Raw genomic sequence first — 70,402 nt, 5'->3', positions numbered from 1 at the left:
TTGTCATTCCTCTTTTTAGATCAGTTACCATAGAATCCTCCTTGGCTTTATTTCCTATATAGTTCACTTTAAATACGCCAAGATATTTGATGATTCATAGCAGCTCCACAAGGGAAGTATTATTCTTATCCCATTTTACAGATGGAGAATGAAAACCCAGTGCCTGGGGCAAGGAATGACCTGCCATACTATTATCCCACTGAACAAGAGGACTGAAGGTAGACAGTTCCAGGCCCAATATAATGATTCAAATAATGACACCAAGGATCCAATCTATCTATCTATCTTTCTTTCTGTCTGTCTGTCTTTCTCTTTCGCCATTCTTAGTGTGTTTGTCTTTTGATGAATGCATAGGTGTTGCCTCAGGGCCTCAAGATGGCTGCCACAGCCCAAGGCATCAATGCCTACATTTGAGGCAGGAAGAAAGCAGAGGGGGGCTGCCAGCCAACTCTTCCTTCTCTCATGCTTGTCCCTTTTCATCAGAAAACAAACTATCTTTCTTACAGCCACACTTCCCCATCCTTGCAGACTTCCCCTTATACTCTATTGGCCAGAACTAGACTCCAGTAAACCACTGCTGGCTGTAAAGGAGGCTGAAGGATAAATAGGTGGCACAGGCCCAGGCGAGAAGCAGGAGAGGCTTAACAGAGTCAGGATGTATCCTGGGGGCTCGTCATGTTGCTGCTTCAAACAAAATCAGAGTTCTGACGCCAAGGCAGATGTCAAGAAGATCTGTGGGGTAGTGAGAAGACTGTGGAATCTGCTACCCCTTTCTTTTTTCTTACATTTATTTATTTTGAGAGAGAGAGAATATGCATCCCAAGCAGGCTCCGTGCTGGCAGTGCAGAGCCCAACGCGGGGCTTGATCTCATGAACCAGGAGATCATGACCTGAACGCTTAACCAACTGAGCCAGCCAGGTGTCCCACCACCCCTTTCAATATAGTCTTTCAATAAAGCCCTTGACCTCAGCTGTCAGCCCCTTTAAGGACTGATTCAGCTGCAGACAACCACCTCACCAGGGACCATGCACACTTCCCGGGACAGTGGACATCCAACAACTGATTAATGTAGGGTTTCAAGGGCTGAACACCTTACCCCAACCTAGGACAACCCCAAAAGGCCATCCTATCTCTCTATGGGGTCAGTTGAGGCGGTCACTGAGCCTGCATTACAGATCGACCTCTTTCTTTCTGCTTCCTTCCCCACTTGGCACAAGTGGTGATCCAAAAGCATGCCCTAAGGAATATCCCGCATGTTAAACTCCATTTCAGAGCCTGCTTCTCTGAAAACCTGATGTGCAACAGATAGGCAACCCAAAGTGTCCCCTGCATCAGCTAATAAAAGTTTGCAATTCGCTGGAGATCAGTGAACCCTTTTATGTAAAGGGTTGGATAGCAAATATTTTAGGCTTTGTGGGCATAAGGTCTCTGTTGAGACTGCTCACCTCAATCTTTGTAGCATGGAAGCAGCCAGACGGTACATAAAGGAATGGGTAAGGCCGTGGGCCAATAAAACTGTACAACTCACCCTCAAACAACACGGATTTGAACTGCACGGGTCCACTTATATGTAGATTTCTTACAGCACAAGACTATACGTGCAATTTCTCTTAGGATATCCCCAATAACATTTCCTTTCCCCCAGCTCACTTTAATGTAAGAATACAGTGTATAATACCTCTTAATATACAAAATACAGGTGAATCAACTTTTACGTTATCACTAAGCCTTCCGGTCGGCAGTAGGCTATTAGTTACTGTTTGAGGAGTCAAAGTTACATGTGGATTTTTGACTCTGCAGGATCTAGCACCCCTAATCCATGAGGTATTTGCAAAACGAGGCTGCGTGCAGGTCCACTGCCTATAGTCTGGCAACCCCTGGACTAGATCAACTCTCTTACGGTACAGTTGAGCAAATGGAACCTTAGGGAGGAAAGAACTAAGCACATCAATGAACGCCACACGTGAAGCACTTAGAGGCCCACGACACGGTTATATTCAAATTGTGACAGCAATATGCTTAGTGAGCACTTAAAATGGGCAGGTGTGCCCGCAGTCGTACACCCCCCTTTTTCACTTAGGTCTCAAAACAGCCCCGGGGGGGGGGGGTGCTGTCATAAGCCCCGATTTACAGACGAGGAAGCTAGGGCTGGAAGAGCGAGTCACACACCTGCTAAGAGGCAAGGCCAGCCCTGGAGCCCAGGCCTCCAGCCCTAATGATAGAATCAGAGGCACGGTGCCAGGGGTTTCCTATAGAACGTTCTCCACGCAGGATTCTTGCATTAACAAAACCCACCTCAAGCGTCTCAGGACACATGCCTCCTGAAGTTCACACAGTCAGGCTGAGACGGGGCCCAAGGCAGACAGTACAGACCCAGGAAGAGCCAGTAAACGGGTGCCCAGCCCAGCAATCACACATGCCCACCACCCACTGGTGGGACCATATGGGGAGTCACTGCTTTCTATTTTTTTTTTTTAACGTTTATTTATTTTTGAGACAGAGAGAGACAGAGCATGAACGGGGGAGGGGCAGAGAGAGAGGGAGACACAGAATCTGAAACAGGCTCCAGGCTCTGAGCGGTCAGCCCAGAGCCCGACGCGGGGCTCGAACTCACGGACCGCGAGGTCGTGACCTGAGCCGAAGTCGGCCACTTAACCGACTGAGCCACCCAGGCGCCCCGGGAGTCACTGCTTTCTAGACTATCAGTTGTACTAGAAGAATCTTCAGGGAGGGGACTGCGATCTTGGTTCTAAGTACTTTTGCCATAAGCATCTTTACAACACACATTTTTCCTGCGGACCTCATCGGCTGCAAGGCAGTTTTGCTGGAAACAGTTAAAAAACAAAATAGCCGGCTGAGAGTTTGGTTTGACAGCTCGTTGGTTTTATCAACTGGTCGACCCTTCCATTTCCCCACTGATCTCAGCCCTCCTAATGGGCTACGCACAGGCACAGAGTTGTGAACGCACATTTCCCACAGAACTTTAAAAGGTCCACCAATGCTCTTGTGACAATGTGCCAAGAACAAAGGATAGCGTACAAGGCCTTTCACGACACAACCCAAAGCATCCTGGTATGGGGAAACGGATACCTCTCTTAACGAAGGAAGACATTTCAGTGAAGAAAAAGTGTGATGCCGAACCAACAACAACGACAAGTAGGACAGTACGAACAAAAGACTTTGAAGTTAAGTGCTCAGGTACAACTCAGAAAATTGATTACTCCCACAGGATTGCCATGACTCTACACACACTTGAAATGCACTCAAATATTTTGTTATTCCGCAGTAGAGCAGAATTTTCATTTTGTCTTCTTTTGTGTTTCGTGATATCCTTTGTAACGAACGCCCTTCTTGTGTTCTTCGTGATTGTCTCTTTTACGGCAAAACTTCGCTACGGCCAATTAGTTACATGGCAACAACAACAACAAAGTTTGCAGCGAAAATACCGGACACGGTTATTTTTATATCGGAAAAGGCTCAAATGCAGCGCAGCGTCCAATGCAAAACAGTCACAGAAGTTCAGGATAAAATAAAGAAATGCCAAGGAGGTTTCCCAGGCTACAGCTCCCCTGGCCCACCTCCCCTGCCGGATGTCCCAATGTACCTGTTCCCTCATCTTCCTGGTGGGCTCATGAGAAGGCAGGTTTTGGGGTCAGACTGGTCTCGGATCCCGACTCCCCGCCGACGCCTGGCGTCTAGCTATTTAAGGCAGGATCCTCAGAACAGCCTCGCGGCATCACCTGAGAGGCAATCAGAAACGTGAAACCCATCTCAGGCCCCACGAGTCAGAATCTGCATCCTAACAAGATAAAGATCCCTGGGGGTCTGCACGTGCAGTCAAGTTTGGGAAGCATGACTGCAGGCAGCCCCTAGCCATTCCTCAAGCCCCACCTGGAAGCTGTAAAAAAGTCAAAGCTGTAAAATCTTTAAAAAGCTGCCAAAAAAGAAAAAAAAAAAAAAAAGTCAAATAAAGAGGGGTTGATTATGTCAAAGCGTTTTTAAACGGAGCCGGGAGGGGGGACCTGGGTGGCTCAGTCGGTTAAGCGTCAGGGACTTCAGCTAGGGTCATGATTTCTTGGGTCTGTGAGTTCAAGCCCTGCGTCAGGCTCTGTGCTGAGACCCTGGAGCCTGCTTCGGATTCAGTGTCTTCCCCTGTCTCTAACCTTCCCCGCGCATCCTCTGTCTCTCTCTGTCTCTCAAAAATGAATAAGTGTTAAAAAAATTAAATAAATAAAATTGAGCCGGGAGGCCATAAGGAGGCGGGCCTTATGCACGTCCTTACCAGGTGGACCCGTGAACTTGTGAACGGGGCCAAACCACAAATAGCCCGAGGACTGGGTCGTAACACGTGCAGCTTGCAACAGTAAGAGACTTCGCTTTGAAACCAGTTATGTTCAGCCAGGAGTAGTTTTCTGCCGCCAACACCAATCAGAATTCTTTGTAAACAACATACACAGAAACACACGTTCCCTTTTATCTTTCAGAAACCTTGACTTTTGTCTTGCAAGTGGTAGGGGTGGGAGGGACACTATTCGGGTTGGTACTCAAATCTGTGTTCCTCGAATTGTAACTCCGAGACCCCACATAGATGCTTTTGGTTTTGTTTCAGCTTCTGCCTCTTTTCTCCGTCGACAAAGCTGTCTCCTGGGTCCTCTTGGCTGGGTTAGTTGACCCTCTGGCTCCTTTACTTGGCTGGGACCCGCCCTCATCCTGACTCTGGCTATCAGTGGCTGCCGCCTTGGGGAACCTTTTAAGTAGGAGGCAATTGGCCAGCATGTAATTGTCACGCTAATCCTACAGGATAAACACCACCACGATCCCCTTTCACAGCTGAAGAAACTGAGGTTTACAGTTTTAAATGAATTGCTCAAGACAAATATGGAAGCGGCAGGGATCTGAACTTGGGTGGGTCTGAGACCAAGCCAGAGGGTCGTCCCACCTGTCTCGCAGCACACAGCATCAGGTGGGGAAGCAAGGGAGGTGGGGGGGGGGGGGTGGTGGTGGAGAGAGACTTCTGTCCGGTGTGTGGAACAGGGCACGGACACAAACACCTCAGCACACGGTGCATGAGAAGGGAGTCAGTGCAGAGTGCTCTGGGGACCCCAGGAAGCAGAAAGCCTAAAATCCGAGTCCTTTTTTCTCCAGCTCCTCTGTGGTTTGCCGGCCCCAAGCCAAGGCTTCTCTTAATCTAATTAAAATGGACTTGTTTATGCTTATCAGCTCTTTATTTGGTTTGTTAGAAACGTGCAAATTACCCAGAAGCCTCTTTGTCCCCTGAACTAAAAGGCGTCAGTAAAACTATTAAGTTAAATCCAATTAAGTGCAGCCGCTGGAACTTGAAGGTGGCAGAGCAGAACAGAAGCGAGGGAGGGGTAGGCGGGATTTTGCTGGGAAAGGGAGGAATCCTTCTGGCCTCCATGCTTAGTGTAGTTCCTCTCAAGCACCCCCTGACTGTTGGCTGGGAAAGAGCAGGAAGAACCACTCTGTACCATGAGCCTGACAGCGGACCCGTAGCAGGTCATTAATCATCTCAGGAAATCTGCAAGACGGATCCGATGGACCCATTTTGCAGATAAAGGAACTGAGGCTCAGATAGGTTGAAGCATTTTGTCCAGAATATCACACAACTGGGGAGCGGCAGAGGAAGGATTTGAACCCTCATCTGGGCCAAAACCCTCTGCCTGGAGTCTTGGAATGTCAGGGCTTAAAGGGTCCTTAAAGGCTGTCCTGCCAAGGGCAAGCCTCCGCCAACATGCGGACCTGAGTCTCTGCACCCGTAAAATGTGCATGATGATAACCATGCCGACCTGCCAGGGCTTGGGGAGGGGTCCGTGAAATGCTACGTGTCTCGAGTGCCCGACACATGGTAGGTTATATGTTATATGCTAATTGCTGATAACTGACTCTTGGCAAAACCCATCTCCTTCCCCTTCCTATTTTTCAGAAGGGAAGGCTGAGACCCAGAAAGGGAACATGACCTCAGGGTTACACGGAGACCCCATAAAACAGAGCTGGGACTCAAGCACAGGTCTCTTGCCCCCTGATTTGGCATCTCATTTCAGCCCCTGAGCTGCCCCTCCATTTTGTAGACGAAAACACTGATGCACACCGAGCAGCGGGCACTCAGTGGCCAGGGTCACCCAGGTGGGTGCTGAGCGCCAGAGCCCTGGACTCGGGCCTTGGCACCACTGTTCTTCAGCTGCGTCGCGTGGGCACATGCCTTGACCTCCCTGAGTACCTGGCTCCTCCCCTTTAAAAGTGCGGCTCGGGGTACCTGGGGGAGTGGGGGGGGGGGCTCAGTCGATTGAGCGTCCGGCTTCAGCTCGGGTCAGGATCTCACGGTTCGTGAGTCCAGGCTCACTGCTGTCAGCACAGAGTCTGCCTCGGATCCTCCATCCCTGTCTCTCCCTGCCCCTCCTCCGCTCACGCTCTCTCTCTCTCTCTCTCTCTCTCTCTCTCTCTCTCAAAAAAAGGCCCAGGGTGGGTTCCTCGTTCCTGGCAACGCTTAGACCCAGGGGATACAGATTGCTCAGGAAGGGAGGGCAGGCCAGGATTCCAGGCAACGCTAATCCCGTTACAGATACATTGTGAACCGTAGGGGATCCCACGAGCACCACCCTCCGCATGGAGATTTTCCAAACCCCTCCCTCGCTCCTGGCCCATCCCCAGCTTCTCAGAAGTCCGGTAAGCAGCAAGACGGAAGCGAGCAGAAAACGACGTGGGACTGTGCACTGGAGCCCGCTCACAGCCGCGCCACCACCCCCCTCCCGGGCCACACTGAGGCAGCGATCTTCAAGGTGTGACCATAAGAAGCCTGAAGTCAAAGGTGGCTCCCAGCCGGCTCACCTGGGGCAGGCGCCTCACCTCTCTGAGCTTCCATTTCCCCACATAACCGTCTTAATAGTATCGTTCTGACTTTTTCATTCCCACTCTAAAACCCCAAAGCCTGTTGGGAGCTGCAGAAGGAGTTGAGAAGCAATGGTAATGGGGGGCTTTTCTGGAAGTTATGGAAGCTGTGCTTGATAGTGTTCTGAATACAAGATCTTTGACCGACTGGCCCGGGAGAGCCCGTGCGCACGGGAGGGGGTGGGATCTGTGACACGAGAGGAAGGAGGGGGTGACGCTCAGCTCTGGCGGGCTACAGGGGACAATGCAGCCAGCTGGCGGACTCAAGTCAGGCCACTGTCCCGAGGGGGGTGGATTTTCCAATTTCCTTTATTCTCTTCCCTTAGCACACAAAAGCTGTGCCTGGAAGCCCAGCTCCCGGATTCTGCCCGGGGTGAGCAGCAGACCCCTTTCCTGTACCACCCCGAGGCTTACCACTGGATGATGGAAAAGTAGAGAAGACAGAGGAGAAGAAAAGCTGCTTCTTTTCCAGAACCAGCATTTGTAGAGGAAGGGAAGAGGGACTCTGGACAGAGGACTGGCCAGGCATTTGCTTGGTCTCCCCTCTTGCAGATTTGCTCCTGACACACCGAGGGCAGGGGTGTTTCCAGACCACAGCCCCACCTCGCTGGCCTTGCTGGGCACTCTCAGGTCTCGTGTGGCATGGGTGTGGGTGAAAGCCAGCAGGCAGCCGTGGGGCAGGACGGGTGACCTTCAGACAAGCTGGGATGCCTCATCCCTATCCAAGCTGGGAGGACAGCAGAGCCGGGGTACCCGGGCTGGGGGAGGGGGGGTTAGCCGAGGAGACACTAGACAGCCACGCCCAGAGCTGGGTTCTCTTTCCATGGGTTTCCACTTGTACGTGCAGGATCAGGGAGAAAGGAGACATCTATCTCTCTGCACTAGGAGGCACAGGGTCCCGGCGAGTTCTACACTTCACCACGGTCTCCTGAGACGTCAGAGCAGGCCCTACCCGCCCCCACCCCCCCATGTGCTCCAAGCCACCCCAGGAGAAAGGCGGCGGGGGGCGGCATCTGGGAGAGGGTGAGAATGTTTATCCAAGGGAGACTCAGCTCAGGAACCTGTAAAAACAACATTGGAACAGAAATGTTAAAACTGGTTATATTAGTAGCAAAGCACCGCAGACTGGGTGGCTTAAAGGACAGACATGTACTGTCTCACAGATAATGGCGTCTGGAAGGCCAAGATCAAGGTGCCGGCTGGGTTGGCTCATTCTAAGGCCTCTCTCCTTGGCTTGTCGATGGCTTTCTCCCAGTGTCTCTTCATACTGTCTCTCTCTACGTGTCTGCACTCAAATATCCCCTTTTTAGAAGGACACCACTCATACTGGACTAGGTCCCACCCTGATGACCTGATTCTAACAGGATTATGTCTGTAAAGGGTCTGTCTCCAAAGCAGGTCACATTCTGAGGTCTGGAGAGGTTAGGATGTCACCATGTGAATTTTAGTGGGGGTGGGGTGCCCAACTCAACCCATAACGTTAGTAAAACTTAACTTTTTTTGTTTTCTGTTTTGTTCTCTGCCAGTGCGGGGTGACGGAGGGGAGGGGTTTGGAGCCACGGCATAAGCAAGACCACGTGGGCTACAAATAGATCACACTTTCTTCCCATAGTCAAATTGTAGCAAGCATTCGCTGCGCAACCCCAATATATAATTTAGGCAGATTTGTGCAGCCTCCTGAATCACTGGCCTGGATTAGGCATGGCCCCCAGAGATAACAAAGCAAATGCAGTCTCGTAGCTCCAGTAAAAGGGAAAAACTTGAGTCGAACATGACAACAGCGAGCGCCAGCAACTATTTAAGCGCATAATATTTTCCAGGTGCCGTGATAAGCTCTTTACACGGATTATTTTATTGAATCCTCCTGCAACCCTACGAGGCGTTTCTATTACACCCTGGATCTTACAGATGGGTAAACCAGGGCTCAGACAGCAACAGTCATTTGCCCAAACTGGCCGGCTTCCAGAGCCTGCGTGTGTGATCGCTGCCCACCTGGCTGGCAGACCTCTTCTTAAAGCCTCAAGAGCTCTTCCCTCTGCTGCTAGGGATAGAAGAAGGGAGAAGGGATAGAAGGTATCCAGAGGCTGGGCTAGTGGGCAGAAAGCTCCCGTTAGCTCTGTGGGCCACGCAGGGCTTGTGTGCCTGGTGTCAGAATCTCAGCTCTACGGTAGCTTCTCCTGGGCGAACCCATCAGGGAGCCACAAGAACAAAAAAATAATGCTTCTAAAAAGGAAACAGCATACGTGGCCGTCAATAGGGGGCTGGCTAAATTAATTAACTGTGGTGCTTCTTCCGGGTCAGCCTGGCAATCGCTTGAGTAATCAATGCCTGATTTTTTTTTTATTAAAAAAAATTTTTTTTAACGTTTATTTATTTTGAGACAGAGAGAGACAGAGCATGAATGGGGGAGGGGCAGAGAGAGAGAGGGAGGCACAGAACCGGAAGGAGGCTCCAGGCTCTGAGCCATCAGCCCAGAGCCCGACGCGGGGCTCGAACTCAGGGAACGTGAGATCGTGACCTGAGCTGAAGTCGGATGCTCAACCGACTGCGCCACCCAGGCACCCCAATCAACACCTGATTTTTAAAAGATGGATAGAAGCGCCTGGGTGGCTCAGTCCGCTGAACGCCGGACTCTTGATCTCGGCTCAGGTCACGATCCCAAGGTCATAGGGTGGAGCCCCGAGTTGGGCTCCACAAGGGGCGTGGAACCTGCTTAAGATTCTCTCTCCCTCTCTAAGGGTGCCTGGGTAGTTCAGTGGGGGAAAGCATCCAACTCTTGATCTGGGCTCAGGGACAGAAGGGATGGGGCTGTGCTTTGTGCTTCTGGAGGGTCACGTGCCGCATTCTGGAGCCGCTGGCAAGGCTCCAGGGCCACACGTGCCCCACCCTTGGCCAGGGGTCTCCGCACGGCGGGCTGTGTCTGTCTCCCGTGTCCGTGCTTCAGCATCTGTGGGGCTCAGCAGTTGCGTGGGGCCGGAAAGGGAGGTGGGCCCTCACCACCACCTACCCACGGGCACCGGGCACGATTAGAGGCCCACCGCCCCGCCTCCCTGGGGCAGAGGAGAGCTGAACCCAAGCTCCCTGCTTTAGGTCCAAAAGAGAGCGACATTCAGAATTCAGGTCATTCATTGAGACAAAAAAAAAAAAAAAAAAACCAAGTCTGAAAGCAGCATGTTTTGGAATGATCTAGAAAACTTGGGATTTTTTGGGGCGCCTGGGTGGCTCAGTCGGTTAAGCGGCCGACTTCGGCTCAGGTCATGATCTTGCGGTCCGTGAGTTCGAGCCCCGCGTCGGGCTCTGTGCTGACAGCTCAGAGCCTGGAGCCTGTTTCCGATTCTGTGTCTCCCTCTCTCTCTGCCCCTCCCCCGTTCATGCTCTGTCTCTCTCTGTCTCAAAAATAAACGTTAAAAAAATTTCGAAAAAAGAAAACTTGGGATTTTTTTTTTGAAATAAATCCTTAACATTTCATACTGTTAATATCTTGAAAATTTGTTCGATGCTGTCGAAAGCCTTATTGCTACTTTCAGATTCTCTCAATAAACAGACTTGTTTAAAAGGTTAAAAAAAAAAGTTGCTGACAGCATGGAGCCTGCCTGGGGTTCTGTCTCCCTCTCTCTCTGCCCCTCCCCTGCTCTCTCTCTCTCTCAAAATAAATAAATAAACTTAAAAAAAAAAATCTCTTTCTCTCCCTCTGCCCCTCTCCCTCTCTCACGTGCTCTCTCTCTAAAATAAAAAATAAATAAAAGATTTTTTTATTTTGTAAATGGATACAAATGTTATGGAACAGAATATATATACATACAAATCTTTTCTCTAGACTGATAGATATTGAAGTATAAAGACACACAGACTAGGCTCTAGATCATAAGCTGAAATACTCATAGTGATTATACCTGGGTGATCTCTGGAATTATAAGTGATTTTCCTTTCATTTTGGTCTGGAAAAGGTGACATTTCAGAGCCCAGCAAGCTGAAAGACCTACTGATCCTATAGTGAGTCTGGAAGGGGACCATGGAACCCACTCCATTCCCCATTTCTTGTTCCGTCCCTCTGCCCCCACACCTGCGATTTCACCTTGAAAAGCTCGCTCTTTTGGGTTAAGTGGTACCATCTCCCTGCCGGACTTTCAAAGGAGAGGAAGAGTGGCATCAGCCACTGTCCTATTTTGAGGCATCAGGGAGGGTAAAGCAATTGCTGCCGGCTGCATCCTGGTTCCCAGAATCCATCCCAACTCCCAGCCAGGATGGGAGTTTTCTCTCTCTGACTCCCGGGAGGTGTGAGGCGTTATAACAGAAAGCTCTTCTCTCCATTCTGTACTAATCCCTCTGGACCTAAGTTGTTTAACTCAAGAAGCAGCATATCTAGTGGGAGAGTGTAAGGAGTCACAAAGCTAGGGGCCCCTGGGTGGCTCAGTCCGTTAAGCGCACGACTCTTGATTTCGGGTCAGGTCATGATCTCATGGTTTGTGAGATGGAGCCCTGCGTCGGGCTCCATTTGGAATTCTCTCTTTCCATCTGTCCCCTTCCCCCATGCTCTCTCTCTCCAAATAAATAAACTTAAAAAAAAAAAAAAGCCAGAAAGCTTTATGGATATGGGTTCGAATCCTATCTCTTTTATGTATTAATGTGTCATAAGATTCATGAAAGTCAGTGTGGGAGCTGCTGATGTAGCCCCAGAACCCAGCACAGTCCCTGGCACGTAGTAGGTGCTCAGTAAAAGTCAATGGGAGGACATCAGTGTGGTCCCGGGAAACATGCTTCCCCCCTTTGAATGTCAACGTCTTCATCTCTAATGAGAAGGTAGTTTTACCCTGCAGGGATTTTTTTTTCTGTGTTTTTTTTTTTTTTAAGTTTATTTAATTTTGAGAGAGAGAGAGAGAAGGTGCGTGCACATCTCCGAGTTGGGGAGAGGCAGAGAGAGAGAGGGAGAGAGAATCCCAAGCGGGCTCCGGGGCTGTCAGCACAGAGCCCAATGCGGGGCTTGAACTCGCGAGCCGTGAGCTCATGGCCTGAGCCGAAATCAAGAGGCAGACGCTTAACTGACTGAGCCACCCAGGCACCCCATACCCTGCAGGTTTTTAATGAGGATGAAATGAGGTGATGGATGGACATGGCCTCTGGCTGCTTGTCACCATGCCTCTCGTGCCATCATGAGTCCCTGCTTCCCAGCCAAGCACTGGGGTCTGGGCCGTGGCCTGGGCATAGGAAACTGTCTGAACCAGGAGCTCACCAGCTACTACCACCCACCAGCTGTGGCTGAGAGCCCCCTTTCCCACATCCCCGTGTGTGTCCTTGCTCCAAAGCTCCAACATCTGGGAGCCAACCAGAAACTCATTCAGTCATCCAGATATTTGCTGTATGGGCACCAAACATCTGCACGGTGGAAACCAAGGGAAGGATAATCCTGGGATCCACCTCTCCCAGAGCTAGGCATCTGGGCTCCAGGGATACTTGGGCATCAGGCATCTAGCTGTACTTCCTGCTGAAGCATCGCCCGGTGCCCAACCCAGACCTGGCGCCCCGTTGGTTGCTCCAGCCATGATTTCTAAGTGGAAGGATAAACACAGGAAGTTTGTGGTCATGGTTGTACCAGCCAAATTCTTAACAGGGTCCGGGTCCGGAAAGAACTACAAAACAATGCCGGGGGGGGGGGGTTGTGGGGGGTGGGGGGGGAGGCATCTGGTTCCTTTATTTTCCGGCTGCAATTAATCAGACAAAGGGGAAAGGAAAAGGCCAAGGGAGATAAAAGCACTGAATGGAAATCGCCTTCATTTGGGAGCCCTCCTGATGGTGCCAGGGCAAGAACCCTGTGGCGGCCTCTCCATTTCTGATCCAAGTGACATGGGGTCGCCACATCTGGGAAGTGGGAGCTAGCTCCCTCCTGCAAGCTTCACCGGGACAGGAAAAACCGTGAAAACACTTTGGAAATGGAATATTGTAACAGTGATCGTCTTGAAACTCGATGATGGCGATGATGATAAAAATAACGTCAGCCTGTGGTTATTTCCCCATTTGTCCCACAAAGGATCGTGAGCATACTTCCTGGGCTAAGCCCTGCTCTGAGCTGAGGCTACAGAGGTGGGCCAGGCAGACGCGGCCCCGTCTCCCCCCTCTCCCCGGGGCCCTGATGGAGCTCCCCACCCAGGAGGGGGACAGACTCGGCATAAACTTCTTCCAGATGGAAAGGAAGTAGTATGATGAGTGGAAAACAGGGGATCTGATAGATAGCGAATGGACACGGGGCTGCTTTACCTGCAGGGAGGGGTCTGTAAGGGAGAGGCTGAAACTTGACAGAAGAGGGGACAGCGGTCTGGGAACAGCCAGCGCAAAGGCAGGGAGGAGCCCTGAGCTGGGGAGCAGCGGGAGGTGAAGGTGGGGGGGGGTGTGCTGCTCCTCTAGGGCTTTGGACGCCACCGTAAGGGACTGGGATTGCTGCGCTCTGTGAGGGGAGCTCACTCAGGCTGTTTCGAGGAGGGTGGGTTGTGGGGGGCAAGGCCAGAAGCGGGGAGACCAGTGGGGAGGCTGATGAGAGTGGGTGCTCCACGCGAGCCCGGCAGCTGCTAAGTGCTTGTGCGCGACATCTCATTTAATGCTCCCAGCGACCCTGGGATGCAGGTTCTTATTAGGCCCATTTTACAGATGACAAAACTGAGGCTTTGGAGATGTTGAGTGGCTTGTCCAAGTCACAGAGCCTTCACCCTACCCCTAACCCTAGACGCTGTAAATGGTGGAGCTGGGATTCAAGCCCAGGCATTCTGACGCCCGAGCCCCCGTGACCCTGTGTCCTAGCCATCAAGGGCCCTTTGAGTCAGGGGAAAGGGCTGGGGCGACCCCTGGGAGGGCTCAGTCCCTCCTGAGATGCTGCCACCCTGGAGGGACCCTGCCGGGACCGCCTCCCTCTGAGTTGCTCTCTTGAATCAGAGAGATGCTCCCAGACCCGGTTCTGTCCAGAGTGCCAAAGGAGGTGGGGGGGTCACTCCTGCAGACGCCATAGATTAGTTCATTTTCAAATTGTATTTTAAGACGTATTCTTCAAAATACTTCTATGGAGGCCTAACTTCCTACAGTGAAGGGCAGTAATCATCTATGCATAGACCAATGAGGTTTTATGTCTAAGGACGGATGCGTAACTGCTACCTGGATCCGGACAGACAGCGTTGTCACCCATATCCAGGACAGCTGTGAGGGATGACGTTTATGTCCCAAACGCAGTCTGTCTCTGCCCTGTACAAGGGTTTTCCAAGGCCTCCTGCCTCCCGGTTAGCCAGGATTCCGCTGGAAATGCCCCAGTGACCCCTGGATCCTGGAGACGGGTCCTTCAGGGCAGATGGGCACCAAAGCCCCTACCGACAAACCATGAAGACCACAGCCCGTGAGTGCCCGGGTCTCTGGAATGCTGGTGTTCAGGAAAGTGGCTCACGTGGGCATTTCCCCACATACCTCACTCACAGCGGCCAGTGAGGTCGGGGGGAGAGCGTGGGGGGGGGGGGTCCCCCCATCTCATTTGAAAAGAGGCCTCAGTTTTACCATCTGTAAGTGAGGAGGATGGGAAGGGATGTGGTTTTTAAGATTCCCAGGGCTGTGAGGAAACAAGCCCACCCAGACACCGTCTCCTTCCTCTGAAAGGAAAAAGCCAGATCCCCCCCCCCCACCCCACTCCCACCTCCTTAAAATCTGACACCGGACAGGGAGTGTACCTTCCCCTCCCCCGGGAGGAGTCTCTTGAGAGGACACTTGGCACTTGCAAGTTGCTTTAGAATCGGACGCACTGGGGTTTGCTACTAAGCTCTGTCGCTGTGCAACGCCGGGCAAGACACTTCGCCTCTCTGAGCCTCCGTTTCCTCGTCTGGACGTGGGGATATAATGGCTCCTACCGCAAAGGCTGTTGTTAAGGATTCAATGAGAAAATGAAACCAAAGTGCTTGGAGGAGACCCAAACCCGGGGCATGCTCAGCCGATATTACCCACTATTGATGTTGTTGGTATTGCCGTCTTTAAGCTTTGAGCACAAGGGAAGCGTCTCGGATGCCTGCGTTTCTTCCTTCGTTCACCACGACTCTCCTTGTGCCACACACCCTCACCCCCTGCCCGATGACCAGGATTCCAGAGCGATAGCTGGCCAACTCCCAGGGGGAGCGACTTCTGGAAGATCCCGGGGACAGAGGTCAGATGACCTCCAAAGTTGAACCCCAGTCCAAGCACCTAGCGTCTTGTCTGCATAAATCCCCCCCGGCCGCCACCCGCAATTGCGGCACTAATGGGCCTCTGTTCCTCGTAGGTTAATATATGTATTATTTATAGGGTTTTATTATGTGCTCAGAGGGCTCCCCTGAGAAATGTAATTGTGCACTGGGAGGTAAATTTGAATAATATTTACAATTAATTTCCATCAATAAAGCAACGCACCGAGGCCTCTGTGCAGCTGAAACAGGCCCTGGGTTGGCTTTCCGCTAACCGCTCCCCTGAGAAAGCTCAGGTAGCTGTTAAGCATCTCTAGAATAGTCCACTTGTCTCAAGCTCTACCTCTGCTCCCACTGCACGCCTGTGGACGCTGTAGCCGCCCCCTGGCTTTCCCTTCTGCCCTCCTCCAACCTGTCCTCCCCAGCTGGGCCCCGGGCATCGGGCATCATTGCAAATATGCAGGGCTGAGCATGGCCCTGCCCTGCGCCTGGCCCCCTCTGCCCTGCTCGCCATCCCGTCTGCTCTGTGCTCTCTGCTGCAGCCCCCAGCGTCCTTCAGTCCCCGGCAACCACTCTCTCCTCCCACACTGTTCCCTCCCGCTGAAGCACCCTCTCCACCCTCTCCCACACCCCACCCCCAATCAGCACCCACCCATCCTTCCCGTCTCAACGCCAGCATCTCTTCCCCGAGGAGGTTTCCCCGGTCTTCGGACAGGGTCGGATCTCCCTGTAATGCGTGTGTAGCACTTAGTGTGGCTGTTTTCCGTTGAGGGTGTGGTTTTTAAAAACTCGTCGGCTGTCTCTCCCACTGACCAATGAATGGGCTCATGAGGACGGAGACTGTCTATGTCCCGATCACGCTTGCATTCCTGGTGCCTAACACAGGGCCTGGCAAGGAGAAGCTATGAAATAGATTTTCACTGAATGGATGAACGGGTGGCTATAGAAACGGTTATGTAAATGGATGGGTGGGTGGATGTTGGGGGGGATGGGTGAGTGTTATCTTGAGTAAGTCCCCGACAATCTCCCGTCCTTGGTTGCTAAGGAACTGAGAGAAGAGGAGGGAATGCTTTTCAAAATGCAGTGTCTTTGAAGTCCTAAATTTAAGGAATGATAGGGAATTTGGGGGTTCCTCCAGCCACCGCGCAACACTGCTATGTGACTTTGGGCAGCGTCCTCCACTTCTCTGAGCCTCGCCTGCCCTTCTGGGAGGTGGACGGGGAAGGCATGGGGGTCTTGGGGGCCAGGAACATCCAGCACGGAGCCCACTCTTGCTTCAGTCTCTAATCAAAAGCAACTTTGTCCTCAAAGGGAGAAAGCAATTCTTTCACGGTTGGACAAGTGGCTTCCTGGTTCCTCCTGGTCCTGGAAGGCATCCCCAGGCAGCAATTTTCCAAATCCAGGGTTTGGCAACCGCGGGCCCGGGGCGCCCCAGCTCCGGCCAGGGCACAGCACGCTAGGGCAGAACGGGAGGGGGAAGAGCTGGGGAATTGTAGACCACTTCCAAGCGAGCAAATGCCACCTCGGTTTGCAGCAAAGGGCGGCTCTCGAAACCTCAGTTCCCTCATCTGTTAAATGGGAGAGACCCTGATGGCTCTCACTGTTGGGTTCTTTTTTTTTTTTTTTTAATTTATTTATTATTTATTTATTTTGAGAGACAGACAGAGAGAGAGAGAGAGAGAGAGAGGCAGAGAGAGGGGGGAGACAGAGAATCCCAAGCAGGCTCTGCACTGTCAGAGCTGAGCACAACGTGAAGCTCCATTTCACGAAATGTGGGCATGACCTGGGCCGAAATCGACAGCCACCCAGGCGCCCCTCACTGTTTGGTCCTATCCTCTCCCACCCAGCCTAAGCCCTCCGGAGCTGACTCTGCGGGCAGGCTTAAGGCAGACCCCTTCCTCAGCCAGCACGACATCAGGGTCACTGTCCCCTCCCGAGCCCCTCCCCCTCATCCCTTGGCTTACCCCCCTCCTCTGTCCCCTTTCCCCTCCCTCTCTCTCCTTCCTCCCATAGGCCCAAGACGCTGGGATTTCAGGGCGCAGACCTGGTTCAAAGCCCAGCTTCCACCGTTTACTGGCCGCGTGGGCCTGGACAGGTGGGGTCTGCAAGCCCAGCCTCCCGCCCTGCTCACCCAGGCGGCTCTCATGGTCTTCTTCACATTGGACCCTTGTCAGGGTCTGATGAGATTGTGAGCCCCACACCTAGTAGGTGCTTAATAAATGCCAGACCCCTTCCTTTACCTTTGTTCTGCATTTCCTCCGTGCTTCCCTCAGCCCTCCCTCTCAAACACCACCTTCGATCTTGTCCCTGTGCCCGCTTCCCCGGACCCCCTTGGCCCACCAACCCCACCCAGGAAGCAGCGATGACCGCCCCCATCGGCCCGAGTCCCGGCCCCGAGAGGAGGCCTAGTCAGACCCAGAGCACGTTGGCTGCCTGCGGAGTCACGCAGGCACGCACGCTGTGTGAGCCGCAGGACCTTTGCATCTGTGAGATCCTTTGAAGAAGCTATAGGGACAAGACTAAGGAGGATGCCACGGCTGCATTTAAGTATTTAATGGGGAACAACTGGTGGGGCAGCCAGAAAGAGGCCTAACCCTAAGGGGGAAAACAGCTGGTTTGAATTCTACTCCCGCTCATCAGCTTTTCCAACAAGCTGGTTTCCTGGCTTGTCGCGCGGCCCAGGAGGCGTGAGGGACCCGCCTGAACAAGTATCACCTGGGGGTCAGAGCCTGCGTGGCTGGTGACCGTCTCTGGGGTCTGGAAGACGTCCCATGCCATCTCGTTGCTTCACTTGTGAAGTTGGGGCCGGGGCTGGGGGATGACGAGGGGCACGGGGCAATATTTAAAGTTCCCTGTGTTTGCTCCCAGCCAGTCCAAGTTCAGATTTCTTGAAGCCATTGGGCGCCCTGGCTTAGGGTCACTTCAGAGCTGCCTCATCATAAGCACAATGACCCAAGAAGGGAAGGAACAGTCTGTCTCTTAATGAGGTGTGATTTCCAAACAGCCCGGGGCCTCGGGAACTTGCCCAACGCCGTGTAGACATTACATCTGTTCATTGCATCTTGTCGGAGGATTGGCTTCACGATGATGGCGTTTGGAAGAGAGCGTGGACACTGGGAGGCCAAGGGCCCCCGGCCCACCGACGACTACCTCCTGCCCATCCTCTCTCTCCCCACTGCCTTCCCGGAGGTCTCAGGGGGCGCAGGAGCTGGGAACCACGGCGGGCGCGTGTGGATGGATGTCGAGGGAACTGGAGGCCAAGAGTATTTTCTCTGCCATGTTGGGTCGTTTTCAAAAACTATTTGCAAAGCTGATGTATAGGCCAAGGAAATGTTTAGATTAATCTGCTGAAGAATCAATATTTGTGGTCAAAACCCCAAGCCTCTCTCAAAACCCTGATCCTGAGGCCTTATTTGAGTCAGATAGACCTAGTTCCCAATGCTGGCCCTGGCAGGGACCGGCTGGACGCCCTCAGGGAAGTTACTTAACCTCTCTGAGCTTCAGATACCTCATATGTAAAAGGGAAGTAATAACTGGGAAGTCAAGGCTGCTGGGAGGAGTAAGTTTAGCATAGGGAGCACTAAATAAATGTCGGCTACCGTTACAGTCTAGAATATTCTCAATAGATACATTAGCCATTGAAAACAAACAACAACAAGACAGAGCTTCCGGGGCCAGACGGAGCTGGCTTCACATCTTACCTCTGCCTCTTGCCGGCTGTGTGTCAGTGGGCGAGTTACTCCCCACCCTCCCTGAGCCTCAGCTTTGCCATCTGTAAATGGGACAAGGACACTGTGGCACAGGGAGGCGTCAGTCCCAGGTGAGAAAAGACAGCATGGCCGCGCCAGGAGGGGCTCCGCGCCTGCCGTCCCCACGGCCCGCATCTTCAGAGCACGGTCACCACTCTCTCCACCCCTTCCCCCAGGCCCCACATGTCCTGCCCTCACGGAGCCCGCAGGGCTCCTCAGGACCTGTTCTCTGTCTTCCCACCTGATCTGAAAGCCAAGTGCGTGGTCCCGGCAGTTCGCGAGTGCCTGTGTCACCTTCCTCTCCCAGGTAACCTGTGCATCTCCACTTGCCCTCACCCGGAGGAATGATGCGGGCGGGCGGCGGGATTTCTGGCTGGCCAGTGACACAGGCATGTGGGGCGAGGCAGCGATTTGCGTCACACTGGGTTGGCCCTGACCTCTGCTGCTCAGGCCGGGAATACGCCCCGTGGCGTGTTTGTGATTCCAGGGGAGCACGGAATAGGTAGCTTAATCCCTCTGTCTTATGCTGATCCCGGTTCATGGCAGCGCTTTTAAGAATGCTCCCTTTTTTGCTTTGGGTCAGCCAAGGCAGGTCTCCCAAGAAGCATGGGATGCTGGTCCCTGGCCCGCCCGGTCAGCCACGCCCCTCGGAGGACGGAGTTCTGAGCCCTGGACTCCCAGCTCAAAGCACTGGTCAGCCCCGTGTAAACTCTAGCAGGCGTTGGTGGGTGCTGAAGGGGGTTTCTGCGGTGGTCTTTGGAAGGCATAGCTCTGGACCTCCGAGGCCGGAGTGCCTGTCCACCGGGGGTTCCCGGATGAGGCTCAGAGCATGCTGGTCTCCTTCTCGTTGATGGATGACATCTTGGTAAAGCTCCTGTGGCTGGGGTAGGAGGAGTGGCCTGTGTCCTCGCTCAGCGCGTTAACCAGGCGGGAGAAGAGGGCCACCTTGAACTTCTTGAAGTCCTGGCCCACGAAGACGTACAGGATGGGGTTCATGCAGCTGTTGGCAATGGCAATGGCGGTGGCCAGGGGCAAACCCAGGCTGAAGACGGAGCCCGGCACGGTGGCGTGGCGGAGCTCCAGCAGGTAGAGGGTGTGGTAGGGACACCAGCAGAGGAAGAAGGTGGTGATGATGGTCACGATGATCTTGAAGGGTTTCTTGGTCTTGGCCAGGCGGTTGCGTCGAAGCTTGCAGACGATGGTGAAGTAGCAGGCCGTGATGATGAGCACGGGGACCAGGAAGCCACAGAGGAAGCGGGTGACCGTCACCACCGTGTGGCGGCTGAGGCCCGCGGGGTCCAGCCCGGAGCGAGCGAGCCACGGGGCGGAGCCGGCCGCAGACAGGCTGAAGTTGTTAAAGCAGGACGTTTTCCCATGCACGTGGGCCGTGTCCCGGAAGACGAGGGACGGAGAGCTCAGGAAGAAAGCCAGGACCCAGATAACCACGCAGGCCACGCAGGCCAGCCTCACGCCGCGGTGGTTCTGGGACCAGACGGGAAGGAGCACGGAGATGCAGCGGTCGAAGCTGATGACGGTCAGCAGGAAGACGCTGGTGTACATGTTGTGGATGAGCAGGAAGTTGCTGATCTTGCACATGGCCGTCCCGAAGACCCAGTGGTAGTCCATGGCGGTGTAGGCAATGTGGATCGGGAGGAAGACGTTGAACAGGAAGTCTGCCACGGCCAGGTTGAGGAACCAGACGGTGTTCACCGTCTTCTTCATCTTGAAGGTGGCGATGACGATCACCAGCCCGTTGCCCAGGATCCCGAGGAAGCAGACAATGCTGTAGACCGCCACCAGGAAGATCCTGGTCACCTTGCCTTCCAGGGGAGAAGACTCCTCCAAAACCACGATGGGTTCAAAATCATCCGAGTACTCCTCGTCATAGGAGAAGGAGGTGTTGTAATCCTTGTCCCCCATTCTCTGTGAGCAGAGACAGGAGTCGTTAGGGGAACTGGCTCTAAGAGGTTGACCAACACCAGCAAGACCGACAGTGTCCTGCCTGACACTGAGCCGGGCCGGCGTAGTATCTTGACTGCTTAACTACTTGCTTCACCACAAAGCCCATGGTACAGATGGGAAAACGGAGGTCTAAGGAGCTGAAGTCACTTACCCAAGGTCATACAGCTGAGAAGAGGCGGGGCCACGAGTCAGACCCCAGCTTCAGGGTCTATCCTCCTGACAACCATGGTCGCTGCCTCTCGGGGACCCTCCCCTTCCCCTTACAGTCCACTGAGGGAGAGAACATTCATCAAGCTCCTCAAATCATGGCAGAACTGCAATGATGCTAAGGGCCATGAAGGAGGGGTGAAAAACGCTGTGGACGTGGCTCCAGCCATGTTTCCACACCCCAGGAGACAGCTGTGCTGGCATCCTCCAGTGCCCCTACCTCGTCACGGGTCCCCCACGGGTGCCCTCTGGACATTCGTTCAGACCGCAAAAGTCCCTCACCGTTCACTGTTAGGGTGTCCAAAGCTCTCCAGTGGGGTCCTTGGCCAATCGGTCCCAGGGCACAGCTAGGAACACCTGCAGAAAAGATGAGGAGGCAGTGGTTGGACCCAGGTCCAAGAGCCAGGGGTTGGGTGCACTCAGAGCCACAGATACAATCTATTGTCATTACTCCCAGTTTACAGAGGAGAAAGCAGAGGTTGGAGGCTGGAAGGTGACAGAGCCCCGTGAACCCAGATTAACGGCTGGACCCTTCATCCCAACCCCCACCTCCTCCCCACCCAAGCACATCCACAGATGAGACTCTGAGTCAGGGGTGGGTGCAGGGAAGGCACAGGGGAGAGCATGTGGATGGTTCGATGCAAATCTTCTGCCAGGGCAGACCCAGAACACTCGAGGCACCCAGAAGACAGAAAAGGAACGGTCCTGAGCACCCACGATGCGCCAAGAACTATGATTCCCTTAGTTTGTCTTTCCAGGGGCTCTTTGAGGCAGGTGTTGTGATTCTTGTTGGGGATCTGGGAAACTGAGGCCCAGAGAGAGAAGCGTCCTGCTCACTTGGCATTCCCTGGGCCCTGTGGGTGTCGCGGATCACACACAGACCTGCTGTCACAACAGCCCGGTGAGGAGACAGACACAAATGCATTCACCGAGCACCTACCATACTTCCCATAACAACGCTGTTGGGTATTTTCCCAACCTAAGGAAGAACAGACTGAGAGTCTGGGGAGTTTGCAAGTTTGGGAGGTCTTGGAGGTGGTCTCACGGGCATGGTTCAAACCCAGCTTTGGCCACCTACCAGCTCTGTGGCTTTGGATACACAACTTCTCCTCTCGGAGCCTCAGTTTCGTCATCAACAGAATGGGAATACTCACTACCAAACAGAATGGGTGTAAAAATTACAGGCATCAGAAATACGGCACATTGCTTCAGTGCTGGCACATGATCAAAAAATATTAGTGATTCAGTTAGGGCCTGGGGTAGACCGCGGGATTGGAACCCAGGGCTCCGACAGCCCAGAGCCCATGCACTTTCCACCACCCAGGCTCTCCCCATCCTGACGAATGGGAACCAAACCAGAAGCTCAGCCGGTGAGACTGCCAATCGATGCTTTGTTATAAATAACGCTGACCTTCCACCATATAAATGCATTACTGGTCCTTAATGGGTTTGAGGTGGTATTTTATGGCAGAAAAGTCATCTTTTGCTTTTATTAAATAAAAGCCACTTGGAAAATCCCATTGAGGGCCCTGGGCTCAAGGGATTCAGAATTAAAGCACCATCCTGCTTGGGTGTCATGCCATACTGCAGGCTGGGAGAATATTCCAGAGGTGCCCAGTGAGGGGTCCCGGGGGGCTTCCTGTGACCCTGGAATGCAAACAGAAGGTGGGCCGAATACGGCTCCCCCCGCCCCCCACAACTGGGGGGAATGTGACTGGTGCTCGTGATAACAATGGAGGCCAGGGACCGTGCTGAGCATTTACTGTGGATGCCCTTGCTTTGGCCCCATGACGGGCACCGACAAGGCTGAGGGAGATGAGAACGCTCGCCCAAGACATCCATCCAGGCAGGGGGTGGGGGAATCAGAATTTGAACGAGGTCTGCAGAACCACGGCGGTCGCCATGCCTACACGCTGCCCCGGAAATCACGGTCTGATGACAGCCACCAAGCGTGTCCTCGAGGAAGAAATGACCATGTCCACATTCCCTGTGCCGGGGACAAGGAAATGGCTTCCCCAGGATCCCGCCCCACAGGACCTCACGGCCAATCACAGGGCACAAGACAGAGGTGAGCTGGGGCAAGGCCAGGAAGCCCGAAGAAGCCTGGAGGGGGTGCTCCCCAGCCTGGGCACCAGTCCTGTGCTTCTCAGGGCAGGCGGGATCTGAGCTGAGTTTTCAAGGACAGCTAGGAGTTCAGAGAATGAGGGAACGTGCCAGGCCGTCTCTGCACCCCCTCCCCCGCTGCCAACAGGGGAGGCGTCTGAGCCCCAAGAGGAGGGTGGAGAGCACTTTGCATCGCGTCTCCAGAAAGGCACTGGACACAGATAACGTCATGTCTGACTCTCCGGCCGGGCTGGAGCGGCTCGGGGTCACAGGCCATGTCTCACCGTCTCCGGGCAGGGACGGGGGTTGGCCGGGCCCAAAGCAGCACAGAGTGGTGCTGACAACCTCTGGGCCTGTCTGTCCATCCGCCCCCTCAGTCTACTAGGAATTGAGTTCATCAGTGTCCCCCGTTGACGTGTGCCCTCCCCCTGAGTCCTCCTGGAGGAGTGTTTCATCACAGGTCCACCCTCGGCCCATCCGGACACACACCCTTCCCGCCCTGAGCCCGTTTCTGTGCCAGCCCAGGCCGTACAGCAGAGGAGCCAAGGACACAGACTCTGGGGCCTGGCCAGGCCGCCAGCTCCTCGATCCTGGGTCTGCACGAACTTCCTGTGACCACCGGCAAGTCAGCTATCGGCTCTGCGCCTCAGTTGTCTTATCTGTAAAATGGGCCGGATCATGCGATGGTGGTGAAGTTTCAATGTCGCATGTAAAGTTCTTAGAACAGGGTAAACACGTTGTTGTTGTTGTTGTTGTTGTTGTTGTTGTTATTGTTATTCTGTCCCAGGCTTCCACTCTCTCCTAAAATGGCCTTTGCCTGGAAAGGTAGAAGGGGGCCGGGAAGGCCATAGGACCCATAGGTCCCCCCACTGGCCTCCCCAGTCCTGGGTTCAAGGGCGGGTCAAGGGAGACACAGGCGAAGATTTTGTTTCTCTTCAATCTCTCAAATAGGGGTAAGAAAGCCCCCCTCATGTTGTTGGGAGGGTCACATGTAGTGACCATGAACCCTTGGCCAACTGTAAATTCTAAAGAGCCATGAAATTCTAGCTATTTGTAGTCCTTAGACAATCAGGAAGCTTCTGAGAAAAAGTGTGTGTAACTATATATCCACGATAGGCGTATACGCATAACCAACATTTATTTGAACGCTCAGCATGTGTGAAACGTGCTTGGCGAGGCATGCTCCCTACAGCCCTGAAAGGGTAGCTCTGACTTACAGGTGCAAAAACTGAGGTTCGGAGAGGTGAAGCAACCTGCCCAAGGCCACACAGCTGGGAAGTTGGACCTCCAAGGATCCCAAGTGAGAAGTGTCTTGGGCTCCCCCTGTTTCCCCGGGGGATTAGCAGTCCCCAGTCCTGCCACTTACGACTCCCAGCTCTCTAAGCCTTAGCTCTGAATCCTAAGAGTTCAGACCTTCATTACATTCTTTTTTTTTTTTATATGTTTATTTATTTTTTGAGAGAGGGAGACAGAGCATGAGTGGGTGAGGGGCAGAGAGAGAGGGAGACACAGGATCCGAAGCAGGCTCCTGGCTCCGAGCTGTCAGCACAGAGCCCGACGCGGGGCTCGAACTCACAGACGGCGAGATCATGACCTGAGCTGAAGTTGGACGCTCAACCGACCGAGCCACCCAGGTGCCCCATGTTCTTGACCCTCCTATGGAGCTGCCTTCCCGGAGCGACCTTCCCAGGCTTCCCTTCTCCTTTCCTTCAAGGCCCCTAGAAGGGGCTCCACATGAAAATCACATCTGCAATGCTGTGTATATCCTGGTCCATGACACTGCCCACTGCCTCCCTCGGGTGCCCCTTATGAAGCCCCCTGCTTGGTGAGAAATGCCCAGGAGAATTCAAGGTAAGGAACAACATTGTTTCCCCTAGGAAACAATGGGCTGGGCTGTTTCCTCATTCTAGGTCATCCAGGTTCTACAACTGATCATGTTTCCCTTTTCGATGTGGCCACAAGGAAGCTCAGAGTCACATTCGCAGGTCAGAGGCAGCAACCGTATTAACCCAGCTGGTCTGGCTTCTACGTTGGTTTGGTTACTCTTCATGCCTACATCTAGTTACACTTTCTATTGGTTTTAGTCCGCGGTGATAAGTAATAGTTGACTGGGTACCTGGAACAGCCCGGAACACTGTATAAATACTTTCATTGTATCAGCTCACACAACCCCCCAGGTCCCCAGAAGTGGTGCTGCTGTCACTCCCAATGTAAGGGTGAGGAAGTGAGGCTATTGTCCCACAGTCAGCGGGTGGCCAGCTCACATTGCTCAGACTTTGAGCCCTGCTCTTAACCGCTTTGCTTTCCAGAAGGTGGAGCTCATCTCTCCGTGTCTGCACCACCCCTCCTCCTGCCCCCCCAGGACACCTACTCACTGCTCCCCTTGTCCTAGCCCCTCCAGGGATCTACCTCCCTGCCCTTCTTTTCAGGACATCTGGTTGAGGTCTGGGGCACATGGTTCATCACAGCCCAGGCAGGCAGGTGAGCCTGTGGCCAGTCTGTCCCCCTTCCTGCCCTCAGCTCCCCCAGAGAGCCCAGGAAGCCCAGGGAGCAAACGAACTCCCCTGGCTGGCTCCCAGATTCAGCCTGTGACCCTGAACTTACACCCATTTAGAATAAGGCCTGGAGTTGAGCTGTTCTGAGGCCCCTGGGACAGACTCCCCAGGTCATCGAGACAGTGTCCTGCCTCCAGGCCCCCTCCTCCCTAGCATCCCTGCCTGGACATCTACGGGACACGTATGAAGCAAAGGACGCCTTTGTTTCTCTTTATGGCCTTAGCGCACCTTCCCAGCAGTCCTGAGAAGTGGGCAGGGCAGGTATTATCATCCCCATTTTGTAGGTCCCGAAATGGAGGCTCAGAGAGGAGAAGCAAGTTGTTCAGGTGTGACCTTGGACGTCTCAGCCTCCAGAATTGTGAGGACAGATGTCTGTTGCTTAAGCCCCAGAGTCTCCGGCATTCTGTTACAGCAGCCGAACGGGGACCAAGGCCTCCGGGCCCCATTGCAATCCCAGTGCGATGGGGCTGGTCCGAGGACCTACCCCCAGGCTCTCGTGAGGCTTGAGGAGGCGGTGTTTGTTCCAGGGGCCTTGGCGGCACTGCCTGGGGCATGGAAAGTTCACCACGGATCATTAAGCACTTCCAGTGACTGGACAGCGGGCCACACACATCTTACCCACCTCTTACACGACAGCCTTCCGGGGCCGGGACACGATTGCACCCATTTTCAGATGGGGACGCTGAGGCACAGGGAGGCGAAGTAATGTGCGTGAAGCATTTTACATCCCTGTAGCGCATAAGGCCACTCTTGTCCTTGTCGTTGTTGTTATTGTTTGGGGAGGGCGGGGTGTACGTAATCCGTGTCCACCAGTTTTCTATCAGTATCTGGTTCTGACCCCACTGCTCCCTTCATCTGCGCTCTGGCCAGCTCCCAGGCCTCTCCCTCTGATGCTGACCGTGTCCCACCTGCTGCCCCCAGCACCCCCCAAAAGCCTGCTGGATAACACACACTCCTCCTTCACCAGTCCCCGGCTCAGTGCCCGGTGCACAGTAAGTGCTCAGCAAGCACGTGTGGCATTAACTGCTGACATCGTGATTTACTGGACACTTCTATGTGGTGGGTGCCAAGCCCATTAGAAGTGTTGTCACAGACGACTTGCAAGGGGCGAGGTGTCGTCCTCCCCCGAGGCTTTGGAAACATGGAGCCTGACGCCTACTGTATCAGTCAGCCCGCGTCGCTGTCACCGGGGACCACAGGCCGGGCAGTTTAAACAACAGACATTGATTTCCTCATGGCTCTGGAGGTTGTAAGCCCAGGATCAAGATGCTGGCAGGCTTCCTCTGAGGGTCGCTCTCCTTGGCTCCTACACAGCCGTCTTCTCCCCGTGTCCTACGTGGTCTTGCCTCCGTGTGTGCCTGTGTCCTGATCTCTTCTTACAAGGAGCCCCGTCATGATGGGTCAGGGCGCACCCAGATGGCTTCATTTTACCCTAACCGCCTCTTTACAGGCCATATCCCTGAAAATACAGTCATATTCGGAGGTGCCGGGGGCTTGGGGTTAGATTCGTTCAACGTATGAATCTGGGGGGATGCGATTCAATCTCTAACACCCACATGCTGCCATCATTGGTATGACCCAACACCGCTATTTACGGTTCCTCCAGATGGCTCACTCTGGGCTTGGGGGAGTCTTACCCCCCAGCTCTCTACCCCATGGCCTCACCCGTGCTGGGACCAGGCCCTATCCTTACGATGGGTTACTCGGGCACACCCGCACACACGCACGCACGCCCCGCCTCCAGTGGAGGAAGATATTTACTATCTCCACACCCATCAAGGGAGTGCCATCTGCAATGTACGAGAAATGTACAAGAAATGTACAATGTACAAGACAGACCTTCAAATCCAAACAGGCAGCAACCCCAACAGAACAACCTGAAACCATATGAACAGGTAATTTATAGGAGGGAAACCTCCAAACATGGGCATGTGACAAATTCATGCTCCAAGACTTGCCAATGACAACCGCGGCTGGATGAGACTTGGTGCCTACCGGGCTGTGGCAAGAATACAGCGCTGGCACGGCTACCCCTCAGGCTGGCAGGATGGGGGCACGGGCTCTCAGGCCACCCTGCGGGTACCCGTGAACCCCTGGGCACCCTCCAGCCCCGGAAGGCACCAAGCACCAGGGCACTCGTGTGTACCGTTTGCGGGGACATGCCTCAGCTTGGGCTCTCCAGAAGCAAACTCCAATGCGGATCCCTGCAAAAGTGATTTATTAAGGAAGTGTTCCGGGAAAAAATCCATACGGGAGTGGAGAAATCGGATCAGGAAGGGGAGGAGGCTAGTCAAGGGTGCAGAAGGTGCCCTTGGCCCTTGCTTGTGCTCTGGGAACAATGGAGGTCGTGATCCAGGAGGCCGAGCATTTGTATCCCTCCACCCTGCCCACGTGCATTCCCAGGCACTCCCAGCCCCGGAGGTCCGGAGGTCGATCCTCTAACAAAAGCCAAAGGTGCCGGCCCACAGGGGCAGGAGAACTCGGGGAGATTGTGTGCGCTAAAACAGTCGAGGATCTGGGGTCTAAGGAGGCACACGCATGCGTCTGCTGACGGCTGGAAGCTGGAGACCCCTGAAGGTCCACTGTGGGAGACGGGACCAGGGAATGCTGTAAGCTTCTAGAAGTGACAGATCATGCACGGTACACACGGCATTGGCATTCGGAGCATCTTAAAACCACCTAACCATAGTAGCACTTAAGGGCATCGAAAACACGCACGCACACAAAACGGGAACAAACATCTGGCAAGAACACCACCGGATAACAAGCTGCACACTGAACGGATTACGATAGCCCCGTGGGAGCAGGGGTGGGAGGGAGAAGTATAGAGAACGGGGCTAAACGGAAATGAATGCCAGGAAGAAAGGGAGGTCAAGTGCGGGGGGGCTTCGAGTGGCCAGTGGTGCAAATGAGAATGGACAGAGGGGTGTCATTATGTGAGCCCTCTTTCCTCTCCTGAGGTCCAGAAAAACCAAGAGCAAACAAACAGACACTCCAAATCCCTGCCTGGTGCTCATGCTCCGACGGTGTTCAGCCCACGCCTGGATCCCTGATGAAGCCACACTCGGCCTGCCAGCCTTGGCCCTGCCCAGGGGACTTCGGTGTCCCCCCCACCCCCACCCCCCCACCGAAGCCTCTTTTCAGACTGGGAATGAACTTGGCTGAGCCAGTGGAAGCACTGGCCCAGTTAAGCAGGCCCTGTGGCACCCAAGGCCTCCGACCTCCTCGGCAAGCCCAGCCTTGGCCCAGGACAGGTCGGGGCTCAAGTTCACAAAGGGTTTCTCCTGCCATCGAGAGCAAAACCCTCAGGTGGATGTCATTTGCTTAATTTTTATTAAGCAAACAGATGGCCCTCACTACAGGCTAGGCACTGTTCTAAGCACTATTACAGATGAGGAAACTGAGGCCCAGAGAAGGTAAGTAATGTGCCCACAGGTAGGTCAGCCAGGCAGGTCAAATGAGTCATTCTGGACGGAGGAGGAAGCTCCAAGCAGGCAGGTGCCATGCGGGGCTTCAAACTCAGAGCCTGCTGAACTGCCCAACCCACTCTCTTTCCTTGTCTACCACCTGGCCTCCTCGGAACATTCTGGAATTCTCTGGTCTTTGCTCCCCGGGAACCTCCCGAGAGCCCCCACAAGATTTATCTGGCGGGGTTCACGGCGTGCATTTTGTAGATGGGGCCAGATGAGTTTCCAGGTTCCCTGTGACTTTTCTGTGGGGCCCCTCTGTGTCCAGTCAATGGCCCGATTGGGACAGTGTCACGACCCCAGTGCCATGGGGAAAGTCTCCCGGAGATGGGAGCTCATCCATCCATCCTGTGAGGGAGTGCAGAGCCTGCCGCTCCCTGGCCCTGGCTGGGAGGCTGGGGTGCACCACCTGGACCTCCCCCTGTCCCGCTCTGCAAGGGTGGCTGTCCTCCATCCTGCTTTATCAAGGGGACATCTGAGGCCAGAGGGGGCGGGGGCGGGCTTGCTTGCCTGAAGCCACACAGCTGGTTAGTGGCAGTGCAGGGATTTGAATGCGGTCCGTATGAGTCCGAGGCCCCACCTTCTCCAGCTGCTCTCCGCTGGCCCGTGTCCCCGTGGGCTCAGGGGACGGCAGGGCTGAGGGGCATCTGGGCGGCAGCTGTGTGCCTTTCGCTTCCTGTCTGGGTCTCTGTTGTGGGCCCCTTTGCTAAACGAGGGCCGCAAGTCTGCGAAGGACTCGGCTCCCTTTCTGTCTGTCGTCTGTCGGGGACTCTCTCTGCTGGCTTCTTCCTCGGCCTCTCTTTCTCCCTGTCCGTGTGTGTAGCAGGGCCCACGGGTGGGGGAGCCCATCAGGGAAACAGGAAGCTCCTTCCTTTGTGTTCGGCCTGGCCCTTGCCCTCCCCACGGCCTGCTCCCAAGGTCCAGATGGGCAGCCGCGGATGTCTCTCCTCTGGCTCTCTCCAAACTCTCCCCCAGAGGGCATCCCATTTTGTGGCCGGGGAAACTGAGCTCCAGACAGAGCAAGTGACCCTCCCGAAGCCACGGAGGAGAGGGGCTCCGTCTGTCTCGTGTGTGGCGTAGCCCCAGGGCCTAGGACTCTGCCTGGCACGTCACCCACCTTAGGGCTCCGCCCTCTGTATCTTCCCTGCACAGATTTGCCAGTGAAGGCTCACTCAGAGAGGTGAAGTGGCCAGGCCAGGCTCCCACAGACCTTAAGCGTTAGCCTAGGATTTGAACCAAGGACGCTCTGCCCCCCAAAGTTGCTATTTCTGGTTGCCCCAGATCATAGCCTCGGCCACTCTTCCTCCACACATGTGCCTCCCCAGCCTTATCCTCACCTCCTGGCCCAGACGGCCTCTGCAGGTTCTGAGGTCTTTGCTGTCAGAGTTTCCGGTTGCTCCCACCTACCAGTCCCCCACCCTTCCGGGCAGAGAGACCGGGCAGATGGCTGTGAGAGACACATTAGGGGTTTCAATTGCTGCATCCCCAGCTCCGAGGACTCAGGAACCTCGAAACCACCACCACCGCAGATACTCCAGCCACGGGCTGGCAGCCAGCCCCCGGACAGAATTAGCTCGGTGTTGGGAGAGAGTTTCCTCCCTGGTCCCACGCCCACACTTGGAAGCTCACACTGAGTCACTGCAGTGAAGCTAGAAAGTGCTGGCCGCCTAACAGCCTGTCCCATTTTCTTGTGGTTTGGATGGGGCCATGTTTGAGCTTAGGGCTCCGTAGGCGTGGGCAAGAGCCGGGAGCCTATAACCCTGGACCCGGACAACCCACTTGCTCAGAGACCAGAGGCCCCAGGAAACCTCCAACAGCAGACGAGTGCACAGAAGCAGGAGACCCCCCCCCCCCAATATCCATTCTACTGCCTGGTCTCCCCTCCCCCGCATTAGAACACCACTCCTTCCTCCCGGGTGTGCTCTCTGTTCCCAGATCCACTCCCCGCAGCTCTGTGTCCTACAGGCGGACCCACAGGATTGACATCACAAGGCTCTTTGAGAGCCCGACCGGGGGGACAGGGCAGGACGAGAGGGAGGTCAGGCTCCCTCCCGGCAGAGTCTCCTGAGTCGGTCACAGCCATGCCACCTGGATCGAAGTACAGACCCCTCCTCTGGCCCCCAGCCTGGGGCACCAAGGTCTCCATGCAGGGCTGGCCCTGGGCTGCTGGAGAGAGAGAGAGACAGAGAGAGAGAGTACATCCCCTATACTGTCCACCCCTTTCTGAGCCCTCCGAGCCTAGGCTGTCCTGTCTCCCTGTTTGAGCCGGTCATCGGTTTCTGGCCACGACCCTAACCACACTCCCTACCCTCTACGCCCACATCTGTCAGATCCTGCCCGTTTCGTCCATCAACAGCTCCCAGACCTGCCCGCCACTTCTGCCCACCCGGAGGGTGGTGACAGGCCCCCAACCAGCCGCTCGTTTCCATTCGGATTTCATTTCCCACCTGGTAGCCGGAGAGATCTCTTCAAAGCGCAAACCACATTGCAACGCTCTCTGCTTACGAGCCCTCCTTAGAAGCAGCACCAGCTCCTTACCGAAGTCCGCAAGGCCCCTGCCTCCGCTACGACGGAGCCCAGGATGGATCCCGGCCCCAAAGGAGACCCTGCCTTGGCCGCAGGCTCCAGGGCCCAGGTAGAGTGTGGACACTTCCTTGCAAACCCGGCCCCCCTATCTGATGGCAGACCCAGCAGTCATTCCCAGCCACCTAGACCCCTAGCAAGAGAGTTTGGGCGGACGTCTCTCCTTCCAGGCTGAGAAGCCACTCTGGTTCCAACAGTGGGTCTGACGCACAAACACTGCGTGTCTTTGCAACTACTCAGCTTGTATCCAAAGCCGCCAGGCAGATAGCTTGCGCCTCTTCCCATAAACACGGCCCCAGCCCCTGGAGGTGACCTGTAAACAAATTCCCCCATGCTTATATCCCCCCTAGACTACGAGGCCCAGCACCCGACTCGCCTAATCCCCTAAAACCAGCCTTGTGTCCGCTCACGCAAGCAATCCCCGAGCTTATCCGGAAGGCACTGGGCGCGATGACATGAGCTGCTCAGGATGTGGTCTGAGCCGGCTGCCAACGGGGTCGCCGTCCCCCCCGGCCAGGTGCCGCCCAGGGCATGTGCTCAGGGTCCTGCTCACAGCAGGGGCTCGGAGCCTAGACTCCGAGGCTCTCAGGGTTAAATGTTATTAAATATCATCATCCAAATAACGGTATTTTACTGAGCACGATGTGCGTCAGGACGCTGAGAAGCTCTTCGTGTACGTCCTTCACACGAACCCCATGCGACGGTGGGGTCATTATTACAGCCAATTTAGAGTTGAAGAAGCAGAGGCCTGGGGGGGGTGGAGTCTCACCCAAGGTCACATGGCCACTGAGAGGCAGAGGTCTTTATACTATACAGGGTCTACTTGACAAACGCCCTTAGGTAAATCCCTGACCTTCTGGGGGCCTGGGTTTCCCCGTCTATAAAACAAGGAGGTTGGAGTTGACGGTGTCGAAGGCTCCCTTCCAGCTTTAAAAAATGCCACGGTTGAGGGGCACCTGGGTGGCTCAGTCGGTGGAGCGTCCGACTTCGGCTCGGGTTGTGATCTCGCGTTTTGTGAGTTCGATCCCCGCGTCGGGCTCTGTGCTGACGGCTCAGAGCCTGGAGCCTGCTTCCACTTCTGTGTCTCCCTCTCTCTCTGCCCCTAACCCACTCGCATTCTGTCTCTCTCTCAAAAATAAATAAGCATTAAGAAAGATTTTTTTTTTTAAATGCCACGGTTGAATGGGCCAAGCGTCCGTCGATTGCTAGCCTCGTGGCACTAAAAAAGACAGTATGGCCCAGCTCCACGCTGTGTGACCCTGAGCAAATTGCTTTACCTCTCTGAGATGTTGTTGAGTTGCCTATGGAATGGCGATAATAAAATCCTCCTTTGAGAAAATCACGGAATCTGGATAAAGTGCTTTCTTGGGACCCCTTGCAGTTCTAAGATTTCTGGCCCAGTGGCTGAAGGCTGATTTATAAACCTCCCCTTCCTCACCCGGTCAGCAGGTCTGGGGTCCTTACTAACTATGACAAGGTTGTCTCGGGCTCATTCCCCTGCTCCAAGCTGCCCAGTGGCTAAGCCACCAGGTTCAAATGCCCTTCTTAGCTAAGCAACCATGAACAAACTCTCTCCTTTCCCAGACTCAGTGTTCCCCTCTGTAAAATGGGGCTGATATTATGACCTCCCTCCTAGAGTTACCATGAGCCTCTCAAGAAGCAATGATGTGGGTCCACAGAGTGCCCCACGCACAGCGGGTGCTCAGCAAACGTTTGTAGAGAAAAATCGGATGGAGATTTACTTGGGAGAACCAGCAGCAGCCCCGTCCCCCGCTGAGGAGAAAGCTGGGCTGAATGCACTTAGCAGATTCTGAACCAAAGCAGAGGGCCGGGCTTCCAGAAACCGACGGAACTCGAAGATGAGCCTGGAATGTGTCTGGAGGCAGCGGAGGGGATGGGAGCCAGGCCGCAGCCAGTGGTTCCTCTGAGCCTCCCCCTCCCAGACCAGACGCCGCCCTGGCCGGATGACGAAGTGTGGCCACTGACATCCCTGCCCTCAGCTCGGCCCCCTCTCCCTCCCCACATCCTCTGCGAGGGCCTCCGCGAAGCATTTTTCAACGTGGTTGAAACCCTCGGCTGAAACCGAGCTCTTGTGCCCGCTCTGTCCTCACAGAGGATCCCGGCGTAACCAGGAGCTGGCCTAGCAAAAGAGGCAGCCCCTCGTGGGGTCTCCCCCGATGCCAATTCCCCCTTATTCCCATTTGGCAGAGAAAACTCAAATTCAAACAAGTTTCATGATCCTTCCCCAGGTTGGCCCCCCCCCCCACCCCCGGGGGAGCAACGGGTAGAATGCGGCTTCTCTTCTGGTTCTTCCTGGAATCAGGTTCGGGAACCCCATCTCCAGCACTTGCAGGCTGTGTGACCTGGGATGGGTTACCTCACCTCCCTGGGCCTCGGGCTTCTCCTCCCTAGCGTCTACATCCAGGGGCCGCGACCATTCGGTGGAACCCTCGGCGGAGTGCCTGTCGCAATCACGATTACTGGGGAATGTCATAGGAAAGGACCTGGGAAGTGCGTCCCCACGGCTCCCTCAGCAGAGCTACTGTTGGAGGGTCCAAGGAGAAGCTGGCAGGGCACCGGCCTTCTCTGGAACCTCTCGGATTAGGGTCAGAAGTCGGGGCACGTTGGATACATCAGAGGCACCGGCAGGCTGCAGCCTCGGGTCCCAGGCCCCTTTCCAGCCTTCTGACGTCCTCCGTCGCGCTGAGGCTCTGGAACATCTGGCCAAGGACAGCCCTGCCCCGGCCCCGTTCACCCCAGGACACCTTGTTTCCGAGACTTCCTGCCTCTGGCCTGGAACGTTCTCCTCCGTGGCCCCGTCACGGGAGGAAGTGTGCTCAGCTGGGCCTGGGGCTCCAGGAGTGTGGTTTGGCACCTTCGCCTGGGAGAGGTCAGAGAACAGAGGCCCTATTGGAGGACGAGGGAGGGTGGGCCGGGGCCTCGCCCAGACAAGCTGACTCAAACCCTCCGGGAGGCTGAGAAACTTCCGGCAAGATGGCCTTGATATCGGGCTCATGGAAAGCTCCAGAGGCCAGGGATTCTTCCCTCCACGTCTCTGATCCTTGGGTCTCCTTTTCTCTATCCTTCCAAGAAATATTTATCAAACATCCATTAGGCTCCAGGCCTGGGTCTCGGTCCTGGGGATATAGCAGGGAACAGAGACACGGCACTTGCCTCAAGAGGCTGGCATCCTCGGAAGAGGAATGGGAGCAAACAGGTAAACAAGTAGGTGCCAAAGAAGGCAAATGCCTCTGGAGCCAGACTGCCTGGGTTTGGGTCCCTGCTCTGCCACCCACCCGCTGTGTGACCTTGGGGGAGTCATTACACCTCTCTGTGCTTCAGTGTCCCCAGCCGAGAAACAGCCCTGGTGAGTAGCACCTCCCTCACGGGGCGACTCTAAGGATTAAATGAGTTTACACTGGTAACGTTTTAGAAGCATGCCTGGTGCATTGGAAGCATCGTGTAAGTGCTGGAAAAAAATCAAATGATTACAGTGGCAGACGGTAGTAGGTGCTACAGAGAAAATATAAAGAGGAACAGGGCATGGGGGGCGGGGGAAGAGCATTATTTTAGGTGGAGTGCCCAGAGGAGGCGTCTCTGAGAAGGTGACCTCTGAGCAGAAACCAGAACATAGGAAGAGGGAGACGTGTGACTATCTGATTAAAGGCAGGAGGAACAGCAAGTGCAAAGGCCCTGAGGTAGGAGCACATTCGATGGGTTCAGGAAACAGCACAGACCTGTGCATTCAAGCATCTATTCAGATGGCTGCTAGTGGGCCACACTCCCCGCTAGAAGCTGTGGGCGTCAGATGGCCCAGTCTCTGCCGTCACGTAGGGGAGGTGGGTGCAGGGGCATGGTAGATGCTCTGAGATGTCACCGAAAGTCCAGGCTTGCAGCAATCTGGTCATACTGCATCACAGACAGGATGGGCTTCTCCGCAGTCTCCACCCCTCCCTTTTATAGTCTCTTGATCCCCACACTAGTCATTCTGTCTCCCTCCCGGCCCCGTTGGCCGCTGAGACTGTGACCCTGGTTCTGTACAAAGCAAAGGGAAGTTGGTTGGGGAAATCAGGGGAAACTTCTTGGTGGAGGTGGCATTGGGGCCGAGCCTCGGAGAGTGCAAAGCCTTTGCTATGGGGCGCCAGGGAGGCAGGAGGCATCCCCGAAGACAGATCCGTGCGTGAAGGCACAGAGGCTTCATCGGGCATGGTAAGTACGTGTGTGGAGAGTGGGATGGCAGGAGACCGGGCTGGGAGAAAGACCCTCGCAAGGCACTGACTTTATCGTGGAGGCAATAGGGAGCCACGGATGGCCTTTGAGCAGAGCGATGTCCATCATTCTGAAATGAGCCCAGCCCTAACCCACACCGCTGATATGGGGGCCATGCTGGAAGAGGGAAGACTGGAGACAGGAGGCCAGCAAGGGGCCCCGCGAGCTGAGCGAGGACCCTTCGGCCAGCTCTGGGTCCACCCAGAAGGGGCAGTCCTCGGAGGTTCCGGGAGTCGGGGCCCCCTCAGGGCGCCAAGGAGTCTGGCAATCCCCCCATTTTCTTGAGGAATATTTCCTCAGCCCACGTGGGCAGTGTTGCCTCAAGAGCTGTTTCCATGGTAACTGCCAAAGCTCTAAGGTCTTAGATGAACAGACGAGTGGGGACCACAGACACCCAGAGGAGGCTGCACGGGGGAAGCCAGGTCACGGAGAAAGGCCCACGCTGGCCAGTCTTAGGGGTCGAGACTCATCTTCTGCCCCCAGAGGCCCTGAAGCCCCAGATGAAAATTGGTTGCCATGACAATGCTGACTCCTCGTCTCTGGGTCTCACTGGCCTGGGGCCTTTCAACACGGGGGTGTGGGGAGAGTGGGGGAGAGAGCAAGGCAATGCCAACAGGCAGCCGGAACCAGCCGCTTCCAAAAGATGCGCATCCTGGGACAGGTGTGTGAAGCAGGTAAGTCTGAAGACGACCCTCCCCCCGCCAGGAGATAAGCACGGATGCAAATGAAGGAGCAGCCTCTGCGGGTCTGAACTTTGGATTCCAGAAGGGCATCCTCCGCGCCCCCAGAACCGGTGCCTGGTAAACCCTGCTGCCATGCCTTGAATTCCACCATTAAATCCACTTTCGACTCCCCTCCTCCAATGAACTGCAGTAAAGGAAGTAATGATGATAATGACCTGTTACGAACTGAAGGTCTGTGTCGTCCCCCCCGCCCGCCCCCGCCCAAGTTCATATGTGGAAAGCTCATCCCTAACGTGAGGGTGTTAGAAAGCGGGGCCTTTGCGAAGCAATTAGGTCACGAGGGTGGAGTCCCACGAACGGGGTGAGTGCCTTTATGAGAGACCCCACAGAGAGATCCCTGCCTCCACCATCTGAGGACACGGAGAGAAGATGTGAACCAGGAAGCAGGCCCTCTCCAGCCACCACATCTGCCGGCACCCTGATCTTGGACGTCTCGGCTTCCAGAACTGTGAGAAATCAATCGCCGTTTTGGTTATAGCAGCCAAGACGGGCCAAAACCATGACTAACACTTATTGGAAGTTTACAGTGCACCAGGCACTGTTCTAAATACTTTAGCTAATTTGCTAATATAGCATGATCTAGCTAATTAATCTAGACAGGAGCAACATTGGGTATTATTGATCCCATTTGAATATGGGTATTGTTAAGGTGAAGAAGTTGAAGCACAGAGAGGTCAAGCAATCTGCCTAAGGCCACACAGTGAGGAAGTGGCAGAACCAGGATTTGGGTGTAGGCATCCAGTCTGTTCCTCCTCGCTTACCTCTCTGGAGTTTCTTTCCAAAGCCCACGCTTGCTTCTGGCGTCACAAAGCATGCAGAGCTTAGCCCAGTGCGGGGCACCGAGCAGGGGCCTGGCGATGTCCCTTCCCTTCTCCTTCCAGGCGTATGGTCCCAGAAAGGAATCCAAATATAAGTCAAAATTGTGCACCCACCCCCACAACAGCAGAAATGCTGGCCTTCTCTCCAGAAGCACCCCTTCCTGGTAGCCGTGAGCAAACCCCAAGCTTTTGGTTAGCAGCCCCTGGAATCCAAAGACACCTTCTGCCCTTCCACGTGCTCCCAGACAGGGCCCATTCGTGCATCCATTTGGGGAGGGGCCTGTCCATTGCTTCTTTGTCAGAAGCCACTCCACCCGTCTCGTCAGGCTGCAGGGCTTGGAAGGAGATGACCCCACCCCCTGCTCTGAGCCTGGCCAATGAGAATATCCCACTCTGTGGGCCACCAATGACTGCTTCAGGAATGGGGCACAGGGCTCAGAGTGGGCCAATGAGAGTCTTCCCTGGGACTCTTGCCACCACCTGGGCAGATTCTAACAGAGAACGAGACCAACACAGAAGAAGGAGGACCTCAAAGATGCGGAAACACCAACCACACCCAAACCCTTGCTACACACAGGGGTTCCCTCAACCAATGGATTTCCTTTACTGCTTTAGCCAGTTGGGTTGGGATTCTGTCACCGGTGACACGCCGGCCTCACACGCAGCTGTTCCAGCTCCGGGATCCCGCAGTTGAGGAGGGACCTCCCTGCGAGAGTGCACAGCCCCCTAAAGGGGCGGCAGCTTGAGAGAGAGACTGAGGGCCTCGCAGACTTGTTTGCCTGACCCTACAATGTCCCTTGCCCTTGAGGGGCTCCCTCAGGTGCCATAACCTCTCCAGGGAAATCAGGAATGCCAAGGGAATCCCCAAATCAGAGAACTTGCCTTCACTTTGCAAACAACGCCAGCCCCTGAGCCGGGTGTCTGAGGCTCGGAGGAACCGGACGCCATCCCACCTTGAGGGCAGGTGGAAAGAACAGTCACGGAAACAGACGCATAAATCGGAGCTGACATTTACTGAGGGCAGAGGCTTCGGTCTGTTTGTTCACGGCTGTATCCCCGACCCCTTCAACAGCGTATACGACACCACGGCGCACACGCCATAAAATTCGTGACGTCCATTCCAGGGCTTGTCATGTGTGTGGCGCTTACACATCAACCGACTCGGTCTCCACATCAGTCCTGAAGTTACAACTATTCTTGGCGCCATTTACGGATGAAGAAAGAGAAGCTCGGTGAGGTTAAGTAACCTGCCGCAGGCTGCCCGGCCAGGAAGCTGCAGAAGTGGGTTTGAATGGGGTGTTCGCCCCTTGTGGGGCTGTGGCAGGAGCAGGGGAAGGGGGGGGGGAAGCAGTCTCAGCGGAAGGGGATATCCTGGAGGGGTTGGGGGACAGCAGGAACGAAGGCGCGGAGGTGGGACACAGCGAGAGGGGGAAAGGCAGCACAAAACAGGAGACCCGGTGGAGAACAGCCACAAAGAGAGGAAAAGAGGGCCCCGGCGTGTAAGCAATAGTATCTGTTCCCCTTGGCCAGCCTGGGTGATGTCAGCAACCTAGGGGCACTGACCCAGGACAGGGCTGCAGGGCCCAGGGCTACTGGGGTGGGGGGGGGGGGGAAGGAGGGGGGACTTCAGAGCCCAAGTCCTTCCAAACCAATCTGCTCCCGCGTGCTCCAGGAGCCCAGTGCCCCCCTAGCATGGTGTTCGAGACCTCTAGGCTCTGACTCTGGCCGATCCCCTCCGCCTGGGGCGCCCCTGTCTTGTTCCCTCAGCTCCTCCCAGCCTCACTGAGCACTCGGTGAGGATCCAGGCTGCCCTGTCCCCAGCAGTGACAACGAAAAGAAAGGACACTCGTGCTGGGACGGCCAGGCGTCTGGCTGGGCTTGGCCTTCCTCTTCTCCCCGTAGCCGGACAAAGCCCCCAGAGGAGAGGGATTATTCTCCCCACGCAATAGATGTCGAAACTAGACTCTGGAAGGAACAGGGTCGGGATGAGCAGCCACGCCTGGAGCTTGGTTCTGTTCTAACGGACCCCAGTGGCAATCCACAAGGCTGGTGAGAACGTCCCTCTGTCCCATCACGGTGCATCCAAGCCCCCGAGGGACTGATGGCCCTTCCACTGCAGGGCTGTGATGAGCCTTCGAGCCTCAGACTTGCCTCGTGTCTCACTAGCAAGCTTCTCCAGGGTGACTCAGAAGCCCTCACCTGTCTCTGGGTCTCTGGGTTCTGCCCTCGGCAGAGAGGGACAGAAAGTGAGAGGCTGGGGTGACGACATTAACCCCCACTTCTCAGGTGCCAACCTCTACTTAGAACAAGCCGTCAACAAGGCAGGCTTTTCATTCCCATTTTGCAGAAGTGGAAACTGAGGCTCAAAGAAGCAAGACCACTAGCCCCAGAACCCCACAGCTAGGAAGGGGCAGAGATGGGATTCGAGCTTGGGCTGCTCTGACACAGGAGCCGCATCTTCAGTCACGGTGACTGTCCCTGGCGTCCTGTGACTTGCCTGCTGGAGGTCCCTCTGGGCACAGGGCACTGTGTTCTTATGCCCGCTGACCCCAACTGTGCCCAGGGCTGGCAGGGTCACAGCGTCCCACACATCCACCGCCCCACCTCCGAGAGCCCTCAGTGACCTGACTCACCCACCTCGGACGGCACAGTTGCCACTCGCTGGGCTCCTGGGCAGGCGGGTGGACCCCGGAGAGATCCGGGAGCCCTGAGCCGCACAGCTGCACCCTGCCAGGCTGCCAGCCCTGGGCACGGGGGCCTCGGGGGCCCCTTGGAACCCCCTGGCTCCAACCCAGGCGGCTGACAAAAGGGCTGGCCGCTGCTGCTAGCAACCAGAATGGTGGAGTAGGAGACCCCACCCTGTTCCCAGACGCGGGGGGAGGAAGAACGGGCTGCCCTCCCCCTCAACCCTGTCACTGCGCGGTCACCTTTCCCAAGGCAGAGCTCCAGCCTTGCCCTACGGAAGGGTCCTGCTGGGAAAACTACCCCTCCACCCTCAACGGAAAAAACAGCTGGTTGAAGCCCAGAGGAAATTCCAGAATCTTAAAAGCCGTTGCTGGAGAGGCTTCAGGCTCGAGGGGGCTGCCGCCCTCACGTTACAGGAAAAAGAAAGTAACTCAACGCGCCGAGAGCTTAAGCCTCACCCGGCAGACGCGGAGCCAGATCCCGGGCCCAGGGAGCAACGTCCTCATCCGCAAGGTGGGTCGACGTAAAGACCCACCTCGGGATCCCCAATGCAGGGAGACCAGTCATCCAGCTTGGGGGTATCCCGTGAGGCGGGGCTTCCAGAACGTTCCAGGCAAAGCAGAACGTCAGCCTCTGTAGGTGAAGATCCTGACTCGACAGACGTGCCCCTGGGCTGTTATGTTTACAGACAGCTATTTCTGGAGGGCGACAATATTGAGGTTGCATTCCGGCTCGGCCACCGGAAGCTGTGGCCTTCATTCGATGAATGTGACAAAGCTCGGTGGTGTGCCAGGCGCCCGGCTAGGTGTGGGGATGCAACAGACAGCGAAGCGTGCGAAGACTCGTGTCTGGTGGCGCTCACCCCACGGGCGCCCCCCCCCCCCCCCCCCCCCAGACAGGCAGAAGATAGCATCACACGGGCACCATCAAGGGGTACCCTTCGCCAGCCAGATCGCCTGGCCTTGAAACTGGGGGAGCCCACGCCCGGGCCCTCCAGTCAACGCTCCGGAAAAAGAACCAGAAATAAACTCTCCCTGGGTTCTGCCATGTTCCAGAACAGGTCACTCCTCTTTCTCCTCCCCACCTCCACCGGCGGAACTTCGAGAAAGACCCACGGGGCCGTTAGAAAGCTCTTCCTTTGTGGACTCAACTGGACTCCGAGCGACCTGACATGGTCACCTGGAGCCCGGTTGAGCCCCCCGGAGTCACACAGGGTCAGCCGGCCACCTCCTGCCCCGGACGAGGGCCGCTGACTTCCTCACTCTCACGTTGGTCAGCCCTTCCTCTGCATCGTTCTTAACCTCGCGCCTTCCAGCCCCCCACCCGCTGGGACCCTTGTGTCTCCAAGCAGAAGGAGGAGGGCTACAGGATGCTTTGGCTTGCGGGTTTGTCTGTTTGTTTGCTCACACTTTGGCGTGGTCCAGAAGGGATGGGGTGGGGTGGGGGGCGGGTGGGGGAGAAAAGTCTCCCAAGAGGCTCACGTGTACAGGGGAACATAAATTAAAAATGAGAGCGAAAGGAGGAAGGGAACGTGGGTGGAGACAGAAAGCGGAGCCAGGGCTGAGGAGAAAAATGCAGACGATAAGGAATGTCCTAAATACGGAGCTTGGGTCGGCCACCCAGGGGACGCCCAGACTCCTAATCTCGGAAAGGGAAGCCGGCTCCGGCCGTCGCGTGCCCCCGGCGAAAAACAAACCCAGCCGGCGGGGAACGGTGAGCCCTCCTGGGGCCGGGGAGCAAGAAGGACTCTCTCCAGAGGTCTGGGCAGAAAGGACGAGGTGTGATGGGGCGATCGGTGTCCTCGTGGACCCGCAGCCTCGAGGTCTGCGTGTTTTTGGATGGGCGTCCGTCAAATGCTCGCTGCCTCGAGACGGTGCCCTCCCTAAAGCCGGCGGCCCCCGCGCCAGGGTGCTGTTCGGCAAGAGCCACTTTGCCCCGCCGTGCCCGGGAAGGAGTGGCTAGACGTTCAGGCCGACGTATTGCTGGCTTGATCGGAAGACGTTTCTAGGATGTTTGGGAGTCTGGACTGCGCGGCCTTCAAGGCCTTCTCGCTGATCGTGTTTCCCTGACGTCCTGACGCTGTTAGCTAGGGCAAGGGGGGGACGCCATGCTCTGCGGCAAATGCTAGAACCCAGTCGTGCCGTCTCCCAGCTGGAGGCCAGCCCAGGGCGTGGTTACGCCGGCTCCCCGATGCTCGCTCGCCTGTTACCACGTTCAGGATGCTGATAAAGACACTCACGACCCCTGCATGGTGACCCTACACCTCGGCCCGTGCCTCGGATCTCAACACGCCCCTTTCAGTTTGGACAATAAATCATACGGCTTTCCTATTGACAAATCACCCCCTCCTCCGCCCCAGAGGGAGGGAAGCCAGAAGCTCTTGAGTGCTGGCCTTGCCCGCCCACGTATGCTGGGGCCCGTGCTGAGCACTCGTCTGGGTCATGACATTCCCATGATCCCCATTTGGCAGACGAAGAAACTGAGGTCCAGAGAGGCTGTGGCTACTCTTTGAAAAGGTCCATGCCAGGGGCGCCTGGGTGGCTCGGTCGGTTAAGCAACTGACCACGGCTCAGGTTCGTGGGTTCGAGCCCCACGTCGGGCTCTGTGCTGACGGCTCGGAGCCTGGAGCCTGCTTCGGGGTCTGTGTCTCCCTCCCTCTCTCTGCCCCTCCCCTGTTCATGCTCTCTCTCTCTCTCAAAAATAAACATTAAAAAAAAAAAAAAAGGAAGTACTAAGAATTTCAAGACCAGTAACGGCAGAGCGTTAAACCAAGTGCAGGCCCTACTGAGCCCCATGTGGCTGACCCGGCCCTCCACTCTCGGGGAGATTTGGGAGAAGAGCCTTCTCCACTGCAGGCCCAGCAGGGCAGGGGTTTGGTGCGGTGGGGGTGGGGGTAATCTCCGTGGGGAGGAGGGAGCAGGGGATCGCAGCAGACACCCAAGGAGTTGCACGGAGGGAAGGGCGGCCAAGCAAACCCCAAGGGAAGAGGACATAGAGGGAAAAGGACATGGAGGAACAGAGAGGAGGGGAGGAGGGGGAGACAGAGAATGACCGAGAAGGTAACAGAAGCCTCTAAACTGTGAGGGCGGGGGAAGAAGGACTAAGGCAGAGCAAATACAGAGATTCAGAGTCAGACACACAGAAGGGGAAAAGGTTGAAAGCAACCTTTCTGCCTGACTCCTGAGAAAGTCCATGAAGTCCTGACGGGCCCACCCCAGAGTGGGCCAAGGAGGGGACCCCACGAATGGCCATCCTTCCGGGGGGTGGTCCACAGCAGCCTGGGAAGTAGAGGGCACCTGGGTGTTTTCTGGCGTATTTGGGTACATGTTTAGGAGCGTAATAAGGGCAGCCTTGGGGTATTTCCAAACTCTCCAAAGACCAGAGAGCTACAGAGCAAGGTGTGAGCCTCGGCTCTGGGATGGAAATGTGAGGGGCCTCGGTTTTGGGATGGAAGGCTGGAGCCACATAGCAACACGCTGATCAAAATATGCAGTGGCAGCTCATCAATGTCTTTGGTTAATTTTAACAGGTTGGGATGAGCACTGGGTGTTGTATGGAAACCAATTTGACAATTATATATATATATAATTTATTGTCAAATATACATATTGACATATATGATAATATATATATTTGACTATATATATAATTTATTATATACTATGTATATAGTGTATATGTATATATATATACACACTATATATATATATATATATATATATATATATATATATATAAATCTCAACAGGAAGCCGTGTCTGGGGAGGTCCTGGCAGAGAAATCACCGGCTAAAAGCCCTATAAGATTGTTTTCTTGACCGAGCATATGGGTGTTCAGTTATATTCTCTAGAAGGTCTCTCTGCCCATTGGATATGAGGGTCAAGGAGAGCCCACAAGGACACATTTTTTTCCTACAAACATTTCACCAAGTTTGTTCTCTTGGAAAGAGACAAACAAGTCAACTGGCTTGACCACCCGTGTCCACAGGGGGCCAAGGGCACCAGGAACACATCCCAGCATCCAGAATGAAATGGATGTTACAGGGAAGGGCGGGTCCTGCATCAGACGCAATTAGGACCCTCTCAGGCTAGGTTCAAAGTAGGCCAGAAGGAACCCTCTCCTTGTGACACTGAGGAAGCTGGAGTCAGGCAAAGCTCGGTTTAAAACCCTACGTGTGTTCATGTGATGGTCAAGGGGATCATGATGGTAAAAGTCACAAGGATTACAGTTTATTTATTTATTTTTTTAATTTTTTTTTCAACATTTATTTATTTTTGGGACAGAGAGAGACAGAGCATGAACGGGGGAGGGGCAGAGAGAGAGGGAGACACAGAATGGGAAACAGGCTCCAGGCTCTGAGCCATCAGCCCAGAGCCTGACGCAGGGCTTGAACTCACGGACCGCGAGATCGTGACCTGGCTGAAGTCGGACGCTTAACCGACTGCGCCACCCAGGCGCCCCAAGGATTACAGTTTAAATAATACTTTATAATAACCACTAGCCTAATGGGCAACTGTGCGTGATTGTCACTTGGCTTTTGTAACTTAAATTTTTGACTACGCAACACAACTCCATCTAATTGGTGATATTCAAAACCATCTAAGATTATTTAAAAGTTAGAATGTGAATCCAGGGCACCTGGCTGGCTCAGTCAGTGGAGCATGTGACTCCTGATCTTGGGGTCATGAGTTTGAGCCCCCTGTTGGGTACAGAGATTACTTAAAAATAAAATCTTGGAAAAAAAAAAAAAAAGAAGGCAAATCCTCATTCCTACCCTGTCACCATCCACCCAGTCCCCCCTGGACCTATCAACGGCTTTTATTTGTTTCTCCTATCCCCTTCCGGTTCCTTTAAGCAAATATGCATGTGTATTCTAATTTCTCTCCCATTTTGCACGAAAGGCAGTATATTACACACACTATTTTTGCAAGTTGTCTATCCTAGCAATACACCTTGGAGATCATTTCACATCAGTATAGTGCCTATCCTTTCTGATGGCTGCATAGTACTCCATTGTTGGTCTTGCCATCATTTACTGAACCAGTCTCCTGGATTTGAGCACTTGACTTGTTTCCAGTCTCTTTACTACTACGATTCATTATTGTATGTGTGTTACATAGTATTGCAAGCAATCGTGTGTGTATCATTTGCTACTTATTCCCAAAACTGTCTGGGGCTCTCAAGCCCTTCCTCAGTGTCACAAGGAGAGCAAACAACTTTTCAGCCGTCCCTTTGCACTGGCTATGCTGTGTTTTAGTTCATCAAGAAAATGCTTCAGAGCTACTTAGACCGTTAGTCCCCAGAGAGCCCAAGCCATGTCTGTGGTATGAGAACTCTTGGTTTTTCTCCTAACTGTCCAGCTGTTCCAACTTCTGGTCCTCCATTTCCATGTTTATCAGAGGGAGGGAGAAACCATCCGCAGGGCCGCTGTGGGGATCGGGGATCAGGGATCAGGAATACATTTTGCAGATGTATGAAACTATCTGCAGCGTGAGGGAGACAGATTTGTGCCCAAGGCCCCCCTGCCAACCCCAAAGGATAGATCTGGTTTCCCAGAAAAGAAGCCAGTCAAGTTGGAGGAGGCAAGCTCCTCAGAGAACAGGGTAGTGATGGGCCAGCTGGCACGTTTCTGCTGCTATCCCCAATCTCAGAGGCTGGAGCCTGAGCTTGTGAAGTGTCGTGTTCTAGAACTGGCTAGGCAGCCATGAGCGGCCCCAAGCCACCGTCAACTTAAAGTTGCTTTCTGCTTCGATTCCGTTTTAAAATAAAACTGGGATCGCATTCCTGGCGGTAGAGAGACCTCTCCCCTCTGTGGACTGGCCCTAGCCTTCCTGCCCCCTCAGGAAAGAATCCAAAGTAGTTTTCCACCCATCGCTTGTGAAGAACAAATCCTGGCAGGCAACAGGGCACCCGCCCCACTCCCAGGAGGGAGTCCTCGTCTCCCCCTACGGGGCTCTCATTTCTTCCTAACTCGCCTCCCAGAGGAAGGGCCCCAGGTGGCTCACAGAGGGGCCTTTGTCTCCCTCCTCCTTGCCTTCTCACCCTTCTGACAAGAACCCTGGCAATGTCTCCACTGGTGCAGGTTTCCAAGAGCCCCCGCAGTATGTAACCACCAGCTGGCCGTGGGAACTGTCACCGTCAGCCCTCAGGACCCTTCCCCTCGCTCACTTTGTTCCAGCCTCCCAACAGCCCTGATTACCACCCGCCGTCTCCCAGTTGCGGCAACAGAAGCCCAGAGGGGTCAAGCAACCTGCCCAAGGCCACACAGCTACCGAATGGAGGAGTGAGGACTTGAACCCAAACCCGTGGTCAGCCCCTCAGCGTGACGGGAGCAGGCTCTGGAGCCAGAACATCTGAGCTCCAATGCCGGCTCTGCCGCCTACCATCTAGGTCACTTAAATATCGCGTGCCTCAGTTTCCCTCTGCAAAAGGGAGCAGCAAGAGTACATACCAAATAGAGTCGGTACTAGAGTTAGATAAGAGGAGTACGTTATTGAATACGATGACGATTCTTAGGCTATTTTGAATTCTATTGCCCCAGACACAAATGTGGGACAGTCATGAGGGAGTAGGATCGTGAAACAAACAAAAAAACTCCTCTCGGAGCTTCTTTCACACCAGGGTAGAAACATCTGATGACAGATCACACATTTCTCGTCCATACATTCAATAAACCTTACCGAGCACACACGATCTGCCAGGTACCAGCCAAGAGCTGGGAATACAAAGATGTAGTTCCCACTCCGGAGAAACCCCAAGCCAGGGGGCGGGGGGTGCAGATAATGAGTAAAATCACAACACAGCAAGCCCCGTGTGCTGGGAGAACACACAGGCATGGTACCCACGCCAGCTACCAAGTCAGGGAAGGCTGCCTGGGAGAAGTGAAACTTGAAGGACAGTGAGAGTCAGCCCAGGCACAGCAGACGCCAAGGCTCAGAGGCATGAGACCTTGGCACGTTCGGGCCACGGATTAAGTTCGGATTTAAAGCTTTGACGGCGTAAACTCAGGCACTGTGTGCAGCAGGGGCAGAGTTTTAGCAAGAACGTGTGTCACCCTAAAATCCCAGAAGGAGCCCCTTTTAGGGAACAAACCCTGTGCCTCTCTCTCTGAGCCCTGGGACTTAACATCACACCTAGTCTTCAGTGCTTTCTCCTGAGTTCCACCAAGAACCCCAACCCTCTCCAAGGATCTGAGACTCAGAATGAAATATTCCAGGCCTCAAGGGTCTACAACTCCTTCAGCTTCCCAGTTTAGGAGAATCCAGAGTGCCAGGCTACTTCCCGGGACCCTCACTACTTGCCTGCTTAACCAGGGGCAAAGCCCTGTCCTTCCTACTTTATCCTCCCCCTGCTTTTCCTTCTTTGGCCAGGATCACAGACACTTAGCCCACTGTGGCTTTCCTCCAGCCTGCTCCCATCCTCCAAGCTGGAATGAGCTCATTCCTCAGGCCACGCCCCTACCCACGCTAGCTCCACCTACTTTCCCCTGCCCCAACCCAAGACACCCTCCCTGCTCAAAGCATTCATTCATTCATCTGTTCTTTATTATTATTATTTACTTGAGAGAGAGAGAGAGAGAGAGAGAGCATGTGTGAGTGGGAAAAGGGAGGGGGGAGAGAGAGAGAGAGAGAGAGGGAAGGAGAGAGAGAGAGAGAGAGAGGAAGAGAGAGAATCTTAAGCAGGCTCCACACTCAGCACTGGACACAACATGGGGCTCGATCCCATGACCCTGGGATCATGACCTGAGCCGAAATCAAGTCGACACTCAACCCACTGAGCCGCTCAGGTGCCCCTCATTCACCCACTCTATAACAGGACTAGAAGCTGGGCCCTGGAGGCTTTGGCACAGTCATAGCCAAAGAAACACAGTCCGACAGCCAAAAGCACCTAAAAATGACTCAAATTTTTTACTGGCGTCTCTCAAAGAAAAACAAAGAGTACTGTGGTGGGTGGTGGGTGTCCAGCTCGGATCCCCTTTACTCGCTGAGGGCACCCATCCCACCGCTGCAGAGAATACTAGGTGCCCACGGCTCACAGCTGGCCCCTTCTCCTGGGAATTGCCCTCGGCTAAGCAGGGGCTGCCTCCCTCCAACTGACGGGGGTGCAATTCAGGCTCCAGAGCTCCCCATGGGATCAGGCTAAGAAAAGTCTCCACCTGAGACCACATCCTTGCTGGGTTCCCGCCCTGCTCTGGCCTTGAACGTAAATTTAAGAGTGTGCCAAGCAATTTACTGATCAAGATAAATAATACTTTAGTTCCATATTCTCACAAAGCGAAATTAGGGACGCCTGGGTGGCTCAGTTGTCTAAGCATCTGACTCTCGATTTCTGCTCAGGTCACGATCTCCTGGTTTGTGGGACTGATCCCCGCGTTGGGCTCTGTGCTGACACCACAGAGCCTGCTTTGGACTCTCTGTCCCCCTCCCCTCTCTCTGCCCCTCTCCTGCTTAAATGCACGTGCGTTCTCTCTTTGTCTCTCTCTCAAAATAAATAAACTTAAAAAAAAATTAAACTAAAGCATAAGATACAAGATGAGCAAAATATCAAAATTTTAAATGAAGATGGAATCCAGCTCTAAACTTGCGTGACCCTACCTCGCTCGCCTCTCCCTAATCCCAACCCTGTCCGACAGCACATCCTCAAAACCTCACATTCACCCAAATCCTTGCCTCAGGCTCTGCTCTGGGGAAAACCGCCCGAAGACAGATACCCAACTCAGAACCCAGCTCGCTCTCTCTCTCTCTCTCTCTCTCTCCCCACTGCCCTGACTCTGAGTCATGTGCTGAACACTCACGTGGAAACCATTTCACCCCGTTGCCCAAAATGGGCAACTACTCCGTGCCAGGTACATTCCCGGCTCTGCGGTCCGGCTCTGGCTCTAGCTGCCGGAACCCTCACCTCCATGCCCAGGGCCCAGGCTCTCGGTTCTTTCCAATCACGTGACCTCAGCCACTCCTACGCCTACCTGGCTTGTCCCTGAGCTCAAAGGAGCCCAAGAGACCGCGTTAGTTCAGTGAACTCCAAACTTTGGGGTTTCGTGAGCCAGTTACATCTCCCGAACAGTTGTGAGACTGCCTTAGAGTTCCCACCTTTCCGTGTTCGCCAAGTGAGGGTACCGCAAAATTAAAACTGTCCTTTACCACCCCCGCCGTTTCGGAAAAGAGACGGTATTTAACGCCAACAAAAATCGGTGGGACAAAGACTCATCTTCCTCAGCTGAAAACCTCTCAGGTTCTGAAAAAACTCATTCTGTTGTCTGCATTCTCTCTCTCTCTGTTTGGTAAAAACTTCACCACATACGGGTTCCAGTGGGCTGGGGTTGTCAATCCCCCTGTTCGACGTCAGGGGAAACTGAGACCCGAAGAGCAGCTCTGTCTCTCCCGCCCAAACCCCGGTCCTCGAATGTTCCCCTGAGGGCGACAGGGATGAATGAGGTGCCAGGCGAGTGGGAGACATGGCTTCCGGTCACACCTGCTCCCAACCTTCTGAGAACCTACACCAATCTCTTTCCCCCTCTGAGCCACGAGTGCGTGGATCCTCCAGGCGACCATGGACTGGGAAGGCGCCCTCTGGTCCCGCAGAGAAGAGGCAGGGCAGAGGCCCCACCTGAGCTCCTGAGCCAGGGCGGCCAGACACACGGGACTGGACACCGGCCTTCTTCCTCTGACATCATGTTTGGGCCTCAATTGCCTCTTCTGGAAACGAGTTCTCAGATCCTTGGCAGCCCACGGTTGGCTCACAGACAGCGGTGCAGGCGCTGAGGGTTGGACGCTCGGCAGGAGCCAAACCACCTGGGGCAAGAGGCTGGCCAAGTGCCTCAGACGAGAGGCACACAGACCGTTTCCTTCCAGAGAGACCCAGCCCAGACCAGAGGTCCGTGACTCCAGCCGGGGAACCCTAAAATTTGTGTCTTTGTGCAGAACCTTCCCTGTCCCCAGTAGAAGGGCTCTTGAGGCCCCAGGCGCCATCCGGGCCCTTGGTGGTTCTTCTCTCTGGGAGCAGACCGTCATCAGAGGCGACGCCGTGGAAGGAAGTGGGTCTCAGTTGTCCAGGAAACTGCCCCAGCTGTCTAGCCACAAATACAACAGGGGAGACAGGAACAGGGCTCACCCAAGTGGCATCTTTGCAAGCGTTGTGGCGAAAGCTGTCTGGGTTCAAACTCTGGCTCTGCTGCTTACCAGCTGTGTTACCTTGAGCATGTCACTTAACTTCTCTGTGCCTATATTCTCACACAATATAGAGATGGGCGGGGCGGGGGGGGGGAGGGGAAGACTCAACTGTCCGTGAGCATCCCCCTCAAACCTGACGATCCGTGCGTTTTCTACCCCAAATGTCGCTGAATGAGCCACAGAGACAGGAAACCAGAACGCAGATGAAGGTCCTTTCCCTGGAGCTGACCCAAGGTTTTCTGAGGGCCACAAGTTTTGTCTTTAAAGGCAGGGGCATATTATGGTGCTGAATGCAAAATTCCCATGCTTTTTCATTTTTAAATAAAGCGGATGCCCTCAAAATAATCTTGTGTTTTAAAAATAAGCACATACCCTCAAAATAACTCTAGTGAGGGTTCGGTTTGCCCTAAGGGAAGGAGGGGGGCTTCAGGCGATGCTCCAGATCCCGGTCCCCAGAGTATGAGGGTGTGGGGTGTGGGCCTCTGCTGGTCATCCCCTCACGAACACGCACTGAGTGCCCGTGCTGTGCAGGGTGCAGGGGGGCTGGGTGCCCGGGGTACGTTTGCTGGACAACTGAGGCTCACTTGTTTTCATGGCATCTCCTCTCAGCCAGCTCCTGGGGAGAGGAAGCCACGGAGAAGCCAGCCGGCCCCTGGAGCTTCGAGGACCCTCCCTTTCCTCAAGGTCAGGTCTTGCTTCTGCCCAGAGATGTTCCACTCAACTTCTGGAAGTATTTAGAACACTGGCTGCAGAAGAATGGAGAGAGGAGGAGGGAGGGGGAGGGGGGAGGAGGGAGGGACAGGAGGGGTGAAGTGGTCACAGGGCAGGGAGGTACACTGAGAAGACAGGGGCCAGCCAGCCTTTGACCCAGCTTCTCACAGTGGCCTTGCTCTGCGCCCTACATCTGGGGGTGGAGCCCAGAACCCCACGAATGCTGGCGCCCCCTTGGGAACTTGAGCATACAGAGATGCCCCCAGCTTCTCCATAAGACATCAAGGGGAGAAACCAGCTGGCCACCCCCCCCCCCCGGGGGAACCAGACGATGTCCGGGGAGGCCTTTCGGATGGTTCCAGAAACTTACCACTGACCTGAAGCCTGGAGTTCATTGTTGGTTTTTTTCTTTTTTTTTGAGTTTATTTATTTATTTTGGAGAGAGAGAATGAGCCAGAGGAGGGCAGAGAGAAGAAGAGAGAGAGAAAATCCGAAGCAGGCTCAAGACCGTCAGTGCGGAGCCCAACGCGGGGCTCGAACTCCCGAACCCGTGAGGTCATGACCTGGGCCGAAACCAAGAACTTGATGCTCAACCGGCTGAGCCGCCGGGTGTCCCATGAAGCTCTTCCGACCTCACCCCTACACCCTCTCCACCACCCTCGCCGCACACCCCGAGTTTTCAAGAACATGACCGTAAACAAGGTGAAACTACGCCCCCAAAGACCCCTCCCCCCACCACGGCGAGAAAGCAGAAAGGGGCAGAGCTTCGTACGAATCCACCCCGTCGCTAGGGACACGGACCGGACTGCCAGGGGCAAACGCTTGGCAATTACTGCTCCCTGGGCCCCAGAGCCACACGCACTCCGTGCGCGGACCCCCAAGTTCCGGCTTCTTGCCTTTAAACAGCTGATGGTGGCAAATACCAAACAAACAAACAAGACATAAAACAAAATAAAACGTGTCCTCCCCTACATTTGTCTCCTTCCACCCCCAAAAGCCCGTGAGGCAATGCCAGTCTGGCCCCCCCTCGTACAGATAAGGAAACCAAGGCCACAGAGCCAGGAAGTCAAGGAATGGGAAACCACGCAGCTGGATTGCAGAAGCGGTGACATTCATGCCATCCTGCCTCTCCAAACACACCCTGACCAGACGTGCCTCTCCCCACAGCGGCCCAGTGGCATAGCCCCGGGCCTCTCGCAGCACCCCCTCCAGTGCCCACGCGAGGAAGGAAGAAGGGTCCCTGAGTGAGAAGACAGCGTTACCAGTTCGGCAAAGGGTGACAGGGACACCTGTCCTCGTCCAGGGCCCAGGACATGGCCGTGGTAAGCACCTCTGTCCTCTGTGGGAAAGTGGCAGGCCGGTGGGCGGGCAGTGTAGACACGGGGTGTGCCAAGATTGCAACACTCGTCCCCAAGGCCTCCGGGGCCTGCCCTGTTTCTCCGAGCTCTGCTGGAGTGCAGCCTCGTCACATTAAAAAAAAAAAAAAAAAAAGTCAACCCAATTCGGGCCACTCCGTCTACAAGAAACGGGAGGAGCAGAGAGGCGCTGGTGGAGGTGAGGGAGTTGGAAATACAAATTTCTATGGAGTTGACTCAGTAACTTCCTGCCCTCGGGTCTCTATAGCAGGACCGGGCCATGGCTCGCTCGCCTCTGGGAAAACCCCTGGCCCCAAGTCTCCCCTCACCTTGTGTCCACGGTGCCCGAACGTCCGCCGGCATAGACATTCTCTGCTGACTTTGGCCATCGTGTTCACAAGCCCCCACTCCCATAAGCTGTCAGCAGCTACCAACACCTCAGTGTGAACGAGTTGATTGCTTTGGTTTTCAGCGGGACATCTGGGTGAGAACAGGCTTCTGACCGAATGGGGCATTTGATTAAAAAAAAAACAACAACAAAACAACGATACAGGAGATAGCCCTGATTGGAATAGGGAGGGACTGTGGCAGAGGTAAAGCAGAAAGGTCTAGAAATCACAAAAGAGGAGGATGTGTAGACTCTGGACAAATAGGAACAGCCCTTGTGGTTTACGGTCAAGTGTACAGGCAGGTACGGGAGGAGGTATCAGGAGCGTGTCTCCCTTTGTCAGCAGCTGTGTGACCTTAGGCAGTCGACCAACCTCTCTGAGCCTCATCCTGGACAGGAAAGTATGGCTGTAAACAGGCTAGGGGGCTGGAGCAGAAGGAGTAATTCAAGAATTTAGTCTCATTTCAAAAAGCATTTACCAGGGACCTCCAGGCACCCATCTTGTTTTAAAAGCCCAGAAGTCTGAGGCACGCCCCCTTGACAGGGACCCACGCAGTGCAGGGCCCAGGGCCAGGCCCTTTACATGGAATATCTCATTTAATCTTCAGCCTGCAACGCAGGGCTGATCCTGTTATCCCCTTCATTGACAAACGGGGGACCCGAGGCCGAGAGAGAGAAGCCAACCGGGACGCTGTGCGAGAGAGCACCCCGCTGGTCGCCAGGGGATTCAGGAGTTGAACCCAGGTCCGTCTCGTCCCAGACTCCAAATCATTTCTCTATGTGCCCCATCACAGGGCCCCCCCAAAGGGCAAAGGGTGCATTTCAAAGGCAGAGAGGGAGGCCGGCTAGCAAAGATCTGGTAAATTACAGAAGGAAGGAGCCGGCGAGCACACACCCTCTCTCTGGGCCTCAGTCTCCTTGGCTGTAAAATGGGACCCTTTGCCCTAGCTCCACACCAGAGAAACGACGAACCTGTGGCCCCGGAAGACAACCTTAAAGCAGGACAGGGCAGAAGCCCAGCAGGGACTCAGCAAACGGAAGCTCCCTGTCCTCTGTGGGCAGTGGAGACAACACACAAAGCTCTTAGGAGGAGGAACTGTGGGTGATGTTGGCTTCCTGCGAAACAGCGAGACGCCAGAGCAGGGAGAGGGCCGAGAATGCAGGGAACAGAACGCCAGGAATCGGTGACGGGGAGGTGAGCGGCATCGCCCAGCCAGGCTCCGGGGAGCCGCCCTGCCCTGCCCTGGGGCCTGCTCCTGATTCCCGATTCCCTTCACGTCTGAGGTTTTTCGTGGCGGGGGAGGGAAAGGCCAGAAAAAGAAAGGCCCATTGAGGCCAAACAGGCCCCGCGCCCCCCAGGAGAAGAGGGGCTGGTGATTCAAGGTCCCCACCCTGTCCTGCCATGTTTTGGGGCCAAGGCAGGAAGTGGAGGGGAAGGCTTGGGGTGCAGCGTGACCCTGGGAACGGCACACTTGGCCTTTCTTGGCCCCTCCTGGCTCAGGACCTCCGGCCCCCACAGTTCCGCACCCCTGGAGCCAGGCCCCCTCACGCAGAGGCCACGGTGGTTTTCAGCCCCACCTCCGAGCCACACAGGATCTCACGGAAGCCACATAACACCCCTGTGAGCCTCATTTTCCAGGGGAGGAAACCGAGGCACAGAGCGGTCAAGTGAACTTTTCCGGGGTTCACGGCCAGCGTTTCAAAACAGGTCTGGGAGCTGGCGGATCTTCGGCTCCTACCCGCCGGGTGGCTGTTCCCCTCTTACTCAAGGGACACCCTTTTTCTTCGTGACCCAAATCCCTGACAGTCGAAGAGGCCCCTTGTGAGTCAAGTCTGCCGTAAAAGAGACTGCACATGGCCTGCCCTCCCCGAAGGCTCTGTCTTGACGCCCGTCGGCTGTGTCCCCAGCCGCTGGAAAGCCAGTGGGCCCTCCGGTGCCAGGCCCGGCTCGGTCTGGCTCTGAAGGGCAGTGGCAAGGTCTCCCCGCAGGAAAGGAGCCCAGGCCGACCGCAGGTGCCATCCTAAATCAGACTTCTTTAGCCCTGGAGGAAACATCTCGTTTCTCCCAAGCTCCGTGTCCTCGTCTGGCAGCAAGCCCCGGGCATGGGAGGAGAGGGGACCCCGTCATCCAGTTAAGAAAGCCACCAATGCAAAGCAACGCTGAGCTGGTTCATGGACCAGACAGGCCAGGAGACAGAGCCACAAACCGACATGCCCTCTGCCAAGTTAGAAGTTCAAACTCAATTAGTTTGGGGCTGCCCGGAATCTTCAATTGTGCAAATGTCTGAGCTCCAGCTCGATGGGAGTTCGGAGACATGGGCCTCAGGACAACAGGATGCTGCAACGGGGCAGCGCTGGACCACCCAGAAAATTGCGTGGGATCTTCAAGACCCCGCAGAGCGTCCAGACTCCCTCCGGCCACTCCCTGCTCCCACCCACCACACCACACACCCCTCGCTCGTCCTGCCTCCGGATCTCTGCTCGTGCTGCTCTCCCCACCTGAAGGATCTTTGATTTCCGGCCAACTCCTGCTCCAGCCAACTGGAGGCCTCCTCCAAAGCCAATCATCCTTGGCACCAGCTCCAATCCGCACTTCCTTCTCAAGGCGCCGTTTCCTGACTTCCCCTATTAAAGCCATCCCCAGCGAAGCTCTTTGCCCCCCGAGGTACTTTGCACAGTGAGTGTAGCGGGCAGACATCCATCTGAGTGTATTTGGCAATACGCTCTCGGGGCTCCCGGGCGGTCCGGCCGGTTAAGCGCCCGACTCTTGATTTCGGCCCAGGTCAGGATCTCAGGGTTCGTGAGACCGAGCCCCATGTCGATCTCCGCCCTGACAGCACAGAGCCTGCTTGGGATACTCTCGCCCTCTCTCTGCCCTCCCCCTGCTCTCTCTCTCTCTCTCTCTCTCTTTCAACAAAACAAAAGAAAAATGCACTCTCAGTCAAATGGCCGGGGCTCACCTACTTTACTGAGTGGACGATGGACGGAAACGTCATGGGTGATTGTGCCCCGGGAGCAGTTGGCACCGTGCGCCCTGCCATTAAAGCCGAAATCTGGCCACACGGACACCACTCTGCATACACGCCTGTCTCCCCGCTTGACAGGGAGCCCCTGAGGGCAGGGCCTATCTCTCCCTGTATCCCATGCTCCTAGCACACGGTAGGCGCTCAGTAAATGCTGGTGGGGTGCGTGGAGGCTGTATCCTGGCTCTCTCGCTCCCTTCACGGGAGTCCCTCTCCCTTTCTAAAGCTTATTTCCCAGCCGGCAAGTGAAAGCGTGGACTAACTCCCTCAGGCCACGGTCTGAACGTTGGTTTCCCCTCCACCCCCACCCACCCCAATCCATACGTCATGTCCTAACCCCCAGTTTGATAGTATTAGGTGGGATCTCTGGGAGATGATGTGGGGGATTAGCGCTCTTATAAAAGAGACCCCAGAGAGCTCCCTTGCCCCTTCCATGGTGCAAAGACACAGCAAGGACGGCAGTGTGCAGCCCAGAAGAGGGCCATGCCGGCACCCCGATCCGGGACTTCCAGACTCCAGAACCGCCAACGGGGAGTTTCTCTGCTTAGGAGCCACCCAGTCTCTGGCATTCTGCGATTGCAGCCCCAACAAACTAAGACCTCAGGAATGACAAATGACCATCTCAGATGACCATTGTCATCCGTCGAATTTTAAGGTCAAATCCGGTTGACAGATTGTCATCGGGGATGGGCTCTACCATCCCCCCCCCCCCCCCACACACACACCCACATCAAGAGGTGGCCTCTACTGCTTTTCCCTTTGAGTCTGGGCTGGGCCGGTGACACGCCGCGATCAACGGCATGCGGCAGAAGCGACGCTGTGCCAACCCCAGGCCTACGTCTTCAGAGGCCCAGCAGCCTTGGCTTTCACTGTCCCAGAGCCCTGAGGTCCCAAGTAGAGAAGTCCAGACATGCTGAGACAGCGGGGAGAGACAGCCCGAGTCCCAGCAGGATGTGGGGCCATCTTAAGCCGCCCCGCCCAGGTCAAGCTCCCAGCTGAGCGTAGCCCATGAGTGACCCAACTTTGTTCCACGTGACTTCCACGTGGGCCATCGCTGCAGAACTCTGCCGAACTACAGAACTGTGAACAAATACGTCATTTCAAGCCACCGCATTTTGGAGAGGTTTGGACCACAGAGTTAAATAACTGAAACATTTGGGTTCGGCTAGAGGGAAAGGCATGATTGGGTTCGTGTCTGCCATGGCTCGTGAGTGAGGACTGTGGAGCTCCGTCCCTGGACTAGACAACGTCGGGATCAATGTCCATTCAATCCAATGTCAATTCAAGATTATTCCTGGGCCTACTAATGTCCATCAACTGATGAATGATGAAGAAGATGTGGTTTACACACACAATGGAACACTACGTGGCAATGAGAAAGAATGAACTCCTGCCATTTGCAACAACGTGGATGGAACTGGAGGGTGTTATGCTGAGTGAAATAAGTCAGTCAGAGAAAGACAAATCATGTTGCCACTCATATGTGGGACTTGAGAAACTTAACAGAAGACCATGGAGGAGGGGAGGGGACAAAGTAGTTTCAAATAGAGAGGGAGGCAAACCCATAAGAGACTCTTCAATACAGAGAACAAACTGAGGGTTGAATGGGGGGGGGCAGGGCAGCGGAGAGGAGAAAATGGGCGATGGGCATTGAGGAGGGCACTTGTTGGGATGAGCACCGGGTGTTGTATGTAAATAATGAATCACGGGAATCTACCCCCAAAACCAAGAACATACTGTATACATTGTGGGTTAGCTAACATGACAATAAATCATTTAAAAAAAAAAAAAAAGATTTTTCTTGGGCCTGTTGGACATGAACATTCCACATTGAGAGGGGATTAATCTATCAGACCTGAACCCCACTAGGACTAAACAAATCAGATGATCCCTCTTAAGATGTTTAAACAGGTGACCCAGAGAGGGTCGGGCAGTCCTCAGCAGAGCCAGAAGCAGAAAGAGAAGCTCAGGGAGAGAGAGTATTGTTGGAAACTGAGACACATGGGGAGAACAGCAGAACAGGAAGTTGCAAGGTCTTGCAGCTGAGGGGACGAGACAGCCCCGCCCTTGAGCCACCTCAGATCCCGAGAACCTTCTAGTTGAGCACCAGCCTGGCTGGGCATCTGGAGCAGGACCCCGCAGGTTGGCACACACACATTCCCAACCATGAGCCGCCTTTCTTCAAGGGCACACACAGCCCACGAGCAAGGCTCGGCCCTTCTCCCCAGCATGGGGCAGAAAAAGAAGAGTTCTCATGTCTAGAAATCACTAGGGTCTGACATAGAGGCCCAACCACCAGGAGGATCGCTGGTTCATGGTGAGCCCAGAGACACAGATCAGCGTTCGAGATATCCCTCACCGTGACGGGCAGAATAATGCTACCCCCGCCACACCAAAGATGCCCATGTCCGATCCCCCAGAACCTGAGAGTATGTTACCTGACATGGAGAAAGGGGCTTTGCCCATGGGACTGAGTCAAGGGTCATGAGATGGGGGAGATTTATCCAGGGTCCTTGCGCAGGTCCTTCAAACTGAAAGAGGGAGACAGGAAAATTGGAGCGATGTGATGTGAGAAGGACTCGACCCGCTGCTGCTGGCTTTGGAGAAGGAGAAAGGGACCATGAACCCACCAGTGTGAACAGCCTCTGGACTCTGGAAAAAGACAAGGGGCTGCATTCTCCCCTGGAGCCTCTGAACGGAGCACAGGTCCACCAACACCTCGCTTTTAGCACAGTGAAACCTGTTGTTGACCTTCCGAACCAGAAGGTTAACACGTGTGTTACTAGGCCACTAGGTTCGTGGCGGTTGTTACGGCAGCAACGAGAAACTCATACGCTGGTTATTTGAGCTCTTCCTCTCAGACTCAAGAATTCACAGATGCCGATGACCCTTCAAGCAAATTCGGATAACCAGGGATGGGTGCATTCTGAATGGCCCCCTGCCCTCGAACACCACCCCTGATCATCTTCTGAGCGCTGCAGACACACTCTCCACCCTCTGAGACAGGGGGACACGGAGACTCGACAGGGGTGGACTTAGCTGAGCTCGCCCAGGTGGCTGGTGCCAGACCGAGCTCTCTTGTCTCCTGGCCCCCGACTCTCAGAAGGAAAACGTAGGAGTCACTGGGTCTTGCACCAACAGCCGTACCCAGCCGCCTCCTCACACAAGAGCTTCCCCCAGGGCTGGGATCAGAGGACCCGAGTTGTGAACCTCAAGAAAGCAGAACCGATTCCCACAGGCTGCCTACGTTGCAGCCGACCCCCCTGCTGAGTCAGCTGCTGGTACTTCCAAGTTTACAGAGCGTCCGCGGTGGATGGAACGAGGCCTGAGCTCCCCCCCACCCCCCACCCGAGCCCGGGACTTCTCCACGGGGCGAGGCACGAAGCCAGGAGACGGGCCCGCATGATCTTTTCCAGCCCAGGGACCCAAGATCGCACGGCGCCCGACTCCCACGTCAACCCAGACACGCGAGGGCAAACTCCAATGCCCACCTTCCGGAGGATAAAAGTAGAAATGTCTTCCCTGAGCTGACTGTGCACCGTACTGTGCCTTATGTACATGAACCCATTTTATCCCCTGCCAAGGCCGTGGAGGAGGCGCGAAGAGGGTACCCGCTTTACGGATGGGGATGCTGAGGTGACAGGAGGCTAGGGGGCAGAGATGGTATCTGAACTCTAGAGCCACGGGCTGTGGGGTCTGTGGCCATGTTACTCCATCAACTGATGCCAGCCAGATATTCTGTCTTCCTGTGACAGCACCGTGTAGCATTACCACCCAGCAGGGCAAGAAATCCTACTTCCTCTATCACGTTGTGCCCATCACTACAAGACGGTGCCAGACACACAGCAGGTGCTAATACAAGTTTGTTGGGGGAACAAATAAAAGAACGTGTTACTAGCTTGCCTCCCCTCCCCCAAGGGCCTTAAGCACAGAGTCTGGGTCTAATTCCATTCTATGGCTGCCACCTCTCCCTAGGCTGATTCACGCGGGAAATTGTTCCCAAGCACCCACTGTGTGCCTGGCCCAATCAAGGCCTCAGTGTCACCCGCACAGCCTCCGTCTGTGTCCTCACACGCTATCCCCTTCCCTTTTCTCTGGTCGGTCGGTGGCTGTGACATTTAGTGACGCCGGGCTTTCCAGGCCAGGACACCCACCCGGCTGCCTCATGACCAGCAAGCTTGGACCATTCTAGGGATACGGACAACGCCTCCTGTACTCCCACTTCCTGATGCCCAGACCCGGGGGAACACAGCCCGAGGAAAGCCCCTGCCCGAACGACACGCACGCACACGCACACGCACGCATACGTGCTCGCACGCGCACGCATCCAGCGTGCGCCGCGACCCTAGGACGGGACTAGGGTTTTCTCAGTTCAAATCCCAGCCGACGCGTGTGACCTTGGGCAAGACCCTTTACCTCTCTGATCTTCTCGTTCTTCGTCTATAAAACGGGGACGATTATGGTGAAGCCTTTCCAGGTAGGGCTGTGAGGGGGACGCAGGGAGATACTGGATCTGAAAGCCTTTGGCTCAGTGAAGGGTGCTGCGCTCAGGACAACTGTCCTTCCCGTTTGTCGCCTGAGTCCCAGGGAAACCCGCCTTTACTGGGCTGGAATGTGGGGATTTACTCAGTATATCTGATGGGGATTATCTTGAGGGCAGGAAAGTATTTGTGGAGCAACATCACCGTGTTGACGCCACGGGAGTGAGAATTTAGACTTAAAATCAGAGAGTGGAAGAGACCCCAGAGGTCACCATATTTGGGGCAGAGACAACTAGCTGTCAGCAAAAATCCACCCCCACCCCCCCTTGCACAGCATACAGCTGACATCGGGAAAGAGTCGCCTTGCCAAGAACTCTATTTTCCAGCCTCCTTTGCAACTAGATCGGCCACATGACTAGTCCTCTCGTGTGGCAGCAGGCACTGAAGAAGTAAACGTGCTACGTCCATGCGTTCTTCCATCAGTGGCGATGTCCAAGGGGACCGTAGGGACGTGCACGGAAGAGGGCCGCCCCTGTGCAGAAGCACCTGCCTCATAGTAAACGTCTGTTCTGTTTGAGCCGTTACACGTGCTTGCATCTATGTATTCCAGCAGCTACTACCCCGACGGGTGCAACGCTCAACCTCCTTGATCACAAATGAGACGATTATGGCCAGAGGGTGAGAGTACCTTGTCTTAAGCCCATGCGGCAAATCCCACGATGTTCAAGAACGTTGGTCTCTTAGTTTGGAGGAGATTTGCCGGCTTCCACCCGCCCCACCAAGCTCTAAGAGTGAGTTCCGGCGAGTTCCCCGCTTCTGTTTCAGCTAGCCTAACACGTCTGTTATCTGTTTTCAGATTGGAGTCCTCCGTGTATTTTCATTGGAGGGAGAGAGTTCGGTGGCTTAAAATAATTCCAAAGCCCACACGCTGGGTGATTGCTAGCTCGCTCTGACTTTCCGCGGCGCTACAAAATAAAGTTTCACTTCTTCTGCACCATGCCTCCTGGCCTCAACAGCTGACGCAGGACATGAAAACGCACAGAAGTACACAGATATTTGCTTAGAAAGGGAAAAACATGAACCTCAGTGTCTGCGATCAACAACCCAGAAACCTGGACAAAAGGCAAAAAAGAAAAGTTCACACACTCTAGCTCGGGGGCCCTCAAGTTTTGGGAGGCGTCAGAATCATCTGGGGGGGGTGGAGGCTGGTGCAAGGAAGAACCCCCCCCCCACCTCACCCTCAGAGATTCCGACTCGAAAAACCGGAGCTTCAGGAAATCCTCATGATTATTCTGCAGGAATAATATTATTCATGATTCTTCTGATGCCAACATTCCCACCATGGTACTTCGAGAAGCCCCGAGTCTGCTTTGCAGCCCTGAAACCGGCAGTAATTCCTGGCGGTAAGAACCACGCTTGCGCAGTGTAGCTCAAAGAGAGCGAAATGGGCTTTTAGTATTTTTGTACTCGGACGGGAACCTGAGCATTGCTAATCCGCTGGTAAAGACATCAATAACCATTTCTGTTCGGCTCAGATGGGTGTCAAAGGTCTAGACGGCACGGTGGCCTAGAAGTGATAACAGAACCATAGCTGATGTTTACAGAGCACCTTGGGACACAACAAGCCGTCTGCTAAGTGCTCCACGTGTGTGATCTCGTTTCATCTTTGTAATATTCCCATTTCACAGACGAGGAAATGAGGCGCATACAGAGAACTTGTTCCACGTCGCTCAGCCGGCAGGGGGCAGACCAGGCTCGAACTCACCCAAAAGAACCAGCTCCACAGCCATGACGGGCTGGTGCCTCTCATGGAGGTCTCCCGCCGGAACCCCTCTCTAGGCCTCAGTTTCCTAATCTGTAAAATGGGCATGTTCATAATATCTTTGTCACACAGCCACGGTGAGGATTCAAGAAAATCACGGGAGTGGGGCGCCTGGGTGGCTCAGTCAGTTGAGCATCAGACTCTTGATTTCGGCTCAGGTCATAATCTCACGGTTTCGTGGGTTTGAGCCCCGTGTCGGGCTCTGTGCTGACAGTGAGGAGACTGCTTGGGATTCTCAATCTCTCTCTCTCTCTCTCTCTCTCTCTCTGCCCCTCCCCCACTCACACTCTGTCTCTCAAAATAAATAAACATTAAAAAATACTAAAAAAAAAAAGAAAAAGAAAAAGAAAAGAAGAAGAAAGAAAATCATGGCAGTAAAGTGGTTTGCAAACCGAGAGGAGTTAGTTAAGTAAACACCGAAGGGATGAGCCTTTGACTCTCCCAATCCCATTTTACAGATGGTAAAACCGAGGCCTGGTCACTTTATTTATTCAGTGAACATTTACTGAGCATCTACCGTGCACTAGGGCTGGGGCAGAGGACTGAGGATACAGAGAGAAAAGTACCCCGAGTCTGGCCTCAAGGAGCCCCCAGGTTAGCAGGGGAGACAGAGGAAGCTGGGCCCTGAGAGAGGAACCTCTCCGAAGGGGTCAAGCCAGAGAGAGGAGTGACTTTGCCAAAGTCGAGTTCACCCAGTCTGCGAAGTTGTGGCAGAGAAGGTTCCCGGGTACCAAGAGAGAACTCTACCCACAGGCTTCTTATGCTTGGCACCCCACCACCTAAGCACCCCTGGTGACAGTTAAGCCTTCTTTTATGGAGAAAGTGCCAGGTGGCCCTCCTCCCGCCCCCAGAGGGCTGGATTGATTAGCCGATCACATTCACCTCAGCAAATGAGGCATTTCGACGAGCCTCTCCTTTGAGTGAGTGTGGAGGAAGTGGGAGACACAGCAAGAACCGTAGGTAAGATCGGTCTTCAAAAGGAGGTAGGGGCCGCCGAGTAGGAAGTTGGGGGCCAGACCTCTTGATGGAAAAAAGAAGACAGACCCGACGCCCGGCTGGCCACTTCCTCGCTGGCCTATCTGAACCACAGGCCGGTCTGAGTGATCAGACTTACATCAAGCAGTTCCGTGATTATAACGTGTGGTTTGTCATTGCGCCCGAAGCTAGCCTTTATTTTTTTTTTTAATTTTTTTTTCAACGTTTTTATTTATTTTTGGGACAGAGAGAGACAGAGCATGAACGGGGGAGGGGCAGAGAGAGAGGGAGACACAGAATCGGAAACAGGCTCCAGGCTCCGAGCCATCCGCCCAGAGCCCGACGCGGGGCTCGAACTCACAGACCGCGAGATCGTGACCTGGCTGAAGTCGGACGCTTAACCCACTGCGCCACCCAGGCGCCCCCGAAGCTAGCCTTAAGAGTGAACTCACGGGAACGGTAGCACACTGGGGCACCTGGGTGGCTCGGTCGGGTTAAGGGTCCCGCTCTCGATCTCGGCCCAGGTCACCATCTCACGGTTCGTGAGTTCGATCCCCCACGTCAGGCTCTGTGCTGACAGTGCAGAACCTGCGTGGGATCCTCTCTCTCCCTCTCTGTCTGTCTCTTTCTCTGCCTCTCTTCCACTCATGCCCTCTCTCTCTCTCAAAAGAAATAAGCGAAGCTTAGAAAATAAATAAGTAAATGGTAGCACCACCCGTGCGCTAGTCTGGAAGCAGAGGGGGGCGTGGGGCATGTTCCATAGCACGGCCAGAGGGTCCGTATCCTTCGTGTACGAAGAACTCTCAAATACCAACAAAAGGGAAGCATGCCAGCAGGAAACAAGTGGGACCACACAACCATAAAAAGTGGACAGTAAGACTGTCAGGAATAATCGGCCTCAATAGAGCGAAGTAAGGGGGAAGGCGGCCAGATAGAATTCTCACCAGAAGCCTCACAAACCTCAAAACCCGGCAGACCGTGGGCTCAGCGATTTAGCCTTTGAGAAAAGTATCCACAGGACCCACACACAAGGGTGTCGCGCAAGAGTGGCCCTCGCAGCCCTGTTTGTGAGGACAGAAAAAAAGAAGGAGGAGGAAAGAAGAAGCAACCACCGCGAGGAATGGTCACATAAAGCCCAAGACACGTTTTCCGTGTCGTCCTCGGGAGGCGCACTGAAGGACTGTGGTTGGAAGCTCACAGTCCGGGGTCAAGGACGAGGTAGGTTACCCCACGAGACGTCGGGTGTATACTTACCTGCGTCTGCTACATCGTAGGCACTCGACAAACGGCAGAGGTAAATTAGTGAGCGAGCGAGGGTGTGAGTGATAGAGCCACCGAGAAGGCCACCCCTGGGTGAGGCCCTCCTCCTGAGTCTATACCAAGAGTCCAGTCCGGGCGCGAGGGAGGAGAGCCTTGCAGACGCTCATTTGGTTCCGATCTCTGTTCCCCCCCCCCACCCCACCCCCCCAGCACCGGCTTACCGTCTCTGCAGCCCTGAGCCAGTGGCTTGCCCTCTCTGAGCCTCGGTGTCCTCACCTGGAAAGCGAAGACACCTGTCAAATGGAAGCTCCCGCCGCGGCGTGGCCTTGCCGTGAGCGTTAGCAGAGTCAGGAAGGAGAGACACTGAGCCCGCTATGTTTCACAACGAGCGCGCGTGAAAACCTGAAAATCATCACAGGACTGTTTGCACTTTGACAAAAGTGAAATTTCACGCCGAGCCACGGGCCTCCTCTCTCTCCTAGGAGCCCCCTCTCCTGAGCCCTCCGGAGGATGTCAAAGCCAAGCGTGATACCTTGTGGCTGGTCTCCGGCCAGGTCCTCCCAAGGGTCCCCCTGGACTTCGGGGCACTGAACGCTGGGCAGGGGACCCGTGTTGCCGGACTTCTTTCTCTCGATCACCTCGTTCTCTGGCTGTGGCTGTCAGCCCAGAAAGCCGTCCGTGCGCTCGTTGAAGATCTCCTGGAACCCTCCCCCTCCCCCCCAGATCACAGCCTCCTCTGGAACCCCCTCATCCCTCAGGAGGCCCTCCGGGAGACCTCATTCAGCCCCGAGCTCCTGGCGGCGCTCTCTCTCTCGCTGGGGCTGCTGTCCTGAATGGGACAGAGCTCTGCCAGAGAAACAGCTGGAGGGAGGAGAGAGGGGGAGGGAGGGGCAGGAAACTGGGCTGGCCGAGGGCGGGGGCGGCCAGCTGCGGGGAGCGGGGACCGCCAGGGGAGGCTGCCCCTGCCTGCCAGCGGGGGACCGGGCTTGTGGGTGGTGGCTGGTGGCGAGGCCTGCTGGGGACGACCCGCTGCCGGGAGTGGTGCCCACCATGCGAGCACAAACCGGGAGCGTATGGAAGCCCCAGGCAGCCCGGCGGCGGCGGCTCCCTACAAAGGGCCTCGGAGCTGAGCTGCCTGCCGGATGCCCTACCGGGCTGGGCCACCACCTCCCTCCGCCCACCGGGATGCCCTTCCTGGCCTTGCCTTTCTTTCCTTTTTTTTGGGGGGGGGGGGAATGAAAACAGCAATGAGGTTTTGTTGTTTGTTTGTTTTTTTAAGTATCAAACGGACACAGGTTAGAATGTTTTCTGTTCAGTTTTAGCAAATGTTACAGGGCCAGCAAAAATCTTCCACGTGGTTGGCATAGGCATCGATGGGCCGTTTCTGGAGAGCCGTCTGCCCGAGATGCAGCAGAACTTTTGTCACCGAGTTCCGAGCCTGCGTTGTGTGAATGTACATCCTGCTCGGGGCGCCTGGGTGATCTCAGGCCATGATCTCACGGCCCCACGTTGGGCTCTCTGCTGTCGGCGTCGGCCCCGCTTCAGATCCTCCGTCCCCCTCCCTCTGCCGCTCCCCTGCTCACGCTCCGTCTCAAAAATGAATAAACATTGGGGCGCCTGGGTGGCGCAGTCGGTTAAGCGTCCGACTTCAGCCAGGTCACGATCTCGCGGTCCGGGAGTTCGAGCCCCGCGTCAGGCTCTGGGCTGATGGCTCGGAGCCTGGAGCCTGTTTCCGATTCTGTGTCTCCCTCTGTCTCTGCCCCTCCCCCGTTCATGCTCTGTCTCTCTCTGTCCCAAAAATAAATAAACGTTGAAAAAAAAAATTAAAAAAAAAAAAGAATAAACACTAATAAATAAATAAGCGTAAACCCTGCTTTCATCCCCAAAGCCTGCTCCCCAGAGATAAATATCACTACCATTTTCGTATGAACCCACACATGTACATTCTATATATAAATGTCAAATGGCTCGGTCACATTCCATGTACCATAGCGTAACCTGCTTTTTCATTCCCTGATAGGTGTGTGAGTGTGTGTGTGTGTGTGGACATCTTGCCCTGTTTCAATAGCTGTTCATGGTTTCGATCAATTGATGCACCGGCTCCTTTCATCAATACTTTCTTGGTGATTGGTCAGGTCATTTCCGACTTGTCGACTATAATAAATACACCAATCACACTTGTCCAATTGTCTTCTTGAGCCGAATTCCTGCGAACACACTTATTATTCAGAGGGTCTCCTGGTCCCTTTTCGGGTCTCGGCTTGGAGACCAGCTTCCCAGAAGCCTTCCCTGCCCCTGGGGGGACTGCTCTCAGCCCCCTGGGCCCCCTTTCTAGCCACAGTGGCATCTGTTGCCCTTTGCTGTTAGGGGGTCTCTCTCCCTTACACCGGAAACTCATTTGGGGAAGGAACTACATTTTTGTCCCCTGCTCTGTCCCCAGAGCTAAGTGCCTGACTCCTTGTCTGCATCATTAGCAGAATAAACAAGATTAGCAGACAACCAGGCAGCGTGTTCGTCTCTGGCTACTTAATTCTCGGGACAACCCTGCCAAGTAGGTACTGTTCCTGCCCTCCTTCTACCCATGAGGAAACTGGGACACAGAAAGGTTAAGTCACTTGCCCTAGGCCACACAGCTGATAGGTGGGAGAGCTGGCAATCCAACCAGACTGGCTCCACAGCCCGGACTCTTGGCCCCCAGACTAAAGAGCTAACAGAAGTGGCCACTTTGTGCATGGCCCTGTGTCAGGTGCTTTCTCTGGAGCAAGGCACGCAAACTTCCAGCGACGCGTGTGACATCTCATGTTACAGGTGAGAATGCTGGGGCCCCGGGGCCGACGGAGGCCTGCTCGAACCCAGATCCGTGTGATCCCATAGCTAAGGCTACCAAAAATAACTTGTGTAGAAAGGAAGAGAGAAGGGGAGGAGAAAGGGGAGAGAGAGAGGGAGAGAGGGAGGGAGGGAGGGAGGGGCAGAGGCTTGGGCAGGTGTGGGAACACGTCTTTCACCATCTGACCATCCGTAGAACCTCTCCTTCCTCTCCCTACGACCCTCGACTGTTAGTTCGGTGAGATTGACACTTGGAAACGACCGTCTCTTTCATTCCCTAGATACAAACTGGAAGCACAGAGAGGTTGAGTCACTGTCCAAAGTCACATAGCATCCTAGAGTCAGAAGTCAGACCCAGCCTGACTCCAAACCTCTCTCCTCCCCGCTCTGCCAGTCTTGCCCAGAGGACTTAGAGCGTCTCATCCACGCCTTTACTGTACAGATGGGAACATTGGGCCCAGAGAAGGCAAGGGATGCCTCCAAGGTCACCCAGCAGTTACCAGCAGAGCAGCAGCCCCAGAGCATCCTGGTCCAAAGGTGAGGATATTCCCACAACGCAGTACAGATGCTCTGTGTCCCGTACGTCACCACCTAAAGGTCTGTCATTAACAGAGACCAGTGGTTCTCAAAATACGGGTTCTGGACCAGCGGCTGCTGCCTTGCAAGCTCGCATGCCAGGCCCGTCCGCAGCCCTGGGGAAGCAGAACCTCGACAGGCTGGGCCCCGTGAGCTGTGTGTTCGAAAGGCACCAGGGGATACTGATGCTTGCTCAAGTTTGAAAACCACCCATACGGACATTTCCAGTAGGAATAAATCCTGGATCCCGGAACGAGTTACCTTGTCAGTCTCCGGAATGCTGGTTAAGAGCAGGGGCCCTGAAATCAGACAGAGCGGATTGGGCTGAATCCCTCTCTCCTACCGTGAGCTGTGTGACTGAGGCATGTCCTCTCTCCTCTCAGAGCCGTAGTTTCCTCATCTGCTGGGGACTGAGGGGGACTGGGAGGGGGGAGGAGAGGAGGGGGAGGGGAGGAGGAAGTGCGGGAGGGAGAGGAGACGGGGGAGGAGGAAGAGGGGGGAGGGGGAGGGAGAGGAGGAGGCCGTGGAGAAGGGAGAGGGGACAGGGGAAGGAGACCGGGAGAGGAGAGAGAGATGGAGGGGGAGGGGCAGAGAAGGAGAAGGAGGGGGAGGAGGGAGAGGAGACAGGGAGGCAACCTCTGAGGAAGATCTGGAACACTCAGGATATCCAGGATATCCCGGAGGGGGAGCGGAGCCCGGTGAATCCAGTCTCTGGATGGATTTATGGAAATTGCCTCTTCCTCCTTCACTGGATGTTGGACGCCGTTAATGCACGTCCCCTGGACGCCTCTCACCTCCCAAGCCAACCCCAGGCTGTGATGAGGTTTGGGTTTTATCGGCTGGGAGATCCGACAGAGTGAGGACTCCGGGTTTCAGGCCAGCGGAGCCCCCCACCCCAAGCCCAAGGTAGAGGTCAGAGCACACAGCCCCACGCGGACCCCCAGTGAGAAGTCGGAGGAGTCCGGCTGACCCCGGCCAATCAGAAGCCACAGGTCTGTGGCCACCATTCTGAACGTGGCTGAGGAGTTTGGCCGTTTCTTCCTTGGAGTAAAAAGGGTTGGGGGGGGGGGGGGGGGGGGCTGGGGAGTTGTTTGTTGTTGTTGCTTTTAAATAGGATTCTGAAATCTAAGGCCTAACATTGAGATCCTGGGACCTGCGAGAGAGGTGTTGGCAAAGAAGCCTCTGTTTATCCCCTTGGAAACTGTGTTTCCAAGATGGCAGATCAAGCTTCATCTTCTACCCAAATCCAGTTGGTTGACCCTGGAGTCCTGGAGCTCTGCGTTAAAGGAAATGTGAGGCCGCATCTAGGACTGGCTGGAAAGAGCACCGTCACCCACTGGCAGTGCCTACCTTGGACCTAAAGGAAGGGTCCCACTTTCTCATCCCACTCTGTCCTCCAACGAAAGCCCATCCCACTGGCCGCGGAGGCTGGGAGGCTGGTGCCAGCTCTGCCTTATCTTATCCCACGTGTTGGCTGACTCTAGTATAGATAAACATATCTTTTAAATTTATTTTTTAATGTCTTTTGGTCTTTTTTTTGTTTTTTTTTTGTTTTTTTGTTTTTTTGGTTTTTTTTTGAGACACAGACTGATTGCAAGCAGGAGAAGGGCAGAGAGAGAGAGACACAAAGAATCGTAAGTGGGTTCCGGGCTCCAAGCGGTCAGCACAGAGCCCAAGGCGGGGCTTGAACCCACGAACCATGAGATCGTGACCCGAGCCAAAGTTGGACGCTTGACCGACTGAGCCACCCAGGCAGCCCTCGATAAACTTCTATCTTAATTCCCACAGCCCTTGGTATGTTTCGGGTTGATTTTTAGTGTTCACAGATTCTCAACGCTCTAGTTAAAGCAAATGGTTTCCTTGTTCCGATTAACAGCTGCAGAACTAGTTTCGCCAGAGAGGCTCTCAGACCACAGGAGGCCCGGGAAGACGCTTTCTGTGACACAAAGGATTCCCTATAAATCCAAACTGTGCCTACTTTGGACTTTAAGAGGTAGACAGACCATACCTCTGAGAGCCCCATTTCAGCCGTGTGGCCTTGGGCAAGGCGTTCATCGTCTCTGGTAGGTTCGCTGCTCCTGTGACTCGTGAGATGGGGAGATTATCCAGGATTACCCAGGTGGACCTAGAGTAATCCAAGCATTTCAGAGGAGGAAGGCAGGGAATCAGAGCTGGGTGAGGAAGGAAGCAGACGTCTCAGTGTGTGGCCACAAGCCAAGGAGAACAAGCAGCCTCCGCCCTGGAAGACACAAGGAACGGATTCTCCCTGAAGCCTCCAGCAGTCTTGATCGTAGCCCCTTCAGACTCATTTTGGACTTCGGACCTCCAAAACGGTGGGGGTATAAATCTGTATTGTTTTAGGGCCACTAAATTCATGATTATCGGTAGGGCGGCAGTAGGAAATGAACACAAGGGCTGTTCCAGAGACCAGAACGCTGACCTTGGTGGCAGACAGATCTGGGTTTGAGTCCCCGCTCCACTGGCTATAGCTGTGTGACCTTGCTCCATTTCCTAACCTCTCTGAGTCTCGGCTCTCCCCTCCGCACACGGGAATAATAAAAGACCTACTAGCTCAGACTGCTGTTGGA

The 70,402-nt window shown here is 54.8% G+C and overlaps 1 protein-coding gene across 6 annotated transcripts; it reads right to left on the bottom strand.

Annotated features, from left to right (window-relative positions):
* Positions 1 to 17,958: 17,958 nt before the first annotated feature.
* On the bottom strand, positions 17,959 to 65,268 carry CMKLR1 (chemerin chemokine-like receptor 1). Of its 6 annotated transcripts, XM_040443662.1 has the most exons (5): positions 64,945 to 65,268; positions 64,634 to 64,688; positions 21,288 to 21,362; positions 18,789 to 20,759; positions 17,959 to 18,397 (listed from the first exon to the last, which is right to left on the bottom strand). In XM_040443662.1, exon 4 carries the CDS (start codon positions 20,754 to 20,756, stop codon positions 19,659 to 19,661), a length of 1,098 nt encoding a protein of 365 aa, XP_040299596.1. In that variant the 5' UTR covers positions 20,757 to 20,759; positions 21,288 to 21,362; positions 64,634 to 64,688; positions 64,945 to 65,268; the 3' UTR covers positions 17,959 to 18,397; positions 18,789 to 19,658. The 6 variants fall into 6 exon arrangements, with proteins under 6 accessions (XP_040299596.1, XP_040299600.1, XP_040299602.1 ...); XM_040443666.1 differs by lacking the exons at positions 64,634 to 64,688; positions 64,945 to 65,268 and adding an exon at positions 52,371 to 52,574; XM_040443668.1 differs by lacking the exons at positions 64,634 to 64,688; positions 64,945 to 65,268 and adding an exon at positions 40,687 to 40,846.
* Between the last annotated feature and the right edge of the window lie 5,134 nt (positions 65,269 to 70,402).

The sequence above is a fragment of the Herpailurus yagouaroundi genome, unplaced genomic scaffold, assembly GCF_014898765.1.
Source record: "Herpailurus yagouaroundi ecotype Mexico unplaced genomic scaffold, PumYag 191, whole genome shotgun sequence".
Taxonomy (NCBI): domain Eukaryota; kingdom Metazoa; phylum Chordata; class Mammalia; order Carnivora; family Felidae; genus Herpailurus; species Herpailurus yagouaroundi.
Note: the sequence above shows the minus strand (reverse complement) of the source record. Positions and strands in the feature narration are given on the sequence as shown.

Excerpts from the sequence above, each read along its gene's own strand:
- CMKLR1 (XM_040443662.1), bottom strand. The coding sequence starts at position 20,756 with ATGGGGGACAAGGATTACAACACCTCCTTCTCCTATGACGAGGAGTAC.